General features: G+C 52.6%; 1 long non-coding RNA gene across 1 annotated transcript; it reads left to right on the top strand.

The window, feature by feature from the left end:
* The first annotated feature begins 44,763 nt into the window (after positions 1-44,763).
* LOC125103154 (uncharacterized) lies at positions 44,764-64,153 on the top strand. The gene is made up of 3 exons (XR_007128299.1): positions 44,764-44,873; positions 52,764-52,767; positions 64,144-64,153. It is a non-coding gene; the product is annotated as an uncharacterized LOC125103154 (long non-coding RNA).
* Positions 64,154-71,043: the final 6,890 nt, after the last annotated feature.

The raw sequence follows: 71,043 nt of genomic DNA, 5'->3' as shown, positions 1-71,043 counted from the left end.
TATTTTTCTGTATTCTATTTTAATTTATTTATTGAGGGTTTTTTTGTTTGTTTTATTTTTTGTTTATTATTTGTGTGTGTGTGTATTTTTAAATTGTTATCTCCTTGTATACTTTTTTTTTAAAGATTTTATTTATTTATTTATTTTGTCATAGAGAGAGAAGCGAGAGTGAGCACAGGCAGACAGAGTGGCAGGCAGAGGCAGAGGGAGAAGCAGGCTCCCTGCCAAGCAAGGAGCCCGGTGTGGGACTCGATCCCAGGATGCCGGGATCATGACCTGAGCCGAAGGCAGCTGCTTAACCAACTGAGCCACCCAGGCGTCCCTCCTTGTATACTTTTTTTTCTTTTACCTTAGGAAGGTTGAATAGATTCTAAATTATTTTCCCAAGTTTTCACAAAGCTCCTTGAGACAATACAAACTAAGTTTAATAAAGAATATGTCAAGAGTCTAATTTCTAAGAATTCTTAAAGAAACATAAGCTTCTGGGGTGCCTGGTTGGCTCAGTGGGTTAAAGCCTCTGCCTTTGGCTCAGGTCATGATCCCAGGGTCCTGGGATTGAGCCCCGCATCGGGCTCTCTTTCTGTGAAGCAGGGAGCCTGTTTCCTCCTCTCTCTGCCTGCCTTTCTGCCTACTTGTGATCTCTGTCAAATGAATAAATAAAAATCTTAAAAAAAAAAGAAAAAGAAAGAAACATAAGCTACCACTTGAAAACACATGTGGTGGAAACACATTTTATTATTTTACTACGTACATGCCTTCGAGGACCTGGATCCATCTGGATTTCCCTGAACTAGGAGGAAGGCGCTCTGCTTAAAGGCTGTGCAAACTTTCTTCAGACTTCGGTATCCCATTTCATAGATGTTGGCTTCAGTAGGTCCTGAAGATTTTCTTCAGGGACTTTTGCCCTTGGAATTAATGAGATCTAATGTCTGCTCTGTCCTTGGATTTCTGGGGACCCTACAGAAATTTCTTAATCCGTTTCCTTTCGTCCAGAATCATAATAAATTGACTGTATTTTCTCTGGTCCAATGAAGATAACTCTTTTCTCCTCAAAGATATGAAGTTATGGATTTTTTCATTTTTATAGAAATATAGTAGAAACTAGTATATTCAGCATTTTCTCAACAGAAGCACCATGAGGCAGCACTTCTTCAGTCTATCACTCTATAAGGTGATTGAATCAGAGCCAGAAGAGCTTTTAGAGATCATTTAGTGTAGCCCCTCGTTTCATAGAGAAGGAAACTGCAGCGGAGAGAAGTAAAATGATTTGCCTAAATCCAATAGTAAGGTAAGAATGAGACCAGGACCTGTCTCCCTGTGTCCCTGGCAATGTGCTTTCCAGATTCTAGGCTAATGTTTCTGTGCCCCTAAGGTATTTTATGGTGGTGACTCTGAAACATCATGGTCTCAAAGTGCTGAATTAAAGATTATTGCTGCTTATATTGTTATATCCTTGCAAATAGTGATGCCAAGTTTGATGGATATTATCTGTGATAACTTGACTAATCAGAATTTTTAGTTAAATGGAACATCTCATTTTCCAGGCATTTCTGGCACACGGGGGACACTCAAGATAATACTAACTAATTTATTTCCATCAACAGAATTTTCTTTTTTTTAAACAGAATTTTCTGTATTTACATTTTTTTCAGAAAAAGAAAATTTTAATTTTAATTATTATATTAAAAAATGGAAATATAATTGAGATGTAACATTAATTTCAGGTGTACAACATATTGATTCAATATTTGTGTATGTTGGGAAGTGGAAGTGATCACCATGGTAAATCTAGTTAACATCATCCATCACCATACATACTAATGATTTTTTTTTCTTGTGGTGAGAATTTTTTAAATGTACTCCCTTAGTAAACCTTCAAATATACAATCCAGTATGATTGACTATAGTCACTATGTTGTACATTACATATAGTTTTTTTTTTTAAGTGGTGGATCTAGCGATTACAATACATATACTTAACTTTTCTGACTACTCAGCAAATTTTGTTTGAACAATGTCACACTGCTACAGTATGGGGTTGCAGGGAGGTCAGTAAGGGTCAGGATCACCAGATTTAGCAAATAAAAATACAAGATGATCCTTGAAATACTATGAGAATTTCATAGAATTTTAACAAGAAAAGAACATGAAAAAATACAACTGAATTTCAAATAAGCAATGAAAATTGTTCCATGTAGGTATGTCCCATGTGATATTGGGATATACTTATACTTTTAAAAGAATTTTTAGAATCTGAAATCCAACTATTATTGGGCATCCTGAATTTTATCTGGTAACACTAGTTAGGATGTTATTTCAAGGGAAAGTGCCCAGGATGAGGGGTGGTGGGTGCGCCAGAGATGGGTGTAAGTAGACTGATCCATAAAGATTTAGGAGGTAAAGGAGGACTTGGTGATATACAGGACACGGGGCGGGGGGGCGGAAGAGGAGTCAGGATGGCCCCATGGCAGCGTGTGACTTGTGCCTCTTTGGATAGAGACTGGCACTCCTGCTGAGATGGGGAAACCAAGAGAAGGAGTGGGTTGAGCTGCGATGGGAAGTTGGGATGTACAGATTAGTGTGCTTTGAGAAATGCAAGTGGAGGTGAGAAGCATGTGCTTGGCTCTTAGGGTGTGCCTGGGCTGGACACACACAGACGCAGGTGTCTGTGGGGTCCCCCAAGCAGAGAGCACACTGTGTGGGCAACGGAGGACCAGGGCCTTGCCTGGGCCACACAAGTGGCCCCGTCAAGGAGGAGGACCCAGCAGAAGAGGCTGAGAAGATGCATCCCAAGAAGGAAGAGGGGAACCAGCAGGGAATGTGTCTCAAGGTGTAGGGAGTGGGTAGTGGTCTCAGACCACCTGGGAGGCAGAGCAAGCTGAGCCCTAGAAGCCAGAGAAAAGTGGGGTTGAAGAATAGTTCATTTTTCCATTCTGATGGGAGAGACTTGAGTCTGTTTAAAGGTAAATGATGGGAGAAAGAGAGAGTAAGTGATCGTGGAGAAGCAACTCGTGGCAGGATTGTGGAGATTCTCCAGAAAAGGAGAGAAATTATACTGCACAGGTGGGTGGTGGCAAGCGTGACCTTGGCCGGGAGGAAGGACCCCTTCTCCATTATGTAACCACAAAAACTGGCTTCATTTGGATTCCCTGGAAGCAGAGCCTGAGACAAGACTTGGTACGAGTTAAACTCAAATTGAACTCAGAGACAGGTTTGTCTGTGAGATGATCCCAGGAAATAAAAATGAGGGAGTAGAAGGAGCGAGAGAAAGAAAAGGAAAAGCTAAGGTAGGAAAGAGTTACTGAGCTGCTCACCACCATGGGCAACAGGTTGCTCCTTCTGGGACATGAGAAGCCCGCGAATGCATTCCAGCCTTGTCCAGAGGATATATATCTGTCCGCTCCCGTCTTCCATGAACGAGGTTGCCCTTGGGGTATTGGCCCCTTACCCCCTTGGTCTGCTGTCTCTGCAGGCTGCATGAGTCCTGCCCCTGCCCCTCCCCCAGAGAGAGTGGATGGGGTGGGGTGCCTGAGTATGGAGAGCTGTCTATACCCGGGATCCCAGGAGGGCTGATGGGATATGGAGCAGGGCACTCAAATCATTATTATAGGGATGGGTGGGCAGTCAACAGGCAGGGAGGTGAGGGGATCGCTAGGGGTTCCCACAGCAGGAAGGAAGGAGGTGGTGGGAAAGCCAAGGGGCAGGGGGTAGAAGGCCTGGAGGGACGGAACTATTCATTGAAGGAATGAGAAAAGTCAGAGTGGGTATAGACCCATGTGCATGGGTTTCAAGGCCAAGTGGGACAGAGCGGGGCTTCCACTACAGCCTGTATTGGCCCCTACATTCCTCCGTGACTTCATCCATCTTCCATCCTCCCCTTCACTCACCCTGATCTGGCCACACTGGTTCCTAAACCGTCCCTGGGTCTCACCAACATTCCTGCCTTTGCTCTCCCTGTCCCTTCTTTTTGGAACCCACACCCACACCCCCACCACCGCACTCCTTACACCAGCAGGGCTCCCTCCTCACTTCCTTCAGGAGTGTCCCCTTGCCAGAGAGGCCCTCCCGAGGACCTGATGGACGATAGTACCACCCTCCCTCTCTGACCTGCTGTGGTCTGCTCAGCAGGCATCACCAGCGGACATTGTCACAGGTGTTCATGCACCGGCACAATGTTTATGCTTGTTACCCCTTCTGCTCGTCTTGCTCCCTGAGGCCAGGGTCTGGGGCTGCTTGGATCCCGACTGTGCAGCAGGTGTCTGCAATGAGGAAGAAAGAGGCCCAGAGAGGAGAAGTGGCTTTGGCGCCCGAGGGGTCAGCACGTCCCTGCCGCACGGGGAGGCTTTGTGCCGTCTGGCGAGGACACCGGGAGAAAGACAAGTGGATGATCAGGATGGTCCACCACTCTGAGAGGCACTCAGAGCTGTGGGGCGACTTTCTGGAGGAGGTGGCTCTTGAGTTCTGAAGGCGGCAGGTGTTAGCTAGATGAAGCAGGAGTGCAAGTGCTCGTCAGCAGAAATGGTAAGTGCAGAGACATGCCCTTTCTGGGAATGGGAAGCAATGCTGCATGGGGGGTGCAGGGTGCAGGGAGGCTGGCAGGGCGCAGGGAGGGCATGGGTTGGGGTGATTTCTAGATACATAGGCAGGGGCTGGATCAGGAAGTGCATCATGCCCTGGACCAAATGGTTTGGAATTTATAGCTTAAGCTGCTGAGAGCCCCGAAGATGTTATAAGCAGGTAAGGGACATGATCAGCTTTGGAATTTAGAAAGATTTTGGTGGCTGCTTCCCAGAGGATGGAGAAGACTGGAAGCTAGGAGACCGGTTAGGGAAAATGACAGTCAGTCTTCCAGACCAAGACAGGAATCTGAACCCAGGAGGGTGCTTTGGGGAGAGGCACATGGGAGACTGCCAGGGCCGGGGAGGCGAGGCTACCAGGCATCCGTGTCTGAGGGCGGCCCATGCTGGGACCCGGGAGGGACGTCCGTGTGCTCAGGGCTGTGGTCACAAGAACAGGAATCCCAGTGCAGGCAGCTGGGATGGAGAGCCGGACTGGCTACATAATTTGTAGGGTCCGACGGGCGCCCTTGTTGGAAAATCAGGAATAATTCCAAGGCAGCAACAGCAGGACATCAGGCCAAGTGTGGGGTCAGTGGGACTGCTCAGGTCACAGGCTGCGAAGCCCGCCCAGGAAGGGGTCGGTTTTGGCTCACAGAATCTGGCAGAAGGCTCGAAGTTAGGAGAGTCAGGAAGGCTCCGTGGCCTTCAGACAGCTGTCAAGAAGACCCTGAGGTGCTCACAGGACCCTCGGCCACCAGCACTGCAGTTTGTACCGGGGTAAAGGTAGGGGTCTTCAGAGCTGAGATAGGGGAGGTCCTGTCGGGTTAGGAAACTGGCTCTTAGAAGGTCTTCAAGGGAAGTTGAGGGGCATAGAACCTTGCCTTCTGCTGCTCCTTTCTGACAAGACATTTTGCTCTTCTCCCCGTTCATGCTCTAACCCTTCTGTAAAGGGCACAGCTTTGGCCCTTTGATCCAAGACTGTGGGGTGGGGGGCGCTGCTGGAGGCGAGTGGTGGTTGTCCCCCCCCCCCCACCAGACAATGCAGATGCCGCCCCCCAACCACCACCATATGTCAGAGGCCAGTGTGCCACACTATCCTCCCAGAGGCTCCAGATCCTTCCAAGTCTGCTCATTTACCCCTTACCCCCATATAGGCTCCTCCCGTGTCAGCTTTCTAGCCCCAGCCTTCTGCTTAAGGAGCTCATTCTTCACCATCCAAGTGCCAGAAAAGTCCATTCAAAGGGGCTTAGTTTTCATTATTTTTATTTATTGAACACCAGTATTTCCAGGTGTATGCACAGGCATATATCTAAAGGGTTTACAAATTACTCACTTTGATCTGCACAGCAACATTATCAGATAGGTCTTCTCCTTCTTCTCCCTGCAGGTTCCTCTCCTTCTTCTAAATTTGACAGATAGGGAAGGCCGAAGTTGATTGCTTAACACGACATCAGGAGGTTGAGCAGATAGAGGGTAGTGGCTCAGCCCATTATCTTAGACCTCATTCTTGCTCATTATTCCATTCAGCTATTCTCAGCGTGTCCACCATGTTTCCCCTCATAGTCACAAAGTGGCTACCACATCACATACTCACACCTCAGCATCCAAAAGCGGGAAAGAAAGGATGCCCTTCTAGCACAGAGTTTTCTTTTCAGCAGGGAGAAAAACGTTCCCAGAATCCCTCGGCAAACTTCTCTTTAATGACTTATTGGCTCAAACTGGGTTACATGCCCACCTTTAAACCAATCACTGGCAAAAGGGGGCAATACCCTAGCTGTGATTGGCTTTGGCCTTGGGGGAGGAGCATTCCTTCCTTGAGCCCTCACCGCGGAAGACAGGGCGTAACTGTACGGCGGGTGTGACCTCTCAGCTTCTCAAAGGGTCAAATCTTTCTCTTCCCCACTTTCTGAGACCTTCAGGGGAACTCAGATAAGTGTTCAAGAGTCGAAAATGGTAGGCGCCTGGGTGGCTCAGTCTGGTAAGCAGCAGCCTTCGGCTTAGGTCATGATCCCAGAGCCCTGGGATTGAGTCCCTCGAGGGGCTCTCTGCTCAGCGGGAGTCTGCTTCTTCATCAACCCCCTTCCCCCGCCACCCAGACCCGCTCTTGATCTGTCTCTCAAATAAATAAATAAAATCTTAAAAAACAAAACAACAACAACAAAAGAGTCAGAAATGGCTTTCGCACACACATGAGGGACAATGGCTTGTCCGGAGGCAATTAAGCCCTGGTGGGTTTGGCTGCCGCAGCACGTTTTTCAGTTAGGAAGGAGCAAGGCAAATGGGCGGGAAGCCAGGTGGTGGGGAGATTGGGGCGGGCTCTGTCTGGGAGCACCAGGAATCCAGGACTTAGTTTTGGGCAGGAGCCAATGAGTGATTCGCAGTGGGGGGGGGGGGGGGGGGGGGGGGGGCGGTGAGGTGTGGTGAGTTTGAGCTCACTCCCTCTGCCTGGAGGGTGCGTTGGAGAGGGAGACTGGTCAGTGTGGGCTTCCCAATCTGAGTGATAGTGGGGACAGTAGGAGTGGAGAGGAGGGAGCACCTCCTCAGGTTCCCCCTCCTCCTGATCTCTGGTATTGCTCTCTCCCCCCTCCCCACCAAGAGAAAGTGGTGTCTCCCCCTTCAGCCTTGCCTGCTGTTCCCACTCTCTCACCTTCCCAGTCCCCTGCACACGTGTAGAAAGAGTAGCTTCTTCTCCTGTCTACGGGACTCCCACCTGCTCCTCAGTCCCTCATAGTGTGGCTTCTGAGCCCATCTTATACTGACAATTTTCTCAGGAAGCCCACCGAGGAGCTAAATTTATGAGTAAACCCTTCAGGAAACAGAGATAATAAAATTTCATTTCAGCCTTGTATATGCAAGAGGCTGCTGGCTTCTTTTTTTTTTTTTTTTAAGGTTTTATTTATTTATTTGAGGGAGAAAAAGAGAGGGAGAGAACACAAGCAGGGAGAGCGACAGGCAGAGGCAGAGGGAGAAGCAGACTCCCCACTGAGCAGGGAGCCTGACGTGGGACTCGATCCCAGGATCCTGTGACCATGACCTGAGCTGAAGGCAGCCGCTTAACCAACTAAGCCACCCAGGTGCCCTGGCTGCTGGCGTCCATGCTGCTGGCTGCAAGGAGCCTCTTGATAGGATGGGGTTGTTCCAGGGCGTGTGACTCCTAGAGGCGTCTAACACCACCTGACCTGGTCTGACCCTGCTGGTGGCTTTCTGTGACACTGCTGCCAACACTAGGAGCTGACACCTTTGGCCCACCCACCACCCCTTCTCAGATCTCTCCTTGGGTTGCTTTTCCACTGTTCACCCCTCAAATATCAGGGTTCTTCAGAATTCACCCTAGGACCCCCTTCTCTCCATCTACATCCTCCCACCCATCACCCCTCTCCCCATCACCCCGGGGCCGGAATCCCCACCTCTGGGCCAGCATCTCCCAGTCTTTCCCCTCCAGACTCTAGTGTGCACCTGCCTAGTGGTGACACCTTCACCTGACACCCTCCAAGGCCTCAAACCAATGGGCCAACTCAGAATTCTCACCTTCCTTCTCATTCTTACTCTTCCCTCCTTCTTCCCTATCTTGACCAGTGGCTTGCTTCATCTTCTCCCAGCCAGGAAAACGAGGAGGTTTGGAGTCAGTTTTAATCCCCCATCTACCTCCAGCAAATCAATGAGCCAAGTGGAGTCTTCAGAATTGTCTTCCAAATGCGCAGCCTGCGGCCACAGCCCTGGTTCAAGCTTTTAGCCATCTCTCTCTTTCTCTTTTTAAGATTTATTTATTTGTCAGAGAGAGAGAGAGAGAAAGAGTACAAGCAGAGGGAGAAGGAAGCTTCCCACCTCAAGGAGCCCGATAGGGGACTCGATCCTAGGACCCTGGGTTCATGACCCAAACCTAAGGCAGATGTTTAATCGACTGAGCCACCCAGGTGCTCCGCTTTTAGCCATCTCTTAGCTAGAGCACTCCTGAAGCCCCCTATCTCAGGCTATCGGGTGCTGATGTCGTCCCTGGAAGACCGGACAGGAATGATGGCTGCCCTGCACTGCAAAACTGGCCCCCCAGAGAGGGGTGCCTCTGTCTGATCATGAAGATCAGGAACCTCAAGGCCAACATTAGATCTGTTCATTTAAGAACACATCCCGCATCCTGGAGCTGAGAGCTGGGGTTGGGAAGCTGGGAGGAGGATGCCCCTGTCTCCTGCAGCGGTCTTTGTAGGGCACTAGAGGCTGGACACTGGACACTGCAGAGTCACCCTGTGTCTTTTCTTCCTTGCCAGCAGCAAACAGACGAGGCAAGAGAAAGATGGCCCTACCTCCCTGTGCCTTCCAGCTTATGGGCAACTGCTTCCACCTGGCAGAACCTACTTCAGATTTTTAAAAACATATATTTTATTTATTTATTTGAGAGAGAGAGAGATCCCAAGTGGGAGACAGGGGCAGAGGGAGAGGGAGAAGCAGGGTCTCTGCTCAATGTGGGACTTGATTCCAGGATCCTGGGATCATGACCTGAGCTGAAGGCATTATTAGTCAATTAATTAATTGATTAATTAATCAACTGAGCCACACAGGCACCCCCCCCCAATTCAGATTTTTTAGGCATAACTTAATTCAGAAAATTCAGATTTTAGAACTTAGCTGCAAGGGAGTCTGGGAATGTGTCTAGCTTGCCAAGCCCTGCAGGCGGGCGTGCCAGATGGGAGTGGGAAGGGGTGCTGAGGGCCAGTCCCTTGCTCTGTTTAGGTCCTCCCTCTTTTTTGCACCCAAGGATCATTCTGAAATGTAGGTCAGATAATGTCACTTCGCTGTACTTACTTCCCCCAAACCCCAATGCTCCTGGGAGAAAGTTCGTCTCTTTAGCCTCGATCAGTGTCTGTCCTCAGGATGTGACCTGCCACCATTCCTTAAGACTCAGCCCCATGTCCCCTCATGGGCCCTCACTCCCACCCACCCAAGGAGCCTTGAATTCAGAAGGTGTGGCACCTTCTGAATTATGTGTCCCTCCTCTGTCCCCCTCCTCTTCGGGTCCTCACCCATAGGGCGTGTGTCCTTCATCTTGCAATCCACGGAACCTAGTGTGGTAACACGGAGACATCATAGCAATTGCTTGTAGGATACTTACCATGTGCCAGGTGCTAAGGATTTTATATTTATTAACTCATTTGATGTTCCTTAGCAGCTCTCTGAGGGCATGTGGCAGAAGCTGCTCTCCATCCATCATTGTCCCCTCTCTCCTCCCTGGGCACATAGCTTGACCCATTTCCTGGCCTGCCTTGCAGCCCAGTGAGCCCTAGCCCCGTGTAACCCTTTCTCAGCAAGGGCATCTGAGTAGAAGAGAGGTGTGCCACCATGCTGTCTCCCTGCTCCTTCCCCTCCACCAGTGGGACACAGAGGAGACCCTGCTGAAACCAGGGTGGGGGACAACGGCAGGGTCCCTAGGCTGCGGGCAGCCACAGGAGGGAAAGAGCCTGACCCATCTGCTGGCGTGGGCTGCCTTTCCCAAGCTAAACTGTGAGTGGGAAATGGGCATCTGTGACAATTGAGCCATTGCATTTTGGGTCAATTACGACAGTTTAGCCTACACTGACTAACGACCACATGATTATCTGCATTCTGAAAGGGGGAAACTGAGGCATTGGGCCTCAGGTGACTTGCCCGTGGTTACACAGCTAGTGACTGGAGTGCCAGGATGAATCCAGGCAGCTTGGTCCCCATGCTCTGTGCCTTCAGTAGGCTCTTAGGAAGGTGGGGGCAAAAGGGGGCCATGGGAACCTGGAGGCTGCTCACTGAGGGGCTGGACCCGGAGGCTGGGAGAAGGCAGAGGGCAGAAGCAGAAGCAGAAGGGGGACTTAGCACTGGGGAACATGCATGTAGGGAGCAAGGGAAGGGGGCTGGTGGAGGGGAAGGAGGTGCTTGGGGTGTGGTCAGCAGCTCCCCCTTGACCCAGATGGGGCCGAGTGGAGCGAGATGGTCCTTGCGTGGGGAGATGGGAGTGGTCAATACAGATGTGAGTATCAGAGACGGAGCCCATGCCATCAGGACTCCAGGGAGCCTTGGCGATCTTCCCATCCACCTGCTGCTGAGGGGGAAAGAGGCTGGGGCAGGCAGGGGTTAAGTGGCTTGCTACAAATCCCAGGGTGCATGTGTGTTTTAACTCCAGTAGATGACTTGCTTGACGCATGCTCAGCTCCAGACTCACATCTGGAGCCCGGGGAACCCAGGGCGCCCCTGCCAGCCCCCGGCTCGCTCGTCCTGGCATCGCCATGCCTATTAACCAGTGCACTCACAAAGAAATACTGCTGGCGTGTTAAAGACGGCGCTAATTAATCAACCAGGCACTTCATTGAGAGTCAGTGGCGTAATTGTTGTTCACGGTGGATAAATACTAATTGAATATTAAGAACATATTTGTGCAGAAGGCGTCACTTCGGAAGCAAGCCGTGCCCTTTGTCAGCCAGATGTTTGGACTCGTTATGGAGGCTGAGTCATTAGCTGGGAGCGCCCTGGCATTCGGGCTCTCTGCTGTTCCAGTAGAAGGAAGCCAGCAGGCACGGAGAGGGACAGGCTCTCAGGCAGTAAAAGGCGGGGGTGGGGAGGGTGTCGCCACCGACAGACCTAGGAAATAATGGTTTTATTAAGCAGATGGCAAATATGTTTTAAGCTTTAACTTAGGCAGTTCTAGGTGTGATTTTAAGCACTGGAGGATACCTCCCTCTCTTTGAAATCCTTCAAATATCTAGTTTAATCTTAGCCAGGGAGACGGGCAGGGCGGGAACTGTAAACTCCATTTTATAGATGGGAAAATTGAGGCTGTGTGAGGCTTGCTCAGGATCACGAAGCCACAGGATGCCAGGTCCTTGCCTCCGGCTGTGGTCTCTTCCCAGGTGGCAGGTAGTTCAGGCCTGGCCCCCAGATCCCGGGTCAGCTGAGGGGCAATGACTGTCTCCCCTCAGTTCTTTGGAGACCCTGGGTCTCAGGACTGACTTGGTGCCCAAGAGTCAAAGCCTTCCCCAGCTTTCCAGCCCTCCTTACTGGCTCAGCCCTGCCAAGGCTTCATGAAGTCATGTAGTAAAGATTGGAGGCTCTGAAGCCGGAATTCTTGGAATCAGAGCTTAGTCCAACCTCTTACATGCTAAGAAATCTTGGGCAAATTACTTAAGTTCTCTGTGCCTCAGTTTCCAAATGACAAATGGCAAAAAGCTTTCTTCCCCTTCCCCTCACCACACGGTGAGACACAGATATGTGCCAGGGATGCTGCTTGTTAGGAAGAACATGTGCTGCCCTCTTAGCCAGATGCTCTTGTGCAGTGCACAACCTGCCCAACTGTTTGCGGCAGCCTTGCTTCCAGGGTTGTTATGAGAGTAAATAAGATATCATTTCTAATTTATGTTTGTAATCCTCCAATTTTCTGACCCTACCACCTCAAGAACTGGGCATGACTTTGTTGTTACCACACGCTGGTGAAAGCCTCCTTTACAAGGGCTGATAAAAGGATGTTGACACATGGAGCAAGAACATGAAAGGAGACAGCTCTTATCACAGCACCAAAGGCAGCAGAAGGTCTGCAGAGCCTGGTGACAAAGTGCCCTGTCCTGTACCCTCAGAGGCCCTGAAGGAGGAGCCCTCCCTCTGACCTAAGTCCAGCCTCTGAGTCACTCGGTCTTGGGGAGAACTAGCTCACAACCTTGGGAAACTCTCAGTTTGGCTCCACCAGAGGTAGGCTCTGAGACCAGAGTTCAAATCCAATTACACTCAAGATTAATTGGGAGGGGAACCTGGGACAGGCTGGGAGGTGGGAAGGCAGTCCCATGGGTGGTGAGGGCTCAAGCCCTTTAGGGGCCTCTGGGAGAGGTGCAGAGCAAGCCCACGGTTACTCCACCAGGGGCTTCCAATTCAGGGCTGCCGCATAGGAGGGCAGCACTGACCTGTCATGGCGCTTGGGGAGACTCCTGGCTTGACACTGAGCTGGCAGGCACTATGTGTAAAGGGCCTAGGGGATATGGCGGCACTGAGTCCCCTCAGAGGAAGCTGAGGCTCAGAAGGGGTTAGTGTCTTTCTCGTCATCACAGAGCTACTGAGTGCAGAGTGGAGTGGTCCCAGAGCCCAAGCTCCCTGGCTTGCATGATCCATGCTGTTGGAAACCCACCGGGCCCAGAGGGGCCCACAGTCTCTTGCCTGATTGTCCCAAGCCTCCCCATTTCCTCCTTTGAGGACATTTGGACCATTTCCCCGGGGCTCCCAGTCATAGTCCTGCTGGTCTTCCCCTCACACCCGGCTCAGGCCAGTGGCGGAAGTGGGGGCAGGGGATAGGCGCTGGCCTTTGGCAGCCACCCAGGGCCTCTCTCCCACTGCAGTGCCCTCCTAAGACTGTTCTTATTAGTCAGGGTCTGGGTAAACACCCCCAGCCCAGGGACTTTCAAGGACAGATTAGGCTCTCAAGACAGGATCCCAAGGGGCACCATCAGCTAGCCAGGGGGACCACCTTCGTAGGACAGAAACTGGTTTGAGGACAGTGGCAGAGCTCCTTGGTTCCCCTCCAAAGTTCTGATGGAGAGAGCCGTCCCTGTCCACTGGGAACTCCTGGTCTGTCTCCTCTACCTTCCTGGCAGGGTAGCAGGGTCTGAAGAAGCCCTCAGTGACACACCAGAAACACCAGACAGCAGCTTGGCACTTGGGGCAACTTGGGGCGGGTGGGGCTGTGGTGGATGTGGGCGCTCTGCTCCCGGAGTTGTCAGAGCCCAGCCCAGGCAGGGCCATGCTGAGGAGGGCGAGGCCGGGATGGCGAGAGCCAGGAGCCATCTGTGTCTCACACCAAAATCTCTGTCATTTCTTGGACCTGACTATGTCATGCTTGAACCTGGCTCATAGCAAGGTGGGGATCTAAATGAGGCAGGCATCTCCTCAGGGTCCCTGGGGCTTGGTGAGATCAGCAGAGTGATTTGGGGGTGACATCAAGGAAGAGCCCTCAGAGGGCTCACGTCATGACCCGCGCAGCCTGTGGTGTTGGGTCTCTGGCAACCAAGAAGAGAGGCCAGGACTGCCCAAGGCATTGGCCCCGAGGCACACTGGGGTCTCCCCGCCGCGGCAGTCTCCTCATCACAGCTCCCCCTGACCCCCTACCCCCTGCTACACCAGAGGAGTTCTTCTGGGAAGCTGATGACATCAGAGGTGCCCCAGGAAGCCACCCGCCCCCAGGGAGACAGACAGACGGGACTATTTATATGGAGGAAATGCAGCCCTGTCACCCTCCAGCTCCAAGTTGCCTTCTGCTTCCCCTGCTTCCCCCGCTCTGCACCCAGGCTGCTGCCTATATTAGGAGCTTGGCAGATGGAAGGAGCCAGGACCCTCCCCCACGCCCTGGGCTTTCTGCACGTGCCAGGACGGCCCTGAGCCAGCGGCGACCTGGCCCACCCTTCTGGGCTGACTGCCCCTGTCTCAGACCCTAGCGGGTAAGGACTCCATGTCCGGCTGATTCGGAGGGGGGAACAAACCAAAGGGAGCCATAGAGAGACATTGTGGAGAGGTGGATGATGGCCAGAAGATGGGGAGTGAGGAGAGGGTCCAGGGAACAGATTGGAGAGACATGGGGGTGGTGGGGGACCAAGAAGCAGGGAGGAGAGGTAAGATCTGAGAAGGAGGTGTAGAGCAGAAGAGAAGCCCGAGGTCTCAGGGGTACACATGCCCCCACACACCAGCATGGCCGCTGTGTGCAAATTAGGAAAAGGCGCCCTCTGTGGGAGGACTGAGTTAGAAAAGGATGTAAGTCAAGAGTGTCTGCCTGTGAAGAAAAAGTCACCCCTCTTCCCAGAGGATGTGGCTCCATGCCAGGTCACCCAGCTTGGGGAGCAGGCTTGCCTATTGTAGTCCCATCATGGCCTGGACAGATTGTGCCTGGCAGCCTGCTCCTGAGTCCCCAGCAGGAGGAGGGGCAGAGGGGGTCAAGCCTGCCTTGGGGCCTGAGCTCAGAGCTGGAGGCTGCTTTAGGTAGACCACGACATTCAGCTCCCTGGCAGCCAGATTCTGACCACCCAAGAGGCAATCCGTTGAACCAAGTTGGCTACTAGACAAGCAATTCTTACCATCCCCCCACGGAGGATTCCAGGCCAACCAGGGAGCCCGCGCTCACGAGGAAACCACACAGTGTGCTGCCAGCAGAGGGGCCCATGGCGAGCTCCAGCCTGGTCTACCATGAGGTCAACAACCAGACTCCCGCACCCCACTTCTGGTATCAGGAGCTGTTTTGCTCTCCCAGAAGCCCTAGAGGCAGGACGAGCCCCCCAGAGACCCCTCCTCTGTCCCCCATTTCTTCTTGTATCCAGCAAGGGGGGGGTCTCTGACCATCCAGGTGATTGGGGGCGCTGCCGCTTTGATTCATGATTGTGTTCCATGGCTTTGGCCCTAGGAGGTGGGAGACTGAAGTGCAGTTTGCATTTTAATAAAGGAAGTTGTATTTTGGTCATTTGCATTTAAATAAAGTGCCACTTCCTCCCTCCCTGCCTCTCTGGGCTGATGGTGGCACCTTTGGGAGTGGGCTGCCTAGGCCTTCCCTGCCTGGCCCCTTCAGTCAGCCTCAGTGGGGGTGACGGGAAAGCAGGGATCCTCCTGCCATTATTCAAGGACTCTCCCTGCGGGGCTCTGGAGCCCAGGACCACGTGCCTGCGTACGTGTGTGCCGACCCAGGATGCACACGTGCAAACCCACGAGGGGACCCCTGCATGAAGACATTCACAGACACCACGCACTTAGTACATGCACTCACACCCAGCCACCAAAAGTGACAAGATGCCCTCTTGCCTTGGGCTGGCCCAGCTACTACTCCGTCCTGGGGAGACCAACCCTCAGAAACTTACAGCTGTCTACCCACAGACCTACTGCTCTGGTGATACCCGGCTCCTAACTCTGGGCTCAGGAGAAGGACGATGTGAGTCAGGAGGGGCTGAGATGCCTGGCGCAGCAGGGATGGTGAAGTGGTGGGGATCACTACCTAGCATCACCCCAGTGTCCCTAGGAGCCCCCCCACCAACTCCAGCTCTGCTGAGCGCATCCTGGGGCTTAACGTTTCCTTCTTCCTTTGACCTGCTGGGTTGCTCCCCAGTGGCTGCAGATTTGCTTTTCCTGGCTAGAGCTGTCTCCTAAATCAGCTCCCCGGGCCGCCTCCCCCCCAGCCTCCCAGACTCTCCCAACTCCAAGTTTCTTCAAGACAGCATTCTCTCTCCTCTTCACGCCCTCCTCTCGGTCCCCGCCTCCCCATCTCTGCCAGCTGCGCTGAGGGAGGAGCACAGACGTTCACAGCACGAAGACCAGCCTTCACTCACAGCACGAAGACCAGCCTTCACTCCCAGCACTGCACGGGGACAGCTGCGCCTATTCCTAGACGTGTGAGGATTAACAAGTTCCAGAGTCAAACGTTTGGCTCCAGGTCGGGGCTCAAGAAATGCAGAATATCAGACATCACTGCAGAGCCCTGAATTCACACGGTCCTCCTCTACAGGGTCCCAGCATAGCCTCCGAACCAACCCCCACCGCAGTCCATCATAAGGGATGACAGCCTGGTCTGGAGGCTCTGTCCCGTCACCCCCTGGAGCCTCCAATTCCTCCAATTCCCCATAGTGCCCATAGTGAAATGGGCACAATGATGTTTGCCTCACCTCCCTCCAAGAATTGTAGAAGGAGCTGATCGGTGAAAGTGTGCTCGTGCTGGGGAAGTTATGAGGCAGAATAGGAAGGAGTGCCAGGGCTGCTTGGGGCCCAGGAGGGATAGGCCCCTTGCTGGGTGGAGGTCCCAGCCCAGAACAATGGGCATTTCTCTCCCCAGCAGCCAGGACCATCAGCCATCCCAGGCCCCAGTGGCCGTGTACCTGCTATACCCAGAAGCCATCTCTGTCCCCCTGGCCAACTCCAGGACGCTGATGATATTGTCCTAATTACAGATGAGCAGACTGGAAAGCCGGGTCTTTCCATCGTCTCAGACTCTTGGTGGGCTGCACAGAAGGTTGGAATCTGGGCCGAGATGAGAAGCAGTACTGGTGACAAATCATGTAGCTATTTGGATTAGAGCAGAAGGGTCTGGCCAAGGCCAAAGCCAGAGCCCTGAGGCAGGAATGTGCTGGGCTGTTTAAGGACAAGGAGGCTGCTGCGGTGTGCGTTCTCAGCCCTCGGGGTTCTGGCAAGCCTAGTTGCCTCTAGCTCCCTTGATCTCTGTTTGCCACCGTGGACGCTGTCCATGGTTCTTATTTTCTGTGTGTGCCATAGTGGGCAGAAGGCTGGGAAGCAGGGCCTCGGGCAAGAGGTGCCCCAAGGAGCAGAGAGACGCCAACCTAGGGCTCCCTGAGCGGGAAGGGCAAGGATGCTAGTCCCTCAGATACAGCTGTAGCATAAAATGGGGAAACTCAGACTACAGAGCTGTGAGGATGGAGCTTGGCCAGTGAGGCCCAGTTGGCCCAGTCTCAGGACCTGCTGTCCTAATGGTTTGGACCAGATGCCTTCCTGGCCTGGCCATCTTCATAAATGCCTCCAGACTCACCAGTTAGGGTCTTGGAAGATTTCTTCTTCCAGGGCATGATTAGAATGCTACCCCACTCCCGCAGACAAGAATGCCCATGCAGGCACGACCCCCAGCCTAGCCTCGATGGACCTGTATCCTTATTTGCAGACATGGCCCATGGCCCAGCCCTGGCCAGTCCCCTTAGCATGCTCCTGGACATCTGCAGAGGTAGAGCTTGTGGAATTCCTTTGCCTTTCCGGCTGAAGAGCCAGATCTTTGGGCAAAAGCCTAGAACTAGGGAAGCCCCCAGCCTCGATTAAAATGAGTTATAATTTATCGAGCATCCACCATATGCCTAGTCATGTACCAATCACACTATTTTCTCTCCACAGAGACCATATGAAGCAGGTAAGACTGTATCCATCTTCCAGGTGAGGAAAGTGAGGCTCTAGCAGGTTATGTGATGAACCTAACACTGGAGACCAGGCTCACCCAGGCCACTTTGACTCAGACCTTACCCTGAGCTATATTCGTGCCTTCCCTTCCTCCCTCTCTCCACCCTCCTCCACACCTTCCTGCCTTCCATCCATATTTGTTGAGTTCTTGCTTTGTGTTGGTCCCTCTCTGCACAGAGTTTACATTCTAGAACAATGACCCCTCACTGCTGCTATGCCATAGAGCCTCTGGCATCCAAAGGAACCCAAGGACCCCTCAGAATAACATCTGTACATCCACACAATAAAAGTTATAAGAGTCAAAGGAAACTGATTATATAAAATGCGCTTATCAAAATATTGAGAAATTGGGATGGCATAATACATGGTTTCTTTATTAATGCACTAAATAATAAGATTGAGCAGTGGGTCTAATAAAACTACCATCACTTTGAAGTAGGGTTGAGCATAAATGATATTTCAAGACTGGGGCTGCAATTATGATAGGATTTGAAATTATCTGTGATTTCGGTGTGTGACAGAGCCCCAGGGTTCTATGACAACTACTATGGCTTGTCGCTACCAGGCACAATGAAGGAAGTGCAAAATTCCAACTAAAAATGAGTAAAATAAAGACGTGATTTTTTTTTCCTTCCCATTCCCATTCACTGACCCCCTGAATACCCAGGGATAAATTGTTAATCCCTGGACCAGAAGCCTTTCCTAGGAGCAGGAGACAAAGGGAAACAAACAGCTACTAGCCAGGGGGTGAAAAGAAAGGGAAAACCAGCAAGGGGGAGGTCAGGGAGAGATCCCCAGGGAACCCTGCTGAAGTGAGGGAAGGTTCTTGGGGGCATCTGGGGGAAGAGAGGATGGGGAGGAGGCCAGTGAGGTGGGGGGAGGGGCTCAAATAGGTAGAGAGAGGAGGCCATGAGGTTGCAGAATTTTGAGCCAAGCTAAAAATCAGGAGTCATCCTAGGAATGGAAGGGCAGTGAGACCGTGGGGGCAGGCGGTCCGACCAGTGTGGTCACAGGGGCGCTCTGGCTGCACGGAGAGTACCCACCGCATTCCTCCAGGCTCCTATCCAGGGTCATGGCAGTGGGGGTGGGAAGAGCAGTTGGATTTGGGCGCACGCTTTTCAGGCAGAGTTGGCAGGAGCTCTGATGAGGGTTGCAGGTCAGAGTGAGAAAAGGAGAGACTCTCCTGCCCTACTCCCTGACCCCACCCAGAGAGCTGGTGGGAGACCAAAGGTTCTGGGCACTTGGTCCCACTGTACAAGCTCTGGTCCCTCCACCTATCAAGGTGTCCTGTGGAAGCAGAGGCAGGAGGCAGGGACAAGTGGGGAACCCCCACCAGGGGCCAGATTGCCAACTCAGCCCTCGGGAGTTTCAGAACAAACGCTCTCCCTCTCCCATCAATCAGTATTGCCTTTGACAAAAGTCTTTGAGGACACCTTCCTGCTTCCTCTGCATAGTGTTGGCTTTGCTAAATTACTTGCTTTGCCAACACCCTGGGATTTCCTCAAGAGATTACTTATCTGCTCTGTTGACACGGATGTCTTCTATTTATTCTCATTTCCCAGGCAGCTCAGAAATGTCCTCCAACACCCCCCCCCTCCAGGGTCATTTTCAAAGACAGCTACAAAACTAGGAGACTTTGTCCCAAGCTGGAAAACAAGCCACCCTTAGTAGATGCTCAGAACATGCTTGTTGACTGAATGAATGAGATGAATAATAAGGAGAGAAAGACACCTTGCAATCACAGAACATGAGATGTACCCAGAGACCCAAGTGAGACCAGGGGGTTGTCCTGAGTCCCGATGCTGAAGCTTGGCCGCCATGTTGGATTGCCCATGCCCTGCCCCAGAGTCTGCTGGATGGCAGAGGAGCTGGTGGTATTAGTTCTTGTCTGTCTCTCTACACTCACACCCGTTCCTCTGTTCGTCTCTGCATCACAACCTGCCTCTCAGCCTGTCTCTGCCCCTCACCATGGCCGTGCTTTGTGGCCATTTGGTTCTCATGAAACAGGGTGCCCTCCCAGCTCTCCCCCAACAGGGCTGTCTTGTGGGACTTCCAACTCCCTGCCACTGGAGGGGTCATAGCCCAGGAAAATGCCCTTTGGGATGCTTGGGGAGTCTGGAAAATTCCTAAAGCCTAGATCAGGGGTTGGCAAACCATGGCCTGTGGGCCCAGTCTGGCTCACCACCTGTTTTTGGATGGTCTGTGAGCTAAGAATGGTTTTCACATCTTTAAATATGTGAACAAGAATCAAAATAAGGATAATAGTTTGTGGTGTGAAAAGTATATGAAATTAAAATTTCACTGTCCATAAATAAAGCTTTACGGGCACGTAGCCATGGTCCTTCGTTTACGTATTGTTTACGGCGGCTTTTGCACCATGTGCTGGGTGGTTGTGACAGACCGTATGTGGCCTGCGAACTTCAAATATTTATATCCCGCCTTCCCTGGAACAAGTCAGCCGACCCCTGGCCTATAAGCCTGTGGAGCCCGGACCTGGAGGCAGGCAGGGGAAGAAGGGTGTGTTTCAAAAGAGCACTGGACAGGTGGTCCCCGGGGTATTTGGCCAAACCCCCTGTCCTTCCTGGGACTATTATCTATTGGTATCAGTGGGGTCAACGTGGTCTCCCTCACTTCCAAATCTGAGACAAGACAGAACCTGCCAGCGTCTCCCTCCCCGTTCTCAGGTATTTATTATCCCTAAACACCTGCTCCCGGGGCAGGGCCCTCTGAGTGTGGCCGGGCCCGGGAGTGGGGGTGAGGGGTTTCTGGAACAGGTGGAGCGTGCCCAGGCTGGTGCATTGAAGCCCTTCCTCTCGCCTCCTACAGTGGCTTTATTAATTGTTTATATTGAAGTCTGTTAATTGGCAATAACCAGCGCGCTGAAGTGTCTTTTAATCACCCCCTCTAAGGGCCCGGAGGCTGTGAAGGATTGGTGGATTCAAAAAAGTGAGAAGGAATTAGCACCCCCCTCCTCTTCATTATCACAGTTAGATAAACTGCCAACACCTGTCACACAAATGGAGCGGGAAGAAACCCGGCCACCCCTCCTGGCCCTGCCAGAAAATTCCATGGGTGAGGTGAGATGCAGGCCGGACCACACTGGGCATCGAGCACCCACAGCCCCTCCCACCCAGGGACGCACCGGCGCACACCCACACCCTCCTTCCACACACAGGTGTACACAGACCCGAAGATGCCTCCTGTGCTGTCCCATAGGCATTTCTTGAGCACCTACTGAATGCCAGGGCTCCCTGGGATACAATGGTTCTTGTCATCTGCAAACTGCAAACCCATAGGAATCAGACCAAACAGGGACATTAGGACAATGAGAGAAGCCTCTGTGGGGTGCTGTGGGAGGCCAGAGGGCCAAGGACTCTGTTCTTGGGGTACAGGGTCTCTAGATCATACAGCCTGGCCCAGGGGCATATGCATGCCCGCTTTGTCTGCCCAGGCTCCTGGAGCTCCCATCTCACCTCAGGCGAAGTTCTGTGGGACCCACATTCTTAAGGTTCCCGGGTCTCTGTCACTGGGCTTGGGGGCAGGGCAGCAAGGGGAGCTTTGCAAACGCCTGGGGTCTGGAGCAAGGTGCTGCTGGGGTGGGAGGGGCCACGGTAGGAAGCTCTGGCCGGCTGGCGAAAAGCCAGTGTGAGGTCCCACACACTCTGTCCCGAATAACATGCTGTGGCTCCCCGTTACCAGGGTCTCGGGCTTATGTTGAAGCCCCTGTGATATCTGAGTGGGGTCTGCCGCCCTGCTGGGTCTCTCCTATGGCCTCCTGCAACCCACCCCGCGCTCCAGCCCCATGAGCCCCAGCCCCGGGGGCCTTGTTTACAGATTGACCACTCTGTGCTGCTCCCATAGGCCCAGATGTCTCCCATCCTTCCTGCCGGGCTCTGTATGGTTTCTTTTCATGGGGGATGGCGGCAGAGGGGGCCTGCCCTGTTCAGCCTGGTGCCAGATAGAGAAGGAGCCGCTTCCATGAGGGACACAGGCGTGTCTGCACACAGGAGGAACGGGTCAGAGAGGGGACCATTCCACATCTTTACACAGGGGACAATGGTGTCTTGTCGACCATGTCACCGCAGTATCCGCAGAGAGGACGTGGCCCAGAGTTGCCAGGACTTGAGAAGGTGCCGTCTGCAGCCACCTGGGCCATCCCTCTGGGGTCTCCCTGGGGATGGGGCCTCTGCGAGAAGCCGAGAGATCTCTCGAGCAGATGGGGGGACGCAGGTAACAAGCAGAGGGCTTAACAGTTGAGGTGACCCTACTCGGATTGGGAAAACTGCCTCAGGAACTGCGCTCCCTCGGCGACTGTCTACACATCCAACTTCTCCTCCAGAGGACGGGGAGTGGGTTTTATTTATCGCCCTGTCCCTGGCCAGGGTCTGGCACCACGGAGGAGCTGACAGGGACGGTTCTACAGCTTGTCCCTGATACTCTGGTGCCTGATCAGAGTGGTAGTCAACACAGACCCCGGGGCCTTGGGGCCTGGGCAGAACCTTCTCCAAAATGGCACTGCTCCCTGGAGGCCCCTGAGCTTCCTCCCTCAGTCCTCAAGGTGACCTCCTGCAGCCCAGCAACTTGGGGGCATGACTCGTACCCAGGCTGGGGCAGGCACCTGGGAGCAAGGACAAGGGAGAAGTCAAGGTGTATCCCTCTGATGTGCCCCTCCCCTGGAGAGCAGCCTGGGCTGGCCAGCCAGGGGTGGCGGGGGGTGGGGGGGGGCAGCTCTGCACATCCAGGGCTCACGTGTACCAGGAAACTCCGATAAATGAGTGATCGGACCCCAGGGATGTCACTTCCTCTCTTCAGACTCCAATTCCCTCACTTGTCAAATCAGCATCCTAGGTCCAACCTTCAGTTTCCCTCCCGGAGAGCCCCAGGGGGCTCCCATTCTTACAGACTGGAAGCCCAGGATCTTCTGTGAGCCTACAAGACCCTGGGGGGACTTGGCTCAGCTGCTTTCCAGCCCTGCTTCCCATCTTCCTGCACCAGGCACCCCACATCCCAGCTGCAGGGAATTTCTCCCTATTTCCTGAGTGTGCGGCCCTTCCATATTCATCTGGGCTCCTTCCTCAGGTTCAAATGCTCTTTTCCATCTAGCAGCATGTGGCTCAACCATGAAGACTGCTCCTCGACTTTCTTCTCACTCCGTGTGGCCACCCCATCTGTAGCGCTCCCCCCCTCTCATCCTCCCCGTGACACAGAACCTCCAGAGAAGCCAAGCCATGTTGGCTATATACCCCTGAGACCTACATAGAGTCATCCATGGTAACACTTTGCCAAGGGAGTGAGGGGGCACAAGTGCTTTCCGAGGTTTACTCCGGCTATGGGATCTCGATATGGGGGTGTATATGTGGGAGGAGATGAGACTCAGTAGTTGGGCAATGGGGAGATGGTGGAAGCTGTGTCCTTGAGGAATGACCCAGAACTCCGCGATAGCCCCAGTCCCTGACTGCCCCACGGCTTTCATAATGGGCCCATTAAGAGAGTCATAGGACTGAAGCATGAATTCAATAGGATTAGGTTTGACCAGGAGTAATAGAGACAAAGTACCAATACCTTAAATCATACAAAAGTACATTTCTCTTTCATGTAAAAGCCCAGGGTCAAGTAGTTCAGGGATGACATAGCAGTTCTGCACTACAGTCCTCAGAGACCTGAGCTCTTTCTTATTGCTTCACTATCTATGGTCTCCACTCCAGGGTCACCTCATGGTCCACAAGGGCTGCCACAGCTCTCACCATCTCATCTTTATTCCACCAGCAGAAAAGAAGAAGGGATGAAGAAGAAAGGGCCAAGTGTATAAGCCAACTGTCTTGAAGCAAAATTCTGGAAGCTCTACATATGTCCCATTGGCCAGAACTTAGATAATCACTCCTAGACACTCCAGACAGCAAATGGAAGACAGGGGAACAGATATTAGGAAATCAGTAGCAGCATTTTCCTCAGGGCCCGACTCCTGCATTCAGTGTGTTCTCCCTTTTCCACTGTTCCTGGCTGAGTCCCCAGGGGGATGTGGGCTGGGAGTTTGTTCCCGTCCAGCTTCTCTGTGGACGTAACCCTACAGGGAGATAGTGCTGGTCCACCTGCTGTGGCATCCTCTGGTCCAGGGCAGGGTGAAATGGGGGAGAGGACAGCCTGAGCTAGTAAGGCATGCTGGGTCCAGGAGCCAACCAGCCAGAAGGCAGCCTTCCAGGCCTTGCTGGCTGTCTCCCCATATCCTTGTTCTCCAGATGCAACTTCTGATGAGGGCAGGACCACCACTTGTCTTTCTTTTCAGTGGTCGGTATTTCCAAAGTACTGCAAGTACTGAGAAGCAGGCCAGGCGCTGGATGCACAGAGGAGCCCAAGGAACCTGTAAGTGAGTTAGAGAAGGTGTACATGTACCTGTCACTGCAGAGAACAAAGAGGAGTCAGTGGCACTCCGCCCCTGGCCCCCGAGGCCCTGGGCTAGGGAATCCCCCTCTTAACCTGCCTTCTCCTCTCCCATATCTCACCTTCTCCTCTCACAGCCTGGCTGATGTCAAAGTGAAGCTTGTCTTTAGCTGCTCCTCGTCCCCACCAGGTCCTTCCTGACAGGTCACATTTCTGCCTCCTTTATTCTTCACACTAAGTGCTCCGCAGAGGACGGCCTTGAGGAAAGTCTCTGCTATGGAATGCTTTCCTCTCTGCCCTGGGTTTCTGGACCTTGTCTGATAGCTTAGCTTGATTGATTGATTGATTGATTCATTCATTCATTCATTCATTCAACAAATGTGTTTGAAGACATGGGGACACAGCAAACACACAGTTCCTGTCCTTGGGAACTCCTGTGCTGGGCTAAGGGCCTTGCCTCCAGGCCTCAGCTCCAGCCACAGATTCCCAGTTTTTACTTGGGGATCCCCCACCTCTTTTTTAGTCTGTTTGGGTTGGGTGGCCTCCACTCCCAGATCGGTTGGCCACATGACCCCAGTCTCACCAAACCCATCAATGCCAGGGGTTTGAAGAGGTGTCCCCTTTCTGTGGGAGTTTTCCTGCCAGTAGAAGGCAAAGCTGAGGTGGCCAGGGGTCTTCCCTGCCTGCCCGTGAGTGAAGCCAGCTCCCAGGAGTAAATACAATCCTGATGACATTGCCTGAGCACCTGGATCCAGCTGTACCTGAAACTCCAGACTTTACCTTGACTTGAGGAAATAAGTCCACCTCCCTCCAATGCAAACTGAGCTAATTTGTATACAGTTCCTCTGACTTACAGCTTGATTAATACAAGGGTTTACGATGTCAGCTCTCCATGGGTATTTGGATTTAAATAGAAAGAGCTCTGGAGGTGGAGACATATTTAAGCCCTAAAGGAATAAGCCAAGGAAAGGAATATATTAGAATATTTAGAATAAGCTAGCCTCTCCAGTGAGCCCGGGCAGCTGGCTCCATCCTCTATCCGATTTACTGCTGAGCCCCAGATCTACTCTATCTCTGCCCAGACCTCCTTCCAGGCTCCAGAGCTACACTCTCCCCCTAGCTTCCCACCAGACACGCCTGCCTAGACAGCCCAGTACACACCCCACCTGCTACATGATCCAAATCTAATACCTGTGCCTCCTCCCTGCCTGCCTCCACTGTAGCCCTTCACCAACCTCAGCCCTGGTCCCAATGTCTGCCAGGCCAGTGCCCCGACCTGGGCAGACCCACCCTCGTGTTCTGGCTTCCTTCCCTGCCCAATGCCTCCTGTTCATGGTGCTACTGCCCTCTTATTCTCTCCCCCAACAAGCAAGTCTGCCCTCTCCCCACGCATTCCTGGTGGGGGCCTTGTTCTAAACACAGGTGTGTTTGGGACAGACTCTTTTCAGTCCCTGGTCTTAGAGTGGGGAGCTATGGCCTGGCAGGACTGTTCCAAATGGCCCAGAAAGGGGAAGTCAGGGAACCCAGGGAAGAGCCTGGTTCCTGGCGCCTTGGAGAGTCTATAGTGGAGGGAGAAGTCCAGTGCCATCTTGGAGAACCGTCCAGAACATCCCACTCTGCCCAGTGCAGGCTAGATTTGGCTGAACCTTGTTGGGCCACACTTACCTCTCTACCCTTGAGGCCAGGGGTTGGGGGTGGGGGGGTGGGATGAACGATACTCTCATGACAGGAGGGGAAAATGTGGGGCCTGGAGGACCCTACTGGGGACAGCCCCTGCATTCCCAAGAGGCCTCCTGGGCAAAAGTGGAGGAGGTTTTTGGTCAGGAACAGAGGTGCAGGGAGGAGGCAAAGTTCCAGGGCAAATACACCTATCCCTCACTCGGTGACTTTAATTAATTTCTAAAAGCCCAGCCCCTGGCTGGAAAGCCATAAAGATGAAAAAATGTTTTCATTAATTTTAATGAAAAAATTACTGTGTGTTCCATCCCATACCAAGACACCCAATTTCTCACAGATAGAAAAACATAGTAATTGTACAAGGGAAACATGTTTATGGAAGGAATAAACCACCACCTGAAATTAAACACTGTGGTCGGTAACTAAAATATAACGTGATGAAGCTTTCTCTTTCCTGTAGGGGAAGGGCAGGGTCCTGCCATAGGTCGGAAAGGCATGGCAGGGGTGGGACACCCCCCCCCCCGGGACCCACTTTCAGGTGGTGCCTTTCTGGGCTCCCGGTTATCTTGAGCTGAAAAGTAGCTAGAGAAAGCGGACTTCGGGCCAAAGTCAAGGCTTACCAGAGTGCACATGCAAACAGATGGACATGTGGGCGTGGGCTGCCGCTAGACAGGGTGGAAGCTGACTACTGCTTCTCCTCGTTCCGTGCGCAGTAACAAAGCAAACCGGTTTGGTCCGTGCAGACGGGGTGCCCCGCTCTGATGTATTTATTATTCCACAGGACGACCTCTGCCCAGAGACGGCAGAGATAAGCAAACAGGTGGCCAGAGTGTCTTTTCTGAAAACGGCATGCAGAACTCTCACTTTTTGGTTGATTTCATTATTGGGTTTTGGGGTGAAATGGTTTTATCACAGAAAAAAGGGGAGAAGTTGTTTGAAAAGTTGTGTGCTTTGTTTAAGAGCCACGAGAGCAAAAAGTCTCCAAGTGCAGAGCATGAGACAAAGGCCTGTATCTTCCCAGGATGCCGCTCTCAGGTTCCCAGCCTTGTCCGGAAGGGACGTTTACCCTGCTGCCCACCCTCCTCCCCCTGGGTGCCCACCAGAGTCGGGGGATGTAAGAGGAGAAGCCAGCCCTCCTGGTGTGGAGGGTGTCTGTCTGGGAATTCAGGAGAAACAGCTAGGGCTGAAAGCACGTGGGTTTTCCCTTCTGCACTCCACACCCCCCCCCCCCCGGGACCATGGCTTCATCCCCTCCAAACAGGGGACCCAGAGGAGGAAAAACCTCATGAACAGGGTTAGAGTCTGAGCTTATAAAATTCAAGCCAAAACATGGGCCTGTGATTTTATAATCATGAGGGGAGGGGCAAACCTGATTCCTCTCCCTGTTTTCCCACTGTGGAGGCTGCTGTTTGTGGGGTCCAGCATCCATTTCCCCCACTTTATGACAATAAATCCCCATATCTCCTTTAGAAGACTGGCCCTCTCTACCCTTGGTCATGCTGCTTGGGCTCCTTTCAGCCCCGGGGCGGGTGGTGGCGGGTTCTGGATGTCTGCAACCAATCAGTGAACCTCCCCGGCCACAGAAATTGGTCCACAAATGGGTACATGACCCAGTTTAAGCCAAGGAGGAGACACAAGGATGCTGGGGAACTCCAGAAAAGGAGACTCTCTGTTTTCCCAAGAGTTGCCAGCCAAGTTGCACTTGCTGCCAGCAGACTGGAAGGCAGTGGGCAGAATGCTGATGGCCATTCTGTGGGGGCCAGAGAGAGTAATGTTAGGTTAAGATCTATACCATGGAAGGCACAGGGGAGTGGCAGGAATAAGATCTTTAGTGATATCACTGGGCTGCTGGATTCAGCCTCACCTGAAGCAGCTAACTTCATATTTTTTCAAAATTGTATGAGCCCTTCTACTTTTTTAGCCAGTATTTTCTGCTACTTGCTACTAAAATATTCCCTCCTAATATTCCCAGTTTCTGCATCAGAGAGTACAGAGAATCCCTCCAATGTGGGACAGAAAGGAGAAGCCCTGACACAGGGTTAATCATGGGGTTACTGAAGATGGAGCTCTGCTGGGCACACCCCACATATGGCTGGGGGCACCAGTGGCATCTGATTTGTGAGGGATGGTTCAGGCTGCCAACTGCTGGGTGACTCAGTCTCTGTGGAGCCTGAGGCAAGAACCCATTTCCTCAAAGGAGGAAGATCTAGAGACTCCACTGGGACTTTCCCCTTGGAGAAGTGTTTGCCTGTAGCACTGAGCCCTGCCCCAGACACTGAGCACGGCTGGGCAGGCGCTGAGGTCAGAGGGGCTTACACCACAGTCCGGGCCCCTGCAGAGCCTCCCTGGGCTTGGGACCCCACCCAAAGCTGGATGCTTCCCAGCCTGGCTTAGAAAAGATGTCAGCAGTGTTGACCTCAAGGCAGCTTCCAAAATCCAAAGAAGTCCACCAAGCGTGGTACCTCCATTTCAGAGGCAGGAGGTTCAAGTTCAGCCAATTCTCCTTCACCTTGGAGAGAGTATCCCAATATGCCTCAGACCATGGGCTGCAGGAGCCTCACTGAGCTGGCGGGCCCTGGATTATGTCCCCATCTCTGTCACGTACATCTCACCAAGACGTCTAGGGCACCTGTGATGTCCTTCTTGTAGGATGCTGTCACGGTGTTGCTAACACTTCAGAGCATAGACGGTGGGCAGGGGGAGGCCCTGTGGGCTGGCGAGGGGGTTCAGGGAGGAGCTGGAAGGCCAGCATCCTGGAGGGAGAGCTGTGACGTTCTCCTACTGCTCTGGTCAGGAGCAAGTGACCTGCCTTTGATGTGCTCTGTTGGTTGGATGGAGGGCATCCCATTTTCCAGATCAACCACTGAACACCAAGTACTAGGGCTGAATTAATTTGCTCTGCCAGGGAGACCCCATTTGGAACAGCAGCTGCCCACGGAGTCACCACCTCCATAAGGTTACAACGAGACACAGCGGTTTGCTGAGATCTGGCTGCTTTCTGCCTTGGCCGGGCGGTGGTACAGAGTGACAGTGTGATCAGGACCATCACAGCTCTGTGTTTTGGTGTCTGAGGGTAGCACTCAGCTCTGCCGTGTCCTCGGGTCATGGTGCTGCTTTGGTTCGCTGTGTCTATAGGTAACAGGGGCGTGAGGACTTCCTCCAGGCCCCTCCTCTTGTAATAGACCTTAGTTTTTCTGTTCGGGAAGCTGGTGTGGGTTTTCTGTCACCCATGAAGAGCTCCATTTCCCCTGTGAGACATCACCCCTGGAGGGGGTTGAGGCCCCACTGAGCTAGCGTGGGGTGACTTCAGGGGGGGGGAGCACAGTGACCCCCGAACTCCCAAAGTCAGCTCTGAGCTGGGGCCATGTGGTATTCCCGTCCCCAGGAGTGAGTTAGCCAGGTCCTTGCCTAATCACCTCTGTTCTCAGCAACAGGGGAAAGTGCAGCAGTGTCCTTTGAGGGAAGCCGGCTGGAAGATTCGTCACATCCTCGGTGTGCTGTTGCAACAAGGTCCTTACTCAGAAGCACTGCCCACCCCTGCATCTGAGAGGCCCTGGGTCCGAACCAGCCCTGGACTGGGAATTCTATCCCCATCACAGGTTCCCGAGGGAGCCTGTTACTCAGCAAACGGAGAGGTGAGGAAGGCCTCAGTGGGCTCCATGCTCATCCCATCCCAAAGAACCCTCGAGCAAGTACCCATGCCCAGTGATGTCTGCCTCCCACATGACCCCTGCCTCTCAGGGACGAATGTACCTTCTATCTTCACGTGATGATTTTCCTGGGCAGGGCCCCCAAAGCTCCTTGCTTCCACCCGCTCTAATATTAGAAACCCTGTTGGAAGAATTCCTCAACTACGGAGAGCAGGTAGCTGAGCCCATTGTAAAGACTTGGAAAGTGACAGTTGATATGGAATTTGATCAGTACTGGCCACGTTTCATGCGTGGCCATGACAATGCACTTGGCCTACTGTGGGGCTCCTGATTGACCCGTGGCCCTTGCTGTGGCGCTGAGTCCTCCACTGGGCTTGTGTCAAGGCGACACAGCCCCAAGCGGCTCCCAGCCCTGCTGTGCCTGGCAGGGACACCAGGCAAGCCCTGTTGTGTCCCATGTAGGGCTCCTCTTGCGAGGGAATTGGGGTCCAAGACATCCCATTGGCTTTGATGAATGGATCAGAATTGCACTGCTATCTGGGATTCTTCCTAGCGAGGCTTCCTCCCTCCCCTCTGCGCTCCCCAGTGGTCAGGCTGCTCTGGGATCTGGTGGCCCTGCCACCCCGTTCCGCCTCTGACCCCGGTTCCCTTCACAGACGTTTCCGGGTCCTCTTTTGATGTCTGCTTTCCTGGAGGACTCGAATTCACTCATTTCATAGGTTAGGTTGGATAAGAGGTTCGTGGGTGTTTGTTACATTATTCTTTGTACCTTTTGTCTGAAATATGTTGCTGATTTTGGTTAAAAAAAAGAAAGATTATGATCCCCTCTCGCTGGCAGGGAGGGAAGGAGGAAGGGAGCACCCTGGCATGGATGGGGATTGACAGCTCTAGTCAGCATTCTTGTCTTGTTTTCCTCCATTCCTCTCATTATGCCAGGGACTTTTCTAGGCCTTTTTTCCCAATTAGCGAGGATCATCATTTGGCCCAGGTTCGCATTGGTGACTTCAGCAAAACGTCAGAACTGGTGCCAGCTGCCCTGGAGAGCACCCCCGAATGCGGAATTTCTGGTGACTACACCCATCTCCATCAGTGTAGCAGGATCCACGCTCCCATCCCTCCTGGCTTGGTGGAGGCACCCTCAAAATTCCTTCCCACGTGTATCCCTCATACCTTAGAAGTACGAAGTAGGGACTTCCTACAGATCAGTCCTCTGATTCTGCATTGTACCATCTGGACATGGCATCCAACTCCCCAAGATTCTGGGAGAAACTGAAGGTGGGTCACGAGGGAAGTCAGGGGTGGAACAGTGAGCCACCTAGAGGCTTGGTGTCCTCACAATCCTCCCAGGTATCTCCATTTCAATGGGGTTTGAATGTTTCCTAACCAATGCCCGCCCTTCCACTGAGGGGCGCTGGTGAGGTTGGGAATTCATTCCGTAACTTCCCAATCAGTCTGTAAATTCAGTCTTCAGCAATTTCAACTCCCTGGCTATGTGCAATAAAAGATTCCTTCAGCATGGTCATCTGATGGCTCTAAATTGTATTCTGTGCCTTGGGGCAAACGTTTTGATTTGCACCTGTCATCCGCTGGCTTTAAATTATCCAGTGTCAGGGACAAGCATGCAGCCTATGGGCCCAGCACCTGTCATCCTTCATCCACTGGCTGTGGCAGCTGCCACCTTGTTCACTTTCAGCTGGGAGGCGGTCCTGGGTGACTTGAGGGTAGAACATGGTCCCTTCGGTTAACCTCTCTTCTGTCCAATCACAGGAACCCGAGCCTTCCTGATGTGGGCCTTGCGGAGTTACAAAAACCAATTTCAAGTCGCTCACACATCCCGAAGGGTTTTCATGAATCTCACTCCTGGTACTGATTTCTGAATTGGGATTATTTGGTTGAAAGTTGATTCTGAGGATGTAAAACAGGAGTGGGTGATTTATTGAAGACGTGGCAAAGCAGGTCACAGAGGGAGCGGGAAAGCTAGACCATGGGCCTCGGGCTGGAGGGGAGCAGGGGCAGCTCAGGGGACCCGAGGAACATAGTCTTTCTCGAGCCCTGCCCCAAACTGCCTCAGCTCTTACCACCTTCCATCCCCGTGTGTCTCCAGGAGAGACGCAGACTCCCGATAGAGGTGCTGATGGGGCTACACTGCGTGCATCATGGACCTAAATCAATGGTGAGGGACACAGTGATGGGACTGGCCACCTCCCAGAGGCCACACAGAGCCAGGGAAACCGCGGCCCCCTCTCCTGACCAATGAGAAGATGCTGAGCAGATAAAAACCAGCATGGGTGGATTCCATACACACTCCCTTTTAGTTCTGAGACTTTTGGTATTCTCTTCCCTCTTCCTGGAGGGCTTGGCTCCCCTGCAGGCCTTGGCAGAGATGTCACGAGCCCTAGGGAGTTTCTGTGAGGTTCCACACCCAGGATAAGTGCCCCTCCTAAGTGATGCTATAGCACTTGTCTCCCTGCATTGTCGTCGTCTGTTTACTTGTCTTTTTCCGTCACTGGATTGGGAGCTCAATGATAAGAGGAATTGTGTTTGCCTTGGTTACAAGATATAAGCCTCAAATCCAAAGAATTCATGGTCCATAGTAGGACCTCAGTAGCTGTGTGTTACACGAGTAAAGGTTGAAGAGCTGTGACCTGAGGGAAGGCCCCTTCCCTCTGGGCTTTGATTTCTTATTCATAAAACACAGAATAATAGTGTGTCCTATTCCAGGAGAGTTTGACGCCAAGAGATAGAAATCCACTCAAACTAGCTCAGCAAAGGGGGATGGGGTACTGGGAGAAATCAGGCATGTCTCACAAAACCTGTGGGCTTCCGCAGGAGCTGGGCAATGTTAGGCACCAGCACAGAGATGGGTTTTATTTTGCTCCCTCCCTGGGCTGTGTGGTCTCACGCCGCTCACTGTTCCAAGTTCCTGCTTCTTGTCTCTGTTCATGGATGGCGGGCTCTCTTCAGCCCACATGTCTTAGGCCTTCCCAGCTCTGGCTTCATAGGCTGGGTTCCTGGGAGGCAAGACTCCGAAATGGAGAAAGCAGGTTTGCTGATAGCTTTTGGATGGCTCACTGGCTCTGTGGACCACAACCTCTTACTGCTGGCGAAACCTTGGCCAGGTCACTGAACTGCTCCATCCTCAGAGTCTCCAACAGTGAAATGGGGAGAACTCTGATGTCTCCACCATTAGGTGAGTTTGTAGCACCAGGTATATGGGAAACGCTCAACAAATGTTAGTCAGTATTATTACCCTGATGATCAATTCCGATGGTGGTGTTTGAGGCATGAGATGTCAGGGGCGAGGCCTCTGTTGTGCCCCCATCCTGTGGGGTTCTGCCTTGGAAAGTTCAGCTCACCAAGCGACGAGCTTTGTGATGATGGGATGAGCGACCTAGAGACAGGTGGGTCAGAATTTGGTTTTAGTTTGAAATGTTTGGAGCCAGAGGGCAGGGCATTTGGGTGTGGTCATGTCATCTGGTGGGGTGTGGCCAAGGTAGTCTTTAACTTGGGGGATGGGGCAGCTCAGTGGGTCAGGGGGAGGGGGGCACTGGTATGTGACAGTCTGGCTGGCCCCCTTGGGCCAGCTGACACTCACTGCAATGAGTGAAATTTGGATCTGGGGCCCCAACGCCTCATTTCTCTTTTTTACTGTTGGGGAATCAGAACAAATCGATTGTGAGAAACTTTAATAAACTGATACAACGTGGTGAACAAAAAAGGCGACAGAAGGGGACATATGTATTGGTTCTAGTCACAGGGCCAGTGGTTAATCTCAGCTTCCTAACCTTGTCCCAGTGGTGGCTTAAACAATGAAGCAGAGTGTGTGTGGGCTAAAGGACCCCGCCTCTCCACGCTGGCTTTCCTAGTGGAGCCAATGGCCCGGGTACCCTGATGCCCTCGAGGACCTGGGATAGTGTGTGGGGCAGGCCCCCAGATGGGTTCAGGGCATCCGCGTACCACCCCCCATGCCTACAGACCTGCGCATATCCCCCCAACACGCACGCGCACACGTGTACATGGGCCTGTGTGCCCCACATACGTACTGCTCATGTGCGTACCTACTCACACACGTGCCTGCACATGCTTGCTGAGACGGCGAGGCAGCCCTTCCACCCCAGTACTGCACATTCTCACACACAGCTTCACCGCGCCCCTGCCCACTGGCCTGAGAAGTTGGCCTGACCCCTAGCCTCTGTTTCCCCATCAGTAACATGGGTATTGGAACAGGTAACTGCGGCTTATGCCCTTCTCACCAGGTCCTTGGTGCAGACACCTGGCAGAGAGACTAAGGGCCCAGCTCTGGAGTCCCACTGCCTGAATCTGCATGATCTGGGGCCAGTTTCTGAACCCCTCTGTGCCTCAGTTTCCCCATCTATAACCTAGGGCATCACAGTTGGGCTTGTTTGTGAGGGTCCAATGAGTATATAAAGCACGGACAACCGTGCCTGGCCTGCAGTGAGCACACACAAGGGTTAGCAGTCTTGGAGGCAGCAGGGGGTTGGGGAGAAGTGGGGGGATCCCCTAAGTCAGGCACATATTGTTATCCATGACAAGGGCCTTCTTCGGACCACTTTCATCAGGATATCTAGCAGATATCAGATATATCTCCTAGAAGTCTCCAGGTGACCCTACTATGCAGTAGGTCTGAGAACCGCCCTGTCAGACAATTACTGGGAGGGCACCAGGTCTGGGGTGACAGGCATAGCCCAGAAGGACACCACCTGGGAGTCCTAGCCGAGCATGACCACGGGAAGCTTACTGGAGGAAGGGGTAGAAAAGGGGCAGAACAAGGTTAAGGGATAGGTGGTGGTGTGTCTGAGGTGGGAGTGGGCCTGGGGCTCAGGTGGCCATGGGGCACCCCCTCAGCTATTCACCTGCCACCCCACCCTTCTGGCTAGGACGCTCGCTCCTCCCAGCTGCCTCTGCTCTTCCTCTCCTGTCTCCTGGGGCGCCTGCGCTCCAGCTGGCGTCCGCCTCGTTAATAAAGGCAGATTGCTGCTCCGCTCGTCCCCAGCACTCCTGACGGGGCCATTAATATTCCAGGGAAGATTAACTCCCCCTCTGCTCCCTCCCCTGCAGCCGTTGGGCCCTGCCTGACAGATGAGGGCCTCTGGCTCAGGCAACAATGGCACCTGGAACCCAGGCAGGGGGCTGCCGGGGATGACCTCTGCAGCTCAGGTGCTTTCCTGACTCTGCGGGCCCTTCCACATTTCCCCTGTGAAAATGGAAGAGCATGAAGAAGAGAGCTGGGGTGGGGGAGCTCAGCGAGGCTGTGTTCAGTCCTGGGGCTCTGGAAGGCATCTAAATTGGTCTTTTTTTTTGGCTCAGAGAATGTTCATGACCTTCCTGCGGTCATGTGGTGGGGGTAGAAGCCAGGACTCCTGACTTCAGGTGCAGTCACCTTTGCATGTCAGACCCTAGGGCCTAGGCAGGTGGACAGCACCCCCCTCTCCCCCTCCCCAGAGGCCTCCTGGTGTGGGGGGCACAGGTACAATAGGAATGGTATCCTCTGGGAGCTGCCAGCAAGGTAGGGGCCTCTGTGAGCCCTGCCCGCCTCACTGCGAGACCTCCACCTAGGCCTGCTGTACTCAGGGAGTAGGGGGGGGCGGTGTGGACCGTGGGCAGGATGGGACCAGATGTGCTGTCCTGGGGGCCCTGGACCCGGGCTCCTCCCTCAGGGTGACCCCTGGTAACTTCTTCCTTGCTTGGCAGTGGCCAGGGGTGGGTCGGAAGGAGGCAGAAGCTTTGAAGGAGAGTAGGAGGTGGCAGAAAAGGGAATCCAGTCGCTGAAGACTCTAATTTAAGGACACGCCCCTCCCTCCACTCCCGTCTCTTCCCTGCCAGCCTCCTGCCCCCAACCGTGTACACACACCACCTCCGAGCTGCTCCTACCACACAGCACGTGCCACTAAACACCCCCTGGGCATGTACACACAGCACACAACACACACCCACACAAACCTCATGCACACTCAAGGGCGCATGGAACTCATCCATTCCTGGACTTTCAAATAGCACAGAAACACCACTGACACCCCCGTCTGGGTCTGGTCCAATCTGTCCCCGAGCTTCAGACTCCTATCTCTGCAATATTAGGGCCTCCCAGGAAACACCTCCTGGTATTCTTGTCCCGGCCAGTCCCCTCTTCTGGAACCTGGGTCAACCCAAATCATGTGGCAGAGGGGATGCTGCATGGGTTTGGAGACGGGTCATTCACTGCCTTACCACTGGGAGAGTCCTCCGTGTTGTACGGAACCTCCGTGTTGTACGGAACCCATAGCCCCATCTGAGCTCCCACATGCACCACCTGCTGGTGGGGGGGCGGAAGTCATGTTGAACCTGGAGCCTTCGGATGACTCGGGCCCCAGCCGTCGTCCCCTGACTGCAATCTCAGGGGGGGACCCCATGCTAGAAATGCCTGGAGAGCCCAGAAAACCCGTGAGACAGAAATCGTGTGTGAAGCCACTGTTTCGAATGATTGGCAATAGAGAAATCAAATCTGAGATGAGTTTGGATGAGACTTAAGGCAGAAGAGCCTGAACGTCAGGGACTCCCCGCTGGGGCACTTCGGGTCGTCTTGTGGGACCAGTGTCAGGGTAGGCTGAGCTTTCTTCTGAAGGGAGCCAACAGTCCCTCATCTAGGGCACAATGGATCTGGGCAAAGGAAAGGAGGACATGGGATTGATTGGGTCTTAGACCAAAGGGTGTTAGTTGGTCCCACTGTGGACAACAGAAAATTCTCAAATGGCAGTACATTTCTCTCTTACAAAAAAAGGCCCAGAGGTAGCCAGTTGTGACATTGTGATTTATAATAGGAAATATTTTGGGGCGCCTGGGTGGCTCAGTGGGTTAAAGCCTCTGCCTTCGGCTCTGGTCATGATCCCAGGGTCCTGGGATCGAGCCCCACATCGGGCTCTCTGCTCAGCAGGGAGCCTGCTTCCTCCTCTCTCTCTGCCTGCCTCTCTGCCTACTTGTGCTGTCTGTCAAATAAATAAATAAAATCTTTAAAAAAAAAAAAGAAATATTTTGTCTTTGTCCTCTGTGTCTGGCACAGAGTTTCTGATGGTTTCTTTTGTTATGTTAATGAGGTAGCTTTTGGACACCCCCCCCCCCAGGATGAGGGCTGGTTGCCAGGAGAACCCACCCTGTGATGGAAGTGTTGGAACTTTCAACCCTAACCCCCTGACCTCTGGGGAGCAGATTCTGTGAGCTGCATTAGCAGTTTAATAAAACACAAAGAGGGGGTCCTGTGAATGTCTGCTTTAATCGCTGGAAGGACAGGTGACCGCCTGGACTTGGGATTGGCATCCGAAGTGGGAGGAGTCTTGGGACTGAGCCTTAACCTGTGGAATCTGATGGTATCTCCAGGTAGACCAGGTTAGAATGGAGTTGTGTAGGCCACCCTAGTGGTGTGTTGGAGGACCGCTTGGTGATGTGGGGAAACCACACCCGCCCACCCTGTGTTGAAATTGGATGCAGAACCCTTAGCAGTCGAGGCTGATGTGGCACGCTTGTGTTGGGCACCCAGGCTCCAGAGCCACCGCTTTGCAAACTAAGGGATGCCCTTCACATTTCAGTTTGCCATAAAATACAATGGAAAGGGTGCCAAAATGGAGTTGGGCCATGTAGGGTTGCCAGACTTTTTGCTCCATCGTGTGTGGCTTCCATTCCCAAGGTTCCCAGGATCACTGCTAGAGCTCCGGATAGGACATCTGCATTCCAGCTGTCAGGAAGGAGGGACGATGTTTAGACACTGCTTGGAAATGACACTTACTTATATCCCATCAGCCAGATTTAATCATATGACCATATCCAATAGTAATTGGGTGGGTGTATGTCTAGTTCAATCAGGAGCCTCCAGTGAAGCGGGGAATCAGGGAATAGTTTTTCCCATGCTTGGGACAAGATGTTTGAGGAAGGAGAGCAGCCCTTTCCTGAGGTCTGGGGAAGCAGGCATGTTGGTGGCAAGGAGCCTGAGGGGTCCACTCTTGAGGACACCTGAGTCCACACTCTGGGTCTCCCAGAAACAGAATCCTCTCTTCTGGAAATCTGCCAGGCCTCCAGTGGACACTGTACAGGGACCTCACCCCCAGTGTGTCCAAGATAGACCACCTCTTTCCCTTTCCCCTCTTCCTACTCCAAGCCCACTGCCCCCAGGCGTCAGTCTTCCCCTGTGTGTTCAGCCCAAGTCAGACACCTGGAGACAGTTGGACTCCGTCTCACAGCCCCCAATCCAGTCACCAGGTAGCCCCTTCACCTTGTCAACCTCCCCTCCTTCTCCCTCCACTGGGTTCCTGTACCCTTGCCAAGATCACCGCGGCCACATGAGGACTGTCCCTCCTCTGCCTGCCTGTTCTAAGCTCATTCTCTCTGACAGACTCATTTTCATACACATGTAGGTGGCTCAGTATGCAAAGTCTTATTACCTGGTCCTCCCGGGGCGATCCGGCTCCTCTGTTCACATGGGCTGTCACTGTCCCGGGCCCTTGGGCCCTCACATGGGATGCCAGTCTCCGTCTGCCATCCCGGTAGCATTCGTTTCCCCGCTCCTTGTCATCTGTTAGGGCTCAGCTTAAATATCACTTCCCCACAGTTGAGGCTTCGGAAAACAGTGTGGCCGATTTTTAAGAAGTTAAGTTCATCACAGGACCCAACAATTCCACTCCTAGGAAGCTACCCAGGAGAAACAAAAGCACCCATCCACGCAAAGACTTGCTGTGAAATGTTTGGAGCAGCTTTGTTCATGAAAGCCCCAAATCAGAAGCAACCCAGTTGTCCATCACCTGGTGAATGGATGGACAAAATGTGGTCTACCCATACTGCCACGAAAAGGTGTGAACTACTGTCACATGCTAGAACGTGGACCTTCGAGCCTGGCTTAGTTGAAGGAAGCCAGACGAGTGACATCACATATCATAGGATTCCGTCTATATGAAATTTCCACGGAAGGCCAATCTACAGGAAAGGAAAGGAGATTAGTGGTTGCCAGGAATGATATTAACTGTAGATGCATTTAAAGAATCTTACTGGGTGATGAAAATAATCTAAAACTGGATCATAATGATAGAGGCCTGGCACAGTCAATTTACTAAATATTGAATTGTCCCTTTGAAAGGAGTGGATTTTAGGATATATAAAATATAACTCATTAAAGCTACAAAATAAAAAATATATAAATTTTTAAAAGATTTTATTTGACAGAGAGAGAGAGACAGGGAGAGAGGGAACACAAGCAGGGGGAGTGGGAGAGGGAAAAGTAGGCTTCCCGTGGAGAAGGGAGCCTGATGTGGGGCTTGATCCCAGGATCCTGGGATCATGACCTGAGCCAAAGGCAGATACTTAATGACTGAGCCACCCAGCCACTCCAGAAAAGATATTTTTAAAGAGTCATTCCCCCAGAGCAGGACACCGGGTCCCTGCTAAATGCAGCAGTCCCAGCCTCATCTTCCTCCTTGCCTTGCTTTCCCATGACATCTCTTATGCTGGGGTGGGGGTGGGGGGGAACTGTAGATTGCTTTCAGGCAGACCTTCTCCTCTAGGAGGGACCCTTCATGGGGAAGGGCCTGGGTCTATTTTCTTTCAAGCAATTTTATTGAGATATAATTTACACACCATATATTCCTCCAGTTCAAGTATACGATTCATTTGTATAATGAATTAGTATATTCACAGCTAAGGACAGCCATCATTGACACCATTGACTTAGAACATTTTCCTCACCTCAAAAAGAAGGCCGTACCCCTTAGCCATCATTCACCCTCACCCCCAACAGTCCCTCCACCTAAACAACCACTGAGCCCTAAGAAACTGCTAATTTTTGTCTTCAGAGATTTGCCGATTCTGGACATTTCTCATAAACGGAAGGACAAAATATACCATCTTTAGTGGTTGAGTTTCTTTGCTTATTAGCATAACGTTTTCAAGGTTCATCCATGTTGGAACAGTATAGAAGAGCCCTTCGTTCCTTTTATGGCTAAAGAACATGCCATTGTATGGATAGTTCACATTTTGTTTATCCATTCATTCATCAGTTAGCTGGGTTGTTCGCACCTTTTGGTCATTTGTGAATAATGTTACATTAATATTTATGTATACGCTTTTGTGTGGACATAGGTTTTCATTTCTCTTGGGTATATAACTAGGGGTGGAATGGCCAGAGCATATGGTAACCCTTATCTTATGCCAGTCTACTCTCCCATGTGGCTGAAGCATTTTACATGCCCAACAACAGAAGAGTTTGAGGGTTCAGATCTCCCCATTTTCTCCCCCAAATTTGTTATCTGACTCTTTGATCATGGCCATCCTAGTGTCAAGTGATATTTCATGTTTTTTTTTCTTTTGAGACTTGAGTGGGAGTGCACATGTGTGCGTGTGTGAGGTGGAGGGGCAGAGGGAGAGAGAGAAACTCAAGCAGATGCCTCGCTGAGCACAGAGCTTGATGTGGGGCTCGAGCTCACGACCCTGAGATTATGAACCTGAGATCACTACTTGAGCAGAAATCAAAAGTCAGGCACTTAACTGTACCACCCACGTGCCCCCTCTCTCATGGCTTTGATTTGCATTCCCTTATGATTAAGGGTGTCAAGCCACTTTTCCTGTATTTATTGGCGATTTATAGATCTCTTTCAAGGGAATATCTATTCAGATCTTTTGCCCATTTAAAAGTCGGGTTATTTGTCTTTTTACTATTGAGTCATAAGAGTTCTTTATTCTAGACACAAGTCCCTTATCAGATACCCAATTTGCAAATATTTTCTATCCTTTCTGTTGTCTTTTAACTTCCTTGATAGTATCCTCTGAAGCACACAAGGTTTTAATTTTCATCCAATTTACCTTTTCCTTTTGTCGCTTGTGCTTCCAGTGGCGTATCTAAGAATGCATTGCCAAATCTGAGGGTATTAAGATTTATCCCTGTTTTCTTTCCAGAATTTTAGAATTTTAGGGTTTTTTTTTTTTTAAGTTTTTTTTGAGAGCAGGAACACGAGCAGGGAGGAGGGGCAGAGAGAGAAGCAAACTCTCTGCTAGGCAGGGAGCTTGACTTGGGGCTTGATCCCAGGACCCCGGGATCATGATCTGAGCCAAAGGCAGACACTTAACCAAATGAGCCACCCAGGCACCCCTATAATTTTAGTTCTTATAGATAAGTCTTTGAGCCTTTCTGAGTTTTACATATGGTGTAAGGTTAAGCATCCAACTTTATTCTTGGGGGTGTAGCCATCCAGTTTGCCCAGAATTATTTAAAAGACTCTTATTTTCCCTTTGGATGGTCTGGGCACCCTTGTTGAAAAATCAGTTGACCGTGAACACATGATTTTATTTCTGGGCTCTCTGTTCCATTCCATGGATCACGTTCTATATCTGTCCTTAAGCTGGTACCACACTGTTGTGAATTCTTTTTTTTTAATTGAGGAGTAATTGACATACAATATCCCACTGGCTTCAGGTGGAAATTGTAGTGATTCGATACTGTTATGCATTACAAAATGATCTCCACGGTAAGTCTAGTTACCCTTGTACCACCACACAGTTGTGAATTCTGTTGCTTTTTGTCACCACTGCATTGCCTGGAATATTGCCTGTTCACATTATGTGCTGGTTATTCAAAGCCCAGCCACCAAATGCCACCAGGAGCACACCCGTAATCAAAAAAGTTGGGTTTATTTAGCTTACTGCAAGCGAAGGAGAACCCACCCCACAGGAACTCCAGAGAATCTCAAAAGGAAGCTTCTGTGAGAGTCCTCTTAGAGGGTTCAGGCTGGTGCTGAGTGATTTGGGGAGAGGTTGAGAAAGCAGAGGCAGGCTGGAGGTGGGTGTTGCCAAGAAGTGGGGTGCAATTCAGTGGTTAGGATCTTCATTTATATCTAAAAGGTGGGAGGATTCTGTAGGGCTAGAGCCGTCACCAGTGGGGAAGCACGGTCCCTCAAAATGGCTCACACCCAGTGGCCTTGTCTGTGGCCTCTTCTGAACAGCGACATCGTTCCTCTGGGAACTCCTTGGTCTGATTGTCAGCAGGGCTGTTTTCTATTTTCTGGGAGCCTATAAACCGTCCCCTCTGCAGAAGAACTAGACCTTCACCAGCCAACCAAGGCAGACCCCACGTCTCCCAGGACATTGACTCTCAAGCTGACTCAAGGGGCTCACACAAGGACAAGGGGCCAGCAGGGAAGGTACGAGGTGTGCGCCGACCAGAGTCTAGACCACTAACTCACCATGTGGCTTGGCCACAGTCATTTTCCTTCCCTGGGGCTCAATTTCCTCATCTGTAATGTAGGGAGATGGGCTGGACAGCACCCAGACCTCCTTCTAGGTCCTCATCCGTGATGTAGCCATCTTTTTTTTCTTTAAACAGGTCCGTGACTGGCACAGCCCAATCTTTTTTTTTTTTAAATATTTTATTTGACAGAGAGAAATCACAACTTGGCAGAGAGGCAGGCAGAGAGAGAGGAGGAAGCAGGCTCCCCACAGAGCAGAGAGTCCGATGTGGGGCTCTATCCCAGGACCCTGAGATCATGACCTGAGCCAAAGGCAGAGGCTTTAACCCACTGAGCCACCCAGGCGCCCCTGTAGCCATCTTCTTATGCTATTTCAGAGAGAGGGAAATCTTCGCTGATACATGTTCCTATTTCACCGCCCCCCCCATCCCCACCACACACACACAGACACACACACACACACACACACACACTCCCTCTCTCACCTTCTCTTCCTCCACCCTCCTCCCCCAGCTGAGTCATCTGGCCTCAAGTTCCTATTCAGTCTTTTAGCTCGGCAGCAACCAAACAGTTGGGATTTTATATCTGGCAAAATTTTCTAAAAACGTCTTTAGGATCCACATAGGGTTGCCAGCATTTTATGCTGTCAAATAGGACATTAAAAATCACAAGTACTACCACCTGTTGCATTGTGTTGTAAAAGAAAGGATAATAGATAAAAGAAAGGATAATACTCTCAAACAGCCTTCATGCCCCTCATTTCTTGGACAATGGAGGAAAGCCCTCTCGCGGAATGGGCTGTTCTCACCTGGGTTTGGGCCCAGCTGCCTCTTTGCCTGGCTTTGACTCATTAAAATGCAGATACTGTGAAGGAGTCAGCCTTGATTGTCCATAAGGGGGTGATGGGCTCTTGGAGGGGGTGGTGCCGGGCAGATGTGGGGGGCGGGAAGAGCTCAGATCTGGGCTCTGAACACCAGGGCTGTGGCAGCTGCATGACCTAGAGGGAAGGACCCACGTGCCCAGACGCAGCTCATCACCTCCCTTGTTGTGAGATTGGAGACACAGGTGTGGGAGAAGGTGTTGAGAACTTGTGAAGCTCTAATCAAATGAAGGCTGAACTAGCCGATCCATTGTCCCCCTGGCCTTAACACCTCCCCAGCTGGCCTCTTCTAAGTCCAGTCATTTCCACGTCCAACGTTCACCCAAAGCCTGTGAGAAATACTGGTGTGTGTGTGTGTGTGTGTGTGTATGTGTGTGATTCCAGGAACCTCCGTGTTTTTGTGGAAGGGAGTGGGAAGTGGAAAGTAAGTGGTCTACCCCCAGAACAACCAGCAAGGTTTATTTAACTCTTCAGCGACACCAAATAACATATGGCATCTATGGGGTCTCACTGGACCTGGTAGAGCTGCATTTAAAGATGGGACCCCTCCCACACCCCAGAGCATTCTCCCAGGGCCTAGAGTGGGCTCTGCTACTGTGCCTTTAAGAGGGGCTCTGGTGTGGCCAGAGGGAGCCAATCAGCAGATGGAGGAGGAGCTACTTGGGCCACAGGCGAGGGCCTGCCTGTAAAGTGTCTGTAGGAAATGTGCCCCCCCACCCCAGAGTGACAGCCTCCTGAGGCCTGAGCAAACTTGTTTAAAGGGACAGTGTCCCAGAGGGATCACTCACAGGTGTAACAATCCAGCGCTCCTGAACTGACCCATGCATCCTCAGAGCCGCTGCTGCCCCCACCCCCCACCCTCAAGATGATAATTTGCTGGGAAAGACGAGTGATTTATCTGTCTAATTGGGCTTTTATTTGCATTTTAAATCACGCTCTTTTGCTAAACTAATGGACCCCCTATTTATAGATGACTCCAACACAAAGTGACTACTAATTACTACAATTAATATCACGTTAAGGGCTTGCCAGCCAACTTCACAGCAACTTGTATCGCCTACTCATTTTCAATTAAGGCACATTGACAGGGAGAATACGTGGTTATTAAGAGCGGGCCCTGGGGTGTAATTACTGCTCACAAGGTCATTAAGCAGGTCCCCCGCAGGGTGGGCACCTTGGAGCCTGGGGGCTGGGGGCCCAGATCTGTGTCCTACCCTGGGGTCCTAAAGCCTCAGTGCCTGCAGGCTGCCAGGGCAGATGGGGGCCTGGCTCTGAGCTGCCTGGAGGTGGAGCAGATGATGCCAGAAGGTTTGGGGCTAGGATGGCAGAGCGAGGCAGGGAGGCTGAGGGGGACGAGCCACCCTTTCTTGAAGACAGCAGTTTGTGGCAGCCAGTGGAAAGCTGATGGAACCACAGCTTTCCCGGAGCAGCAACCGTCCGTGGAGGCCTCCTCTGGGACAGGCAGGGGGTTGGAAGCCAGGCGGCGGAGGGACCGAGGGGATGAGAGCCTGGGAAGGAGACAGCTGCCAAAGCACTGTGTGGGGGTGTGGCCTGTGAGCCTGGGGGTTAGAGAATGGGCTTGGGGGCTGGGAGGAGGCCCAGGCTCCAAATGCCAGGGAATGATCCTTTCTGAGGAGGAGGAGGAGAACTGGAAGGTGAGGAAAATCCATGGATAAAGGAGAAGACCTGGAAGGGATGCGGGAGGGTGGGGGTTGATGAGTGGGCAGCGGCAGAAGTTAAGGAAAATGAGCACCTCAGGAGGGTGCTCTAGGGGTTGACTGTCCCCTCTTTCTTCTCTCTTCTTCTCTACCCATCTGTGGAGGCCAACCTACCAGAGACAAGGTATGGGCTGGTGGGAAAGTTCAGGGGTCCAAATGCAGGCCAGGCAACCTTTGGCCTCAGGCCCAAGACACCGCTGTAGGTGATGAGAAGCCCGTGACAGTGGCGGGCTGGAGTGACAGTGGCGGGCTGGAGCGACTCCTGAGGGTCCGTCAAGGGCGTTCCCCTTTCCCCTTCTGATACTGTTAAGGTATGGAGTCAACCACCCCTCAATTAGAGAACACTCTCAATAATGCAAGTCACACAGCGAGGTTTATTTGACAAGCTTAAGCTTGGGCCCAAGTATACCCGAAACAGCAGAGTAGGGACTTGGACCCTGAGGTAACATGCTTAAGCTTAAGGACGAGCACAAGGATTCTGGGCCTGCCCTGGGAATTTAAAAAATAACTGGAAGACCTGTGGTGGCTTAGAGAATGTTTACTATAAGAGCTGGAGTTGTGTAACCTCTAATGATGGGCCCCAGAAGTGGGCTGTCGGGAATCAGGATTTAGTTAATTTCACTTTCAGAGACCCCGACAACAGGGTACCCCGAGTGTGTGTACAATTTAACCAGGAGTGGGCAAAAAGGGAAAAGTCCTGGATGTCCGGAGTGACTTGGCGTTTTCAGCTTGATATGGACCGGCTCTCCTGGGCCGGCCCTTACCCAAGTGGACTGTTAACCATTAAACTGGTTATCCGCGAGGCACAGAAAAACACGGCTCCTGTGGGTCCAAATCAGATATTGCCTCCTCCCGCCCTCACCAAGAACCCAGGTACCGTAAAGCCCCAGTATAATAATAATAATAGCACTGTAATCCCCCGGCACTTGCTACGCAGGCCACCAAGGACCCCCTATGGAAACTGATGCGTGCTGTGTATAAAACCCTTAATGCCACCAGCCCTAACCTCACGGCTTCCTGCTGGCTATGTTATGATATAAACCTCCATCTTATGAAGCCATAGGCCTCAATGCTACCTATACTGGTTCGGCTAGTACAAACCCCTCTCAGTGTCCATGGGAGTACAATAAAATAGGCTTAACCCTACAACACGTAAGTGGTAAAGGGACTTGCGTAGGAAAAGTGCCACAGGTTAAACAAGGTTTATGTGCTTCCATAAATGCCACCCCTAGTTGGGAAAATAACACAAGATGGCTAACCCCAGAAAGTAATGGATGGTGGGTATGTTCTAAGACTGGCCTCACCCCGTGCCTCTCGACCTTGATCCTTAACGCCACTAAAGAGTTCTGTGTCCTAGTGACTGTGATGCCCCGTATTACCTACCACCCTGAGGAAAGCATGTATTCCCATTGGGATCAAGGCCTGAGCCTAAGGAGTAAAAGAGAGCCTTTCACTTCACTCACCATTGCTACCCTGTTCAGTTTGGGAGTAGCTGGGGCCTGAACCGGCATAGCCTCCCTGGTCACTCACCAAACAGGGATGTCATCCCTGAGGGCGGCCATAGATGACGATATAGAAAGAATAGAGACCTCCATTAGTCATTTAGAAAAATCTCTCACCTCCCTATCTGAAGTCGTCCTCCAAAATAGAAGGGGACTTGATTTGTTATTTCTCCAATAAGAGGGACTATGTGCTGCACTAGGAGAAGAGTGCTGTTTTTACGCTGACCATTCAGGAGTAGTAAAGGAATCCATGGCTAAGGTAAGAGAAGGATTAGCTAAGAGAAAAAGAGAAAAGAGGTACAAGAGAACTGGTTTGAGGCTTGATTTAATAAGTCTCCCTGGCTCTCCACCCTAGTTTCTACCTTAGTTGGGCCATTTATTCTGCTTGTGCTCATTTTAACTTTTGGCTCCTGCATTCTAAACAAACTTATTAATTTTGTAAAGGACCATGTTAATACCGTCCAACTCCTGGTCTTAAGACAACAATATGAAAAGTGGCCCACTCCTGAGGGCCCCCACAACTGTCCTACAAATGAGCAAGATTCCTCATTGTGAACAACTAAAAGGGGGGAATGTAAGAATGGGTTGCGTCCCTAACCAGCCGACACTGCATACGTGACTTCAGATAAGAGGAACTAGCTAAAACCTGGAAAAAAAAACAAAACAAAACAACTTAATCATATACCACCAGGGCGGTTAGGCGGTGGCGCCACAGGGATCAGATGTTAAAGAGAAACAAATAGTTAACTTGCAGAGATCACAATCCTGCAAGACAGGAGTCTCCCTTGGTTTGCAAATGTCCTGGTGATTTACAACAAAGAAGCTATATTTTCAATGGCCCAAATTCCAGAGACAAACGGCTCAGTTCCTTGAGGGGCCTAAGGTCGCCCTTCCCACCATAAAACTGAAGGAGGCTGAGGCAAAAGGAAATGTAATTAAAGTTAGATTTCTTCTAAACCTAAATCTCACTTAACCGCCAGGATGGCGCCAGGGTGACGCAGGGGGGGCAAAAAGTTAAACAAAGTTAAACTGTCAAAGTGGGGCACAAGATATGTATATAACTATGAAAAAGTGCCTTGAAAATGCTATATAAACCCTTGGCTCCGAGAACTCGGGGTCCTTGTTGAAACCCGCTGCGCCGGGCAGATACTTGGACCTGAGCTAACTGGAAATAAACCTGTGTGACTTGCATTATCGAGAATGTTCTCTGTCTAATTGAGGGGTGGTTGACTCTGTACCCTAACAATACTTCCTGTTTACGGCTCAGAAATTGCCATGGTGGAGGATTCAGACCACAGAAGTCTGCAAAGGCTTCACAACAAGACTTTTTTTCCCCTCAGAGACCCGGATGTTAATCGTGTACCTGTACACCACAGTCCTGGGGCAGCCTGTCAGGGCAGACTGTGCTGGGGGGGCTGTGGCATGGGGTCATCTTAGCACTTGGCCCTGTAAGGACCTATTTAGAAACTGTCCCTGCTCTCCTTCCCCCAGGGGATTTACTTGGAGACAAGTCCCAGAAACCAGCTTTAGGAACAAAGCCCAGATACAAGGGTGGGTCAGGCCAGGTGGAGACGTCCGATCAGTGGGGGGGATGCATACTGTCTCCCTGGTTACCAAGGAGTATGGGCCCTGCCCTTTGGGTGCCAATCCCAATCAAGGTGTTCAAATGGGCTGGTTCAAATGTCTACTAGGGTAAATTGTAACTCAGTTGGTCACCTAGCATCACTGTGGAGTTTCCTGTGTGTGTTACGATCTCATTGGCCACCTGTGTGTGGCCAGGCCCGACCGCATGGCCTTTGCCCTTAAAAGCTAGTCTGTGAAACAGAGAAGGGTCGCCCTCTCTTGTAAGAGGTGCGTCCCCGAACGTTAGGTTAGGTTAGGTTAGGTTAGATTCTTGATGCTTGGCGTGAAATAAAGCTTTGATTGACCTTCGATTTATATCAGTCTCGCTCCTTTAATCACGGACCCATTATTGGGGCATAACAGCCCCATGTCCACCTAGCATACACAGTAGGACGAGTATGTGTTTCCAGAACTGAGTTTGGTAGAGACCCAGTAAAAGCCCACTTCTAAGAAGCAAGCCACGTGGATAGTATGGTGGGCTCAGGACTGAGGGGGGATCTCTGTGGTCAACCCTAGACCTGTTGTCTTGATTTGGGGAAACATGTAGTTCTGGGGAGATGCTCCCTCCCTGTCCCCAGCCTCAGGCCCTCACTCAACATGTTTCTCACCAGACTGGCACCCCCACCCCCCACCTACTGCCCCCACCAGGAAGGGGTGCAGTGTCTTCACTGGCCAGCGGAGAGGTCAGGGAAGGCACTGGGCCCTCCAGGGGAGAACTGGGGTAGGCACGGGTGGGTAGGAAGTTCCTGCTGCCCCTGCTCTTCTAGAAGGTTCTTCCCACCACCCTTCACTGACAAATCCTTCTCCCCAGGCACTGTCGCCCCTCTTTCTGTGCCACCTCCATTGCCTTGTTTCTTGACATCTTCCCCTTTCTAAATTGCTTCTAGAGGCTTCCATATTCCTCTTCTGCTCTCCACACAGTAAATGCTGCATCAGTTTGGTGGAGAAGGAGAAAGCAGGGAGAGAGGTTGGGAGGGTTTGCCTGCACAAAAATGAACAAAGAAGACAAAGAAGACAGACACGTTTCTTTCTCACCTTAACACGGGCAAACTGGGGCTGGTTCTTGGTGGTGCCGCGGTCAACCGTCAGCATTTCCCTCCTTGCGATGTGGCCTCCGTCTCATGGTCCCCTTGAGGTGCTTTCGGAAATCCATCGTGGCATGTCCATTCACCAGGCTGCCCAGGGGAGCTGGGGGATTGTGCAAACACTTCATTCCCACCAAAACAGCAAGAGTGGTCTGTTGCATGGGACTACAGCACTGCCTGACAATCAGGATGGTGAGGGTCCATGAGGGTGGAAGGGTTCCTGATCCCGGACAGCGGCTGTCAGATGCCACGCCCCACAGTCCTTTTGGAGATGCTCAGAAGCGCGTCAGAACGCAAGACCCTGGAGAACCAGGGCTGACTGCTGCCTCCTTCTTCAGCCATCGAGATGAGACGCTCCCTGCTTCTAGATCGGGGACTCGGCTTTCTCACCAGGTCCTCTGTGGAGCTGGAGATCTTGCTTTTGCAGCCCAGGTGTGCACAGCGGAAGCCCCAGGGAGAGCTGGCAGACCTGCCCCCAGGGCTCTCCTGAGGGTGAGCAGGGAGGAGATCCTCTGATGGACCAAAGGGGACTGGTAGAGTGACACGAAGCTATTCATTCACTGCTCAGTCACTTGGTAGGATGCCCAGCTGAGGGGCTGAGCGGCCTTGCCATGAAACCCAATGGGGAAGGGCCATGGAGGGAAACCCCGGAGGGTAGGGTAGCATACAGCCCTGCAGACCCTGGGGCTGTCTCCCCAGCTGTGTCCTATTTCCCCCTGCCCTACCTCCAACTCAGGATCAGTCTCTCCCATCTTCCAGTGTAACTTCACCCAGGCTCCCTCAGGTTCCTACTGACCATTCCCCTCCCTGACTGTAACCTCCCCGGCAAATGAAACCTCCCTACCTTCTCCCACCACTCAGAGCTCAGAAGGTGGTCAGAAGGGGGAGGCAGTCCGACAGAGGAGGCAGTCCAAAGGGAGAGGCCCCAGGGCTGTGCCTCCATTCCTGCGCCTCACACAGACAGGATTTTTCTTGGGCAAAGAGCATATCCAGTGGCTGTCCCTTGAACCCACCAAGCTGTCTCACTTGGGAGTGGCCGGGAACTTGGCGGGCTGGAGAGTGGGGGCAGAAAAGGGCCATTGCTGTCAACCAAGGAGGAGAGGGCATGTAGTAGGCACTAAATAAAGGCTAAGCATTTTCCTTGTCTTTGCCATCATAACGCACAGGGCCTTAGGTACAGGGGGTCTGCTGAGGCCTGTCATCCCCCCAGCCTCCCAAAGACCCCGTGTCATCGAGGGACTGCTCCCGCACCACTCCCAGGCCAGCTCTTGGCTTTGTGTCCTACCCCACACCCACAGCCCTCAGACTCTGTTTGGCATTTGTTTTGTCCCCCCACCCTTTCAGCCAGAACATCAGCTCCAGAAAGTTGGGTGCTTGTCTGTCTTGTTCATAGATGTATTCCTGAGGCCTTGGCCACGTGGTTGTGGCCAGAAAATATTTGTTCAATGAATGAATGAGTGAATGAATGGGTGAGCGAATAACTGTTCTCATCCCAATTCTACTGAAAACAGCCCCTCCCCTCATGGGGCCCCTCAAGGCTTCCAGCTTTGGCCCAGCTCCCTGTTTGCCTTCCTGGGCTCCTTTCCCACCTCTATGCCTGACTTACCTTGTCAAGCCCACTCCTCTGCGGTTCTTCTCCCCTGACTGCCGTTCTTGTGTGGCAAAGCCCCCTGGGTTGGTTTGAGAGGTAAAGGGATTTACGGGGGTGTCCCATAGCTCACAGGGTCTAGGGACAGGCCACAAGGTGCTGCTGAGCTGGAAGCCGCATTCGGCCACTCCTGGGGTCCGAGCTGGCTCTCTACACCCTTTACCCCGCTTGGCATCTGGGACACTGGGACTGACCAGAAACCTTACTCAGCCCCCCAAAAGTTTGAAGGCTCCTCATTTTCTGGAAGATGGAACTTCCCGGACAGCCTCCTAGCAGCACATCTGGTGATGGAAGCCCAAATCACTGTTTCCAGGTGAGAATTCTCTGGATTCTCTGAACTAACAGGGGTAATGATCCCACTCTCACCCTAGAGGGGAAGGCGTCTGTGACAGGTGCCTGCATGAGAGAGTGTGGTCTGCACCAGAGCCCACTCTAATAGAGGTGGGGCTTCGCCCTTTCCGCATCCCTTGGGAACAATCTGAAAGGTCCAAGGGTGCTGCTCCCCACGCTGCCCCGCAGAATCTTGCAATCTGAGTCTCTTTACAGGGGAGTTGGGCCCCTGGGGGTGCCAGGAGACAGAAGGCAGGCCTGGGTCAAGAAGATGGGATGGGATGGGTGGGAGCGGGGGAGGGAGAACCCTGGGAACTCTCCTTGGGTGCCCACCCAAGACTGGCTGCCTGCACTGGGCAGTGGCCCAAAGGAAAGCAAAGACCCACTTGTACATCCCTGCCTAACTGCCCTCGTCCCCTAACTGGCCCTTGTTCCCCAGCCTGGCCTGTGCCACCGGCCAGCCAAGACCTTTCTCCAGCCCGCAGGGAGTCCCCTCTCTGCTCACTCCTCGAAGCGTGGCCATGTGTACCCTGGGCCTGCTGCTCTGGCCATGTTCTTCCTCGACCCTCTGGCGCAATTCCTCCCTGTCCCTTAGCTGTGGCATTTTGCTTCTCCGCTCAGATTCCTTCCCCTCACTTGCTCCTTTCTATCTTTAGGCTTCAGCCAGGACAGCGCCACCTCCTGGAAGCTCTCCTGCCCGTTGCCCGGTCTAGATTAGGAGTCATGTCTCTTCTCTGTGCTTTCCAGCTGCTGCACTGTCCCCAGCCTACTCCTATAAGACCCCCGCCCACTCCCATGGTGGCAAAGGCCATCTCCATCTTGTTTTCTGCTGAATTGCCAGAAAATCCTAATCCACTCTTCAAGGGCCAGCAGGAAGGCTGGGGAAGCCAGGACTCCACCCTCAACCTGAGGGCCTTTGGCAGGTCGTAGGAGGAGATAGGGAGGTAGCTATGCTGGGACGCAGTTGACTGGGGGTGTTGGCCTGCACCCCAAGTCCCTTCTTTCTCCCTGGCCACCCTCAGTGACTGCACATAGGGATGTGGCATGGGAGATGGTTCTGGCTGATGAGATGTAAGTTGAAGGGATAGGCCCCAAAGGGCCCCGTCTTCCCCATCAGGTCTTCTGTCCCTTTCCTCTGGGCCTGGTGCCGGGAGGACCATTAGCATTTTGTGGGCATGAGGGTGGAAGGAACACACTAAGGATGGCAGAATGATAAGGTCCCAATGGCCTGGGCCCCCACCCCAGCTTGCCACTTCCACACTTAGTCTCCCAGCGGTTGTGGGCGCTGTGCCTGGAACACTGGCTAATATCCTGGCGGAGACTACTCCTGCCTTCCTCAGATGTCCTGGCTGCCCCCCTGGGGATCTGAAGGCATCCCCCCTTTCCTTGCCACCGTGCCCTCACCCCTGGTCAGGAGACCCTGGCTCCAGGCATACTCTTGGCCCACGAGCCCAGTCAGGACGTTACCAGGCTTACAAGCTTTTATGATGCTGTGTTTTAAGCCTTGGTCTGAGCTGAGATCCCTGTAGTCCTCCTTGCCCCTGGAGGAAGGGCTAATACACTGATCTTGAACTCCGGTCTGTCTGGCTCCCCTCTCTACCTTGGTTGTGGCTGCTAGAAACCCCAAGCCATGCAGGTCTATCTCCCGTTTCTGGAGGGTGGATTAGGAGACCCTAAGGAGACACCCTGCTGTCCAGGGGTCATCTGGGCTTCGAGGCTGGCAGTGCAGAGAGAGGCAGCCAGGCCCACTTGTCTGGGATCCAAGCACAGATGTGTGTGTTCGGCCCCTCTGTTGCAGACTTTGGGCCCAGAATGGTCTTGTTGGCACAGGCTGCTCAGCCCAAGGCCACATATGGGATCAGTCATCATCAGTGCCTTGCTCTCTGGCTCTCAACGCTAATGACCCCACGAACACCTTGGAAAGGATCAAAGATATTGGCAGCCAAGGAGCCCTCCTGAGAGCAGAAGGACCACCTCCCTGGACAAGGATGGTGGCTGATGGAGCGGGGCTCCAACCTTTAACCCGCAGGATAATTGGGCAGAGAAAATGACATTTCTTTATTTGGTCTATAGCTTTAAAAAAACCTGCCCCAACACTCAATCTGGTCTGAAGTTCAGTCCCATTCAATAATGGAGTCTCTGAGGCACCCCCACCCCCATGTGGCTTACTCTAGTCTACAGGGTGGGGCTCTTGGCTCACCACCCCCCACCCGCCCGTCTCGGGCGGTGGGCAGGGGTCAGGGATGTGGCCTGAGCCATGTTCCTGCGGGCACTCTGTGCCAGCTGCCGCCTCCTCGTGGTCTAGCGCAGTGTTGGCGCTGGAGGGACCCCTACGCCAGGCACCTCCAACAGAATAGCCAGCCTCTTCCAGGTCTTTCCTAGAGCACATGGGAACCAGGGCAGCTCAAAAACTCAGACTGTGCTGCCGAAGTGAGCATGAAAACTCAGACTCAGTGACCCCCCTCAGTCTGTCCGTGAAAGGTGCCCCTTGAAAGTGTTTGTGGGACCCTTGCCCTTTGTTTTGGCCGTACTCAGCTAGGAATGCTCTCCTCTAGATGCTCCCGGGCTGAACCCTGGAAGAGGGGTTTCTCTTTCTCCTTTCTTCCCAGAATCCCCTTGGGCAGGTGGGGTCCGCTCTGCCCCTTCTATTTCAACCTGGACCTCACTTAAGTAAAAATTCCATAGTCCAGCTCACTTGGCCCGGCCCTCAACATGCTTCTGAAGATGACTGGGAGAGTTAGACACCCTTCTTTCAGAACTCAGACCTAGTTTGCTAACTCCTGGGATTGTAGCTGCTACAGAACCAGACGCTCGTGATTATTTCTACTGCCTCTTCTGTTCTTTCTAGAACCTATTGGAATGCTTCCATATGCTAACTTTAGCTGTAATGCCAGGCCACTTCTCTGTCTGGGCTTTATTCCTGGATTTACTCCCTTGTTCCTGGATGTACTTTTCTTCTTTTTTTGGCATGGGAACTGATCAGTTTACCAAGGGTGTTGAGGTCACTCTAGTCCATTATGAACCCAAAGCCCCATCTCATCCTCAAACTACCCCCATCCCTGTTCTTGCATATATTCTCTTCCTGAAAAGTTGAGGCTGGTAGAATGCAGGTGCCCTGTAGACTAAGCATCTCTGGCCATCCAGACCAAATTCAAAGCCAGGCCACCATCCAGTGGGGCCTGGCCCCATGGACTGTCCTGACACAGGACCCTGCCACCTGCTTCTCTGTACTTCCAAGCTCTTCAACCACGGACAGTTCTTTAGGACTAAAGCACTTCCTGGCTCCAAGCCAGCCTCGTAGGAAGCAAGTCTCCCACTCTTCTTGGCTGCCCCTTGTGCTAGTAGGGGCACCTCAAATCTTCCACCATCACTTATGTACCTTTCCCACAGCCAGGATCCCAAATGCCACACACACACAGGTTTCTGCTTTGGTAGCTATTTGGGGCTAACCCTTAGCCCTCCATCCCCTTAACTTTATTTACTCTAACCTGCTAAGTTTATGTATTCCCCAGAAATCAGAGCAGCAGTGAGGTCAAAGCTCAGAAACCCTAATATCTGATCCTTACAAAAATGGCATTCCCAAAAGCCTTTGCAGCCAGATGTCCCAGCTTGGATTCCATTCCCTTTGCTAATGAACCAGCCTATCGGGCAAGATCAGTCCCAAAGTGGACTGCTTCCTTTGAAGTCCTTCAGTGTGGGGGTCCCTGCCTAGAAACCCCCCTCTTCTGTACTAGTGTTGTGTAGGCCCCTTACTTAGTCTTCTCTGACTGATGGGAGTCTGGGGGATGCCAGGGAGGCTCAGGGACTGGTACATGGATCTCACGCTGTCTCAGCTCCCACCATCTGGGGTGATGACCCCACTTTCAATGGGGTCTTCCTGTGCTGCTCCAAGGCTGATTCTGGCCCTCCCACATTCCCCCCCTGACTCCCTACAGCCTGCGAATACACATATAATACCCAGAACAAACTGGATCACAGCTGACCTTCAGGAGACTCAAGAAAATCCCCAAAAGGTATGAAAGTGAAGTGGGGGCCACAAAGAACCAACCAGAGGATGAGGTCCTCCCGGCCATTGACACTTCTGCTCGGTCAGGGACAAAGGCTTCATGTCAATTCTGAGATTTCTTGAGGACCTTTTAGGTGATCTGTTACCCCACTGTTCTTGGCAGAGAAGCATTTAGAATGGACAGGACGCTACGCCTGACAGGGAGGTGATTGGCCTGGAGGCTGGAGTGCCCCTCCAAGGTCACTGCTGAAGGCAGGGAGAAGATCCCGCAAAGGTAGAGTGGGTGGTTGCAGCTGTGAAGGAAACAGGACATTGACCCGAGACCTTGAGGCTCAAGCAAGAGGGGGACCCGCAGGGATGGACCCAAGCCCGAGAAGCAGGACGGGGCTTCAGTGGCAAGAGCCCTGCTATGAACACAGGGGGCTGGGATAAGAAGTGGGAAGTGAGTGGGCTTGGGAGTTGGGAGGTGACATGGGGGGAGCAGATGTGGAAGATGGTGGGTTCACATAGGGGAAATGCCCAATGGGCACCTTGCTCTGAGGGGACGGCAGCACAGGGAGGCTGCAGAGGCTCATCAGATCAGTGCCCGATGGGCAAGTGAGGAGAGTTCAAAGCCATGCCTCCCTCTAAGGCTCCTGGGCCCAGACACCAAGCCCTAGAGGTTCCCCCAAGGCTCAGCCTTGAATGTTCTTTGGGGTGCTCCAGGACACTTCCAGACCTTCTGTAAGGGCGTGAGGGGCCTGGCCAAAGCCAGACAAACCAAGAGGACATAGATGGGGTCAAGGGCAATCTGCCCCCTGATCCTTGCACTTTGACTAGTTTTGACTAGCCCCAAATATCCCCAACTCAGACTGGTATCGACTTGGGTTTCCTCTTTCCAAACCCAGATATTTCCTCTCTTAAAAATAAGAGATTTGATCTCCCTCACATGTATAAAAAGAGGGAAGGAGCCCCTTAGAAGAGAGAAAAAGGCATCATCAACCTATTCTAGAACCCACCTTTGGTGAAGTTCTCAAGTTCCTCTCTGAGCTTCCCTGTCCCACTGTCTGATATTTCCTGAACTGTGAGGGGGTGGGACCCCGTTGGGCCAAGGGGAAATCTCAAGGTGCCTCCTATTCTTCTCATTGCATTGGCCATGCTGGGCCTCAGAGACAGCCGTGGCGGCGCAGTTAGCTAGAAAGGAGAACAGGGCTCAAACTGCCTATGTGAAAGCTCACAAGGGGTCCAGGTTAGAGTCACTGTCTAGAACTCATGCATCTGGGTGGGGGGTGGGGAGGGGTAGCCCCCACCTGTCCGCACCTAGCTCAAGGCTCTCCTGCTGTCCACCACCGGATGGGCTGTTGTTGCCCAAGGGCTGTGACACCCCGGAGACTCTGTGGGCAAAACACCACCCCCTCCCACTCCACCAGACAGTCTGAAGACCATGCTTCCCCCTCTCTGACGCTCAGAGACTCCTCTGGACTGTCTGGCCCTCAAGAGCAAGCCCCATGCCTAGGCAGGGGGAATGGAAGTACAAATTTTTGGTCCTTCCTTTCCCAGTCTCCAGGGGTTCAGGCTCAAATGAAACTAGGCTTCTATCCCATTCCACAAATCTCTCAGCACGCCTTCTGTCAGGGAGCAAACACCGGCTAGCCCAGGCTCAGAATGCATTCTCTACCCCAGCCAGGAGCTCCCTAGGGCGGCGGGGGGGGGGGGTGGCCTGGGATGAGCATCAGGGAGGTTTGATATGACTCCCACCCCAGAGTTTGTCCACGTGCTGTCATCCACCCATTCATCCATTCAACAAATACTCATTGAGTGCCCATCTGTGGCAGGCTCCCTTCTAGAAGTGAAGGTACAGCTGCCGTCGAGAATGACCAGAACCCCGCCTGCATGGAGCTTATCCTCCAGGGAGGAGAGAGAGAAACCAACAAGGAAATGGAGATGGACAAGATCAATCCAGATAATGTCAAGAAAACAGGACCAATAGGGTGACAGGACAGTCTTGGGAGGAGGGCGGTGGGACAGGGGTGGGCCCTGGAGCGGAGAGGCATCCGAGAAGGCTTTCCTGAGAGGACATTAGCCGAGCTGGAAGGAAGAGGATGAGCCAGCAATGCACAGAAAGGAAAGTGTTTCACGAGAAACCAGGTTTCTATTTTGGAAACCTATCAGGGGTCAGAGGAAGGCAAGCTCTGTGCCCCCCGGGGGGAATAGTCATTGGCCATCCAGGGCTCCCCAGAGGCCCCTCTGCCCCGTGTCTGTCAGGCTTGTCTCTGATGGGAACCCTGCTCCCAACACCCCACCAGGAGCCTCCCCTGCGACCCCACTTCTAGCTGGCTGTTATTGTGGAGGGAGAGCAAGAACATCGCAGACGAAAATCACATCGGAGTTCCTCTCCCCCGCTCCCCACTCTGTCTGTCCTTCCCTAAGATGCAAGAACATCAGAGGGATGAATTATTGCCTCCATTTTTTCAGTTCAATTTGGCCTGTATTCATGGCTCACGTGGGCTGTGCCCTGCTTCCAGCCATCCCAGAGCCTGGCTACGGTCCCCAGCTCTGCCCTGGGAGGGACACTCCTCCTTCCCCTCCCTGTGCCCCAAACCGTATCTGCCCCCTCCACAGCCCACCCTCTGAGCTGCCCCTGGCTGGGGCTGGACTGATGATGAGGCCCTCAGGTCCGCTACGCAAAGCAGCGGTTCCAAGTCTCAGCCCACCTACCTGAAACAATGATCTGGTCCCTAAAACTGTGTCCCCTCAGCCCAGTGTCCAAGTCCACATCCTTCCTGAGCAGGTCTTCCCTGTTAGGCTCCCTCACCCCCACTACCTCCCTCCTACTGCACCCACCTGAGCCTTCCCTACATTCCCTTGCTCCCGAGAGTGTCCCAAGCACCAGGTTTAATTTTCCTTCATTGCCCTTGAACTCCTCTCTTACATCCCCACGGAGATGTCATCAGTTGTTGGAGCTAATGGGCGCCATTGCTGTCTATGGCCGGTGCCCTCTGCGCACTCAAGACCTTTTCATACTGGACCATCAGCCACCAGTACCCAGAGAGCCTGGCTTCCCTGAAGCTCCTGGTTTATCCCCAGGGGTCTGGGGGTGGGGCTTTACAAAAAAATGCAGTGTCAGGGCTGCCTTCAATATTATCTTGCTAGACCTTGCTTTAGTCTTAGAGATTAAAACCAAGTTAAGCCCAAAAGCGCTAAATAAAATATTGGGTGCAGACAATAAAATCCCTCGTTGTCAGAGGACTGGGGAGATGGTGGTGAGCTGGAGCGGAGGAGAAGGACCCAGGCAGGCCTCAGAGAGCAAGTTGGGGTGCTAGGAGAATTGAGGAGGGGGATGGGAAGTCACAGGTGTTTAGATATGAGCCCTCGCCCCAGGAAAAAAAGCCACATACTCTTTAGCAACAGTAGAGAAGGAATCCCTGGGGCAGGAAGGAGGAGGAGCCCCTGGAGGCCTGTTTCCAGCTGCTTCCTTGTCATGTCGCTGAAGGCACTGGGGACCTCAGAGAGAACCCTGAGCAGCCGGCCTTCTCTTTGGTCTGTCCCAGGAGACACACTGGCTGAGGGCTGGGTGGTTCTGGAGAGTTTGCTGGGGATGAGGAAGTAAGTGGGGGAAAAGGCCCTGGGGGTAGGGGGTGGGGGGCTTCAGGAATTGGGGCGTGGGGGCATGCAGGAGAGTGAGACAGGCAGGGCATGCCCACCTCCATGCCCAGGAAAGAGGCCCTTTCAGCTGCCTGGCTGAAGCAGGGGGAGGGTCCGGAGGGAGGGGAGGGTGGGCAGGCACTGCGGCCACAGCCACCAGAGACAAGCCCTCCAGAGGTTGCGGAAGGGAAGCGTCACACTGCCGATCATTTGCTCAGATATGGTCCAAAAGTGGCCATCCATTCCCCCTATGCCCTTCTCTGCTCCCAAGACCCAGAATGCCCATCTTCCCAGCCACTCCATGGTGACAGAGCATCCTGCCCCAGCATAATCTTCACACCTCTCCCTTTCTCCTTATATGTCGGGTATCTTCTTCACCTGTCTCCCTCTGCCTCACCCTCTTCATCTCCCAAGCCCCCTCGTTAACTTGCCCAGGAGTCTGGAACCATGGATCTCCAGGTCAAGCCACACATAGCAAGTGCTTGCTGCCACCCTCGCTGGCCCAGCTTATTCCAGGCTCATTCACCGTCTCTCGGGCTCCCACTCCCACTCTGTTAGCTGGATTCATTTCCCTCTAATTCTCCTGCTCCTCGGAGGACTTCAACTCCGAAGCAGGACACAAGACAGAGGCAGGGCCTCTGAGACTGAAAGCACGGGCTGGACGGAGGGGGCTGGGATTGGGATTCAAATGGAATCAGGGTGGTCTTCTGACAAAACAAGAGAAAAGGACCATTGGTGTCACACTGCACTGGGATTCTGGCTGGTATCTCCCCGGGGCCGGTCAGTAGTCATGAGGAAATGCTCAGGGATTGGAGGAACATGCTAAGGACATAAAAATCTGACCTCCAGGAGGCCCGGGAAGTGGCAGAAAAGCAAAGACAAACGTGTAACTGTGTCCGCACACCTATCACAAGTGGAGCCCTCAGGTGGGGTAGTTTGGGCAGTCTCGGCACGTGTGAGTGAAAGAGATTTGGTGGAAGGCAGCTGGGCCCATGGCAGCGTGGTTTCGAGAACTAAATCTCATTTTACTAATTGCCCCGGGATGTCCCCAAAGCTTTCTAGAACTTTCATCTTTTCCAGCGCCACTTTTCTGGGTGATGAGTTCCGTGTGTTATTCCCATCAGTCAGCTGCCATTTCACTCCTCGGAATGAAGCTCCCCTTTTCTCTCTGGGCTCCGGCTGCAGGCTGCCGGCTGCCTCATCGAGACGAGGCCCGGACATGAGTCTCTTGGTGAAGATAAATGGCTGCTTCCTCAAATACAGAGTTTCTCATCCATAAAGCTAGGAAATAGGCTGGGTTCCTTCTCCAAAGGGACTGACCCTGGAGTGGGAGGGGTCCTCAGAGTGGGGGGGTGGGGGGCGAGAGTGTCTTAGGGCCCACGTGGTATTTCATGGTCTGGCGGGAGAGGGCTGAGCCCAGCTGGGTCCCCACAGGTACTCAATTTCCAGGAAAGGATCTAGGATGAAATGTGGCCATCAATAAAGTGGGGTGGGGGGGGGAGTCAAAAGAAACTGTCTGAAGAGCAAGAACTCCTCAGAAAGCCTCGGAGAATACTTGAAAACAGAAGAAAAAAAAGGGTCTTGCAGAACAAAACAAGTCTCGGGCCACGAGCAGGTGCCATGGAAGGGCCACTGCGAAGGCACTGTGTACAGAAAGCCCGCTGGGAGTGGGGGGCTGTTCTGGGGGCCGGTAGCCCCAGGGGCTCCTCATGTACCCTGCCCTGCTCCTCCCAAGGGGCCCCTCACAGACATCAAAAACAGGAACTAAAGGACCACTGGGGCACAGGAGGATTCCATCAGCGATAGAATGACAGCAGGGTACGCAGAGCCGGGAAGATTCCAGAAGGGAAATGGCCTTTAGTATTTATGACATGGTTGGACATCGGGAAGGCCTTTTGCCATGACTGAGGAGGGCAGGGGGAGAAGGAGGAGGTGGTGGACTCTTCACCCAGCGCACTAGATGGGAAGGGTCACGGCCTCGCTGATAGCTCTTGTGTCCCCCTGGACAAGAGGAAGTCAAGCTCTTGTGGCTTAGAAGCGACCAGCCTTGGAGCCCAAGGGAATTGCTTCATGTTAGATAGACTCTCTTTGAACTTTATTGAAGTAGAATAAACACACAGAAAAAGGCCCAGGCCATAAATGTACAAGGCAATGCATTTCACCGACTGAACAGGCCGTGGAGCTGGCCTGGGGATCAGTGGGCAGAATAATTAGCAGCCTCTGGGGAACAATTGGTACCCCTTTCTAGGGACTGCTCTCCCCAGTAGTCATCGCTTTCCTGAAACCTAACGCCACAGATGACTTTTGCTGGTTTGTCGAACTTTACGGAAAAGATTGCAAACAGCACCCAGTCTTTTATGTCTGACCTCTTTTGCTCAACGTGTGTATGTTTTTGAGGAGTATCTATGCTGTTGCATGGAATTGTGATGTAGTCCCCTGTAGGAATATACCACAATTTATTTATCCATTGTACAGTTGATGGACATTCAGGCTTTTTTAATTGACTCTTTTTTTTTTCTGATTACAAAGATAATCTCATAGTCAGAGAGTCATTTTAAAACGTGTCCCCATTTTTCAATCTCATGGAGAATTCCAGGCCCTGGAGTCCCATTGGGGTGGTCTCAGCATCCAGGATTCACTTCCTTCCTTCACTGCTTGGACCGTGTCTTACCAAGATTCAGCCCTCTGGGATCTTGCCCATTTGTCTCAGCCTCCTTGGAGACCTCCAACGGGGAACAGTCCCCTAACTCAGGCTTTCAACTTCAGATGATCAGGCCTCTAAGTGAAAGCTGCCATTCAGGATGGTCTGTGACCTCAGGACCTACCCTCTCTCTTCCTTGGCTGTGAAGTCACCAGACGCCTTGTAACCACTAGCCAAGAACTCTGAAAATGCCCTCACAGCAGCTGTCTCACGAGGACAGAAGGGCTTGGAGCCCAGAGGCTTTCACCTGTCTCCCACCCCTCCCATGTGCTCACCAATTGCCCCTGCCTCTCTCCAGACGTTTCTCAGATCCCCGGACCAGGGCCTGGGGCCCTTTCCTAGCCCCCCATGACTTGGCCCTCAGTCTTCTCCCTCAATCCAGTAACCTTTGATGGCTCTGACGGCATCTCCCCCTCCAGATGCTAACTGGGCAGCCCCTTCCTTCCCCACTGGAGCCATACAGCAACCCCTCCATCCCCCCACCCCCCACAGAAGCAGCCCTAGCCGAGCTCACTACTAGCCTTGCTGAGTCCACAGATACAGCCGGCAGCTTCAAAAATAACCTTGAGGCAGCGTCTGACATGGGTGACGGGCATACTCTCTTTGGAGACGCTTCTCTAGATTTCTAGGATAGCGGTTTTTCCTAATCTCTCTCCACCACCCCCACCCTCACCCCACCCTTCAGAGTCCTCTTTCCCTGGTTCTCTTCCTGCCCACCTCAGAAGTGTCAACTTGACCCAGAGTTCTGGGTTAATCTTCATTTTCGGCCTCCTCCTCTCAGCAACACCAACTATGGGGACCCCCCACACTTCACCTCTCCCCATCCCTGGTCCCACCGTCCCCCTCAACCCCAGAGTTCAGGCTTCCTGCCCAGCCATGTTGTCTGAAGGTCCCAGAAGCCCCAGAAAGATACCTTGTGAATAAAAGCACGTTCCGATGAGAAAACAAACCATCGAGTGTTTTCGTAGCACAGACCCCACAATGGAAAGCCCAGCAAAATCTTGGCAGGTGGGTTGCAGAGCAAACAGTCTGTCTCTCCTGAGCATCCATGGTGCCTAATTGCGTGGGTTGGGGGGCCCCCCACACTACCCAAGAGGTGCATCAGAATTCCCCATGGAGGGCTAGATTTGTGTGCTTATCGGAAGCAACAATGGATTTCAGAAACCACACTGGAGAGGAGGGCTGTCTCAGCTAGAGAACCAGCAGGGACAAAGGGCACGTCACCCCAGGGTAGCTTGAGTAAAGCTCAGTGATCCAACTGTCTATGATGACGGGATTTAGAACATGCTTCCATAGGACACAGAAGACCTTAGAGCTGGGGAAGCACATGGGAGAACAGACGTATACCGAGGGCAGCTGGCCCTGGGCTGTGGCCTCCCCCCACCCCCAACGGGGGACATAGCCTGTCCTCTCTCCTGCTTCATTCTCCTCCCTGTGGATGTGGTCTGTGCCTTTCTGCCCGCCCCCCGCCCCACCCCTGGAGACATTGCTGCAATCCATTTAGACCAGCCTCCTGCTGCCCAGAGCAGTACAGAGTGGCCTCGGACCGCATTGGAGCGTGGCTCTGGAGAAGAATGTGAGTGGGTGATGGGTCAGCTCCCCTGGGACATAAAATGAAGACGGAGGACCTTCTCTGACACTGCGATAGAGACCAGGAAGTAAAACTGGGGAGACCCCCTGACATCACTGGAGCCTCGTCCCCCCACCCCCACCTTCTTGGTCCTCCTTTTGTATTGCCTGGAACAGTTACCAGTCAAACCCGCCCTTTGATGGAGAGGATCTTTGTGCTCACATCCATGTAGGAAGAAAAGTGGAGAGCAAGGTAGAGGACAGCGGGATCCTGCCTCTAGGGTCTCGTCTTCGGGAAGTGCCACCCAAGGTAGAAAGCTGGTCAAGGCAGCTGCTGAAAAATGAAACAGGCAGGTCCCTGGGGACTGGGTGTTAAGTAGGAAGAAATCTGAGACAGAAGATGCGTCATCAGACACTTGTATAGAGAAGAGAAATGGACCACCAAAAGCAAAACTCAGAGGTGTTTCAGGATGGAGAACCGTTAGCACGAGGGCAGTCTGAGGATCTGCGCTGGGAACCGTCTTATTTCCTAGGGAAATAGGACACACAAAGGAGAGTCCTGACGCCTAGCCCCAGGGGAGGGCTCCAGAGGCCTCAGCGGGGATTGGGGGGGCAGGAGGGAGGAAATGGTTGACTTGAACTTCAGCTTAGACAAATGATAGAGCCTGTGGGGGAAGCCCGGCTTCCAGTAGGGCCTCGCGGTCAGGAGGAGGATCTGGGCATCCCTGAGCACGTGAAGCCAGTGTTGGGGTGAGATCACCAGCAGAAAGCACAGTCGAAGCTCATCTGACCCAGACATAGCCAGCAGCTTCCACACCTGACACCCACTTGAAGTTCTGTTCACTCTGCCTCAAGCAGGACAATACAAGGCTTCTTCTAGTCCAGAGAAGGGAGCCGGAAAGCTCAAGGGGTTCTAGAAAGAAGAGGGCTGTCTACAAATCCTGATATAGGGTCTGTGCATATCAGCAGAGATCATGAACCAGCTCAAGAGATCATGCCCTGCTGGGAGTAAGACACCCCCGGAACTGTAAGGACCCATTGAACGAAGCAGGTAGTTTCTCTCGGGAGTGTTTGCTAAGCTGAAAATACATTTAAAGAAGGGCTTAGGTACATGGAGAGCATGAGGGAGCACCATAAAATTTATGGGGGGAGCTCTGGGAGCCCCAACTGCAGGCCCAGCCCCAGAGGGGGCCACGTCCTGCCCCTTGCCACAAGTCAGCCTTCGGCACTCCCTGTCCCTGTGGCATGTGCACGCCTTGTCAGCTGTCATCCGTGAGCCCTTCCTCTGTGTGTGGTGAAGGAAAGGCAGGTGAAGAGGTTTGGTCTGTAAGAACCAGAGTGGTTTACAAGCAGCCATCAGCCCGATGGTCTCTCCAGAAAGCAGAGCTCCGTTGGGACTGAGCCCAAAGTTTGGGAGTAGGGGCAGGGTGGGGACAGTTCGCCAGAAGCAGTGAGAGAACCCCCTGATCCCAGGTGGCCCGACCACATCCCTGAGGCCGGATCAGAACCTGGGGAGCTGGCTGGAGGCTATTCTGGGGAGTGTGAGGGCGAAGGGACCCCAAGGGTGCTCATGAGAGTCCAGTGCAGGCAAGAGGGTGGGTTGTGGGAGGTAACCTGCTTTACATGCCCCCTTCCCACTCCCCAGCCCCAAGGAAACCCAGCTGAGTTTCATGGTGGGTGGAGAGGAGTCTCACCCCCATCAACCCCAGAAGGGGATCTGTTTCCAGCACTTTGCCACTCTCTGCCTTGGGCCCTCTTCTAAGCAGTTTCAAGGTTTTTTGCCTCTCCTATTGTTCTCCCTTAGAATTATCTGCAGCTACTCACAGGTGCCCCTGGGGACCACAAGATAGAGTCTCCTCCCCACCTTTCTTTGGCAGGGGGTGGGCGGCAAGAGCATCCCTCCCCAGGTGGTTCCTGCTCCTCTCTTCTGTCAGTTCCAGAAACTGCCTTTGTTTTCCTTTTCCAGAAGCAGCAGTTGCTGAGATGGGAGCCAGGAGCAGGAAGAGAGAGACCTGCGGGGTTGGGGCTGATGGGACAACCAGGCCTTGCTGTCATCCCAGAGACTTTGAAGGCAAAAGGAGGAAAAAGACCTCAGGAATTCAGCACCCCACCCCCCCAATCCCCCCAACCCCCGCAATGACTTCTTTCTCCAGCTCTTCCGGAAAGACCATTCCAGACTCAGAGTGGCCCTCCTCCTGGAGCAGAGACTTCTTGGCCTTTAGGGGAAGCTGGAAGCCCTAGGTCAACCTGCCTCGCAGCTTTATGTGGAATTTAAGAGAGCACAACTTGATTGTTCCATCCGTGCCAATGGGCAGGTCCCCATTTCCCAAGGTTGTTGGGGCAAGGCGGCGAGACTGAATACTAGGATCCTCAAGTCAAATCACAAGGTCAGTAGGGTAGGGAATGGGATAGCATAAAAGCAGGTGATCCTAGAAAGTGGAGCTCACTGTGGAAGGTGGCATAATGGCTGCGGGTTGGGGGGCTTGGGTAGAAGGAAAGGCAACCTCCCTGAGGATGGGAGTGAACCCTGGTCTTTGGGGCATTACCATACACCTCTTTCCAGGCCCTTTCTGCACCACCGCGCCCCCCACCCACTGCCCCCAGACCTCTCCCTCTCCTGTGACTTCAAGGTGGCCTGAAGGACAGAGGACAGGAAAAAGCCACTGGAAGGATATTGACTAGCTAACCGGAACCCAGTGTGCCTGGTGGTTATCTCATGATACCCTCTTTTTTTTTTTTTTTTGGTCCCATTTGTCTCTGTACTCTATTGCCTTCCTCCAATCCAGTCCTGTGTCCTCTGTGTGCATCCACCCCCCTTTTCCTTGGGGATATCTTTTGGCTCCTCCTCCTCCGTTTTCATCCTTGTCCCCGTCCTCCCGGACTCTCCTCTCTCCTACCACTGTAATCTGGTCTTGCCATACCTCTCTGACCCTTCTTGTATCTCTCTGCTGTTAACACGGCAGAGGAGGGCTGGAATCTGGAGCTGAAGTCACAGAAAAGGGGGTCACAGTCTCAGGGTGGAGCCTCCTGGTGTCCAAGATAAAACTTGCATTTCTCCTTCTACGAGCCCCGGACCATTCTGAGAGACCCAAGGCGTAAGGAAGGCTGGTGGGCTGCCAGGAGAAAAAGGCAAAACACGCCAGCTTCCTGCCAACACCCCCTCTGGAGCCTGCCCTTCCGTGACAGTGCTCCTCTTTCTAGCTCCTTCTAGAGGAGAGAAGCTGCTCCTCTTCCTGTCCATCCCAGCCGGCACGGCCCTCCTGACTTCCTGCCTCATCTTTCTGACCATTCTAGCCCTTCCCTTGGTGACGCTTCCTCTTCTTCTGGAACCCCATGGCCCCTTGCCAACGTGAGCCACTTCTTCCCATCTTCATCTATCAATAACCCAACGGACTCCCAACATTCACCTCCCTGCCAGGGCTGGGAAGAGTGCCTGGCACATAGTAGGTGCTCAATAAATATTTGTTGAATGAATGAATTGAGAACTCTAGCCTCAGGCTCATGGGTTTTATCTTTGCCCCAATCCTGCTGCCACCTAGATAATCTTAACAACTCCCAAGTGTAAACAAACATCCTATTTCTGCAGCCCGTTCATCGCCATAGCCAAATCTTGGACCTGGATATCACCTATGAGGCTCCAGCCTGGCTCTCCACCATCCACTTCTCTCAAAATGCTTCCAGGGCTGCTCATCCCGTCTCTAGTTCCAGATCCCTTTCCTCTACTTCATGTTGCTTCTTTACATCTCCCGTTACGCTGGGCTGGTGTTGCTGGCCTTGCCTGTTCCCAACCTTGGAACAGTGTGGACCCTTCTCTCTAATCTTAACTTGAGCTCTGCTAGGAGAAAAACGCAGAACTGCTCACTTGTTCTATTTCAAAGGTTTGAAGACCAATTCAGCTGGCCCTCCTCTGCCACCAGCTAGCAATCAGTTTACTAACCCTTTCTCCCATTCCTAGAGTTTCCTGTTGTCCTTAGACGTTGTCCTTAAACTGTCTCCATCCCTAGCCCACTCCCTATGGTGACATACCCACTCTCAGTTCAAGGTAAAATCCAGGTCATAACTGCAAACTCCCTCCCTGGCACTCTCACCCCCTGCTATCTGTCCATACCATCTCCTAAACATGCTCCCCACTCTTTTTTTTTTAGAATAATTCCTCTACTCGGGACTTTGGATCCCACAGACCATTCTGTGTACACCAGGCTGGCTCTCCAGCCAAGCATCCCTCTCCTTAGCATCCTGTGAAATTACTTTTGTTCTTGCTTCCCACCCCTCAGCCCACCAGTGTCAACCCCTCCCAATGGATATAAACCTTCCCTCCACCATGCCTCTTCCTTAGGCTAGCATCCTCTTCAAAAAATGCTGCTCACAAGAAAACTTCTGGAAAGATCTTCGCAGTCTGTAGACAGCTTGCGCATCCCTCCTGTCCTTTCCACCCAGTGCGGATTGGCCTCTGCTCCCTGCAGTCTAATGAATCTGAGCTCCCGGGGGGGGGGGGGGGGGCGGAATCCCTCTTCATTGCCATGTCCTACAGTCTTTTTCCCTTTTATCACAGAAGAAACACACGCTCATTTGCACCATACCACAGGGAGAGTGAAATAGTGGGACTCCCCCCACCAATAATCTATCCTGAAGCCCATTCTCCAGAGGAAATGGTGTTAAAGGTAGAATATGTATGTATCCTTCCAGATAGCTTTCTGTGCACAATTGTATACACAGTTTGACGCACACAAATAGTTCTAAAAACTGAAATAGGATCGCCCTACACATATTGATCTTTACCTCGCTTTATTATTAATACATTATTTCAATAAATGTATCAACATGTTTCCATATCAGTGCCCTCAATCCCCATCGCATTTTTTGGTGAGGCTACCTTGTATTCCGTCGCACAGGACGTCTGTGAATGTAGCCACTCCCCAATTAATGACTTTTCAGTCTGTTTCCAAATTTGCTTAGCATCGGAAGGCTCCACAAACATCCTTGTGTGCAGAACCTCACAGAGTTACTCGAGCATTTCTGTTGGACAGACTGCCAAAAGTGAAAGCGCCTTTTCATGTTAAAAAAGGGTCCTCCAAAGAGGCTGTCCCAGCTCCCCTGCCCACCCAACACTGGAGGGTGCTTCTGTCCATGCCTGGGCGGGTGCCTGATAACATTCCCTAGGGACATATGTAGCATGACCTCACCCCGAACTTCTACCCCTTGGATTTCCCCTGTCCCTCCACACTGGCCTGTCTTCCCCCCAACTCCTCCCTGAATGCGGTCTCCTGAATTTTCTGTGTTTATTTTTTGAGTGGCCTCTTGTAACATCTTTATGCTAATTGGTCTCACACGGGTCTCTAACCAGTGCCTGCAGCCCCAGACCCCTCCTTTCTGAATGCCTCGAAGAGTTGGGAAGCCAAGCAATTCAAGTGAACTGCCCAATGAATGAGGGTTGCACAGGTGAGTGTGAGGAAAAGGAGAACTCATTTAGCCCCTTTCATTCATGCATTCTACAAATATTTATTGAGAACCTGTTAAGTGCTAGGGCATTGCAAGAGAAGTCAGGTGGGGAGGGGGTAGAAATGGTGAGCTAAACCGGCAAGGTCAGGCTTGAGGGGGGTAGGGTAGAAAGAGATGTGAATCAAATAATTGTGCAAATAAATGTAGGAGTTCAAACTGTGCTAAAGGCCACAAGGGAGTGATTTGTGGGACAGATGCCAGGTCCAAGGGGCCTGGGAAGGTGCTCCCCAGGGAATGACATTAGAAGGGAGATCTGAATGATGGGCAGGCTTTGAGCAGATGAAGCAGGTCGGGGAGGAGCTCTCAGCAATGGAACCAAAGGCCTAGCCAGAGAGGAGTAAGGCACATTCCAGGGACCTCAAGGCACGAGGACAGAGTTTGATACGTGGCTGAGGACTTAGGAAAGACTTGGGGCCGAGAGGCAGGCAGTGGGGTAAAGAAGATGAGTGTTTTGTGAGATTCTTGACCTTGCCTGAATTTCTAGCCATAGGAAAGAACAGAAGAACACTTGTTTCCCCCTGCTTTGCCCCTCCCAGGTCATGGGACTTCAGATTTGGGTGGGGGGTGGGGGGTGGGGGGGAGAAGCAGGAAGCAGAGGTCTTTACCCTGCCTCTCTCTTTAACTGTCTTTGTTCTATCCCTATATATCCCTATATATCCTTTTGCAGATATAACCCTTCCCCTTGGCTGGACACTCAGAAGCTTTCTATGACTCATTATCGGAGAGCCCAGGTTAGCATTTGATCCACAGCCAAGGGTGGGTGGGTGGGGGGTGGGGAGGTTGGCTTTTGACCAGTGAGTCTACTCTTCTGTCCTGCCAAGCCCCCCTCTGGCTTCCAGAGGCATGTTTTTCTCGACGCCAGGGATCTATGCCAGGCAATGATTTCTCATGACTAGTGGGGAGGGTGTTTCAATTTTTGCATTCATTGCCATTTTTTGCTCTTGGAATCTGGATGCCTCTCAATTAAGGGTAAAACGTGCTGATCCTTGTGAATAAAACAAAGCCACGTAACTGGCCACTGGCCACTGGCCCCACCATCCATCTAACTTAAATCTCTCCAGATGATGGTCTGCCACTGGACTGCCCTGTCTGTCTCCTGAAGAGGCCTCCATAGACACCATCCTAAATGGAAGAAGAGGTGACATAGGATCTTGAACCCTGCACTTCAGCCTATCAGCCAAGAAGCACCCACTCTTCGCCCAGAGAGGCCACACTGACCTCCAGCCGAGGGACTCCCTTTTGTCTCCCTTCGAGGGGGGCCCTGCTTCCATCCCCCAGGAGATTTGCCCTCCCCTGCCCCACCTCCACTGAAGTTTGAAATATGTTAGGTGGTGGTTCTTTTCACAGCACCTGGCCCATCCTGTACTTGATGCCTCAACCCCCCTCGGCTAACACAAGAAATGCCAAGGCCCTGCCTACTTCGCTGGCCACCCCAGCCTCTTGTCTGCAGCCTACGGCCCATGGTGTGAGGACCTAAAAGTTCTCCAAGAAATAGGTCAGCCAGCTGCCAGCCCCTTTCCACAGCAGCCCTATAAACAGGAGCAAGCCCTCTGTGGCCTCACTTGAGTTCACACTCGTGCCTGTCCACACTGATGACCAATCACTAAGCTTCACCTCAGGAGTCACCATGGCACCCACCCAGGGCTGGGTCTCTGACTTTGAACTTGTAGCAAAGAACGGGTAGGAGGGAGAGGGTTCTGGATAAGGTGAGACTGCCCCTTCTTTCTGGATTTTGGTTCTGGAAGTGTGGAATAAGAAAGACCTCCTTCCCATCAGGAGGAGAGCAGTCATTTGCACTAATACCACCGGGAGATTCTGGAACAAAGAATGAATGAGGCCAAACCCTTTAGGAGAACAAAGCTTTCAGGAATTAAACACTCCGTTCATTCCTGGAGAAAAAGACATGTGGGTGGCTTCTGGACTCGTTCCACCTGGGCAGCGGCGTGGCTCCCACCAGAGCTCTCCCACCCGCTGTTCGGGCCCTGAGCCAGGTGTTACGGCTTCCCAGCCCAGGGTACTTGCTGGCTTAGGGGCCTCAGGGGGCTACAATGCCCAGTGGAGGCAGTACTCAGTGACTTCGCTTCTCCAGCACAAACTGGGGAACCGTGTTCTGCACGAAAGAAGCAACAGGCCCACGAAGGCAACACCTGCGGACAAGTGCAAGGCGTGGGCCACCTCCGGCAGCTTCTCGACTCCAGTCCTTACACTCTTCCAGTACTTGATGGAGAGGAGACAATCAGAGGGCATACAACACTTCTCCCGGGCTTCTTCTCAGTTCCCAGTTGGTCTCGTGAGCTGCAAACCATTCACTCAGAGAAGAGAGGATGAGGATGAACTTGCTTCTCCCTGGACCCTCCCTGGAGCTGGTGGGGGCAGCGCCCCTCTTACCCTGTGGAAGCGAACTGGTTTGCCATGCCTGGAGCAGTCAACCCAGCTGCCGACTCTGTCCAAGAATGTAAATACAGGGCGTGCCTTGTTGGGCTCCCAGAAGCCCTGCTCCTTCCAAAGTTGAAAGCAATGACAATCTGCTAAAGAAGCCAAAACTCCCAAGGAAACTGCTGAGAAAAGGAGGCAAGGGACTTGGAAACCACCCACCGCCACCAACTCCCCCTACGGGGAAACCAGGCAGGAGCACCGACCTCTGGGATGGTCTAAGATCTTCCTATCGCTGGCCCCCAACTTCTGCTCCTTATCAGAGGAGGGCTCTGACAGCCTGGGGATGGAGGTCTAACTCCCCAGAGCCTCCAGGCTGCCTTTGGGTCATGCTGTTCTTCCCAGCCCTCAGTAGAGATCTAAGCAAGCAGTCCACTGCCTGCTGCCCCCGGGGAGGACAGGTGTGGCAGGCTGGTTGGGAAGGGCTGCTGCCTTCACTGCTTGTAGCTCTAGGCATTTAGGGACATTCCTCTCGTGGCTGTGGGCCATGGCCAGCTGTGCTTGAACAGCTGTCTCCAGGGGTATCATGGCCCCCCGGGTGGGAGGCAGCTGTCATGCTGCCTGCCTGCTGGGGACAGGGGTGGGGTGATGTGTCCCCTCACAGTGCAGTCCAGAACTAAGGTACAGAAGAAAGGAGGCAGCCTGTCTCAGTGCTTCTTCCTCCACATCTGGGCGTGGGTATTATGTTAGCACACCTTTCTTGGCAAAGAGGCATCCCAGTGTCCTTTTTAAGCTGCCGTCCCCTCCTCCCGTGACTTCCAATTAATATCTACTATGTGAATTATTTATTGGGAACAGATGTTGGTGTTTAAAGAGTGCTGAGTGGAGATCCTTTGCTAATCAATTTATTTTAACAGGTTTACGTCGTTACTACAAGCCCAGCTGGAGAGTTCCCAGTCACTGGAAGCCTGTGCTCTGACAACCTTTTGTTCATGAGTATTTCTAGCTCGCCCAAGCCTGTTGCTGCCTGCTCTGTTTCCCCCCACCCCAGATCCTGGCCAAGGGGTCTCCTTCTATTGGGATTCTGA

The sequence above is a fragment of the Lutra lutra genome, chromosome 6 (genome assembly GCF_902655055.1).
Source record: "Lutra lutra chromosome 6, mLutLut1.2, whole genome shotgun sequence".
Lineage (NCBI taxonomy): Eukaryota > Metazoa > Chordata > Mammalia > Carnivora > Mustelidae > Lutra > Lutra lutra.
This window is presented reverse-complemented; position numbering and strand designations above follow the sequence as displayed.